The sequence below is a fragment of the Pipra filicauda genome, unplaced genomic scaffold (assembly GCF_003945595.2).
Source record: "Pipra filicauda isolate LSUMZ 115617 unplaced genomic scaffold, ASM394559v2 scaffold16_size7369187_pilon, whole genome shotgun sequence".
Classification (NCBI taxonomy): Eukaryota; Metazoa; Chordata; class Aves; order Passeriformes; family Pipridae; genus Pipra; species Pipra filicauda.
The window spans coordinates 3,730,579-3,802,281 of record NW_024104207.1 but is presented as its reverse complement, the minus strand read 5'-3'; the positions used below and the strand labels follow the sequence as shown (position 1 = coordinate 3,802,281).

The 71,703-nt window shown below is 39.3% G+C and overlaps 3 protein-coding genes across 4 annotated transcripts; all 3 read right to left on the bottom strand.

The window, feature by feature from the left end:
• Positions 1–6,449: 6,449 nt before the first annotated feature.
• On the bottom strand, positions 6,450–8,783 carry ACTA1 (actin alpha 1, skeletal muscle). 2 transcript variants are annotated; one of them, XM_039379559.1, is made up of 7 exons: positions 8,695–8,783; positions 8,474–8,616; positions 7,988–8,312; positions 7,712–7,873; positions 7,302–7,493; positions 7,014–7,195; positions 6,450–6,867 (listed from the first exon to the last, which is right to left on the bottom strand). In XM_039379559.1, the coding sequence occupies exons 2-7, from the start codon at positions 8,600–8,602 to the stop codon at positions 6,724–6,726; spliced, it is 1,134 nt and encodes a 377-aa protein (XP_039235493.1). In that variant the 5' UTR covers positions 8,603–8,616; positions 8,695–8,783; the 3' UTR covers positions 6,450–6,723. The 2 variants fall into 2 exon arrangements, with proteins under 2 accessions (XP_039235493.1, XP_027577189.1); XM_027721388.2 differs by lacking the exon at positions 8,695–8,783 and having other exon boundaries at positions 8,474–8,661.
• A 3,901-nt stretch (positions 8,784–12,684) lies between these two features.
• On the bottom strand, positions 12,685–45,082 carry NUP133 (nucleoporin 133). Its single transcript, XM_027721406.2, has 26 exons — positions 44,876–45,082; positions 42,742–42,860; positions 42,039–42,142; positions 40,855–40,962; positions 39,382–39,513; positions 38,434–38,604; positions 37,631–37,786; positions 37,465–37,535; positions 36,755–36,902; positions 35,751–35,898; positions 34,929–35,086; positions 33,689–33,780; positions 31,222–31,385; positions 29,731–29,825; positions 29,383–29,607; positions 28,281–28,403; positions 27,222–27,321; positions 25,993–26,235; positions 24,642–24,775; positions 22,936–23,094; positions 21,356–21,491; positions 19,440–19,558; positions 17,890–17,970; positions 16,544–16,608; positions 14,098–14,186; positions 12,685–13,041 (listed from the first exon to the last, which is right to left on the bottom strand). Exons 1-26 carry the CDS (start codon positions 45,058–45,060, stop codon positions 12,905–12,907), a joined length of 3,462 nt encoding a protein of 1,153 aa, XP_027577207.2. The 5' UTR covers positions 45,061–45,082; the 3' UTR covers positions 12,685–12,904.
• Positions 45,083–47,005: 1,923 nt separating this feature from the next.
• On the bottom strand, positions 47,006–70,885 carry ABCB10 (ATP binding cassette subfamily B member 10). The gene is made up of 13 exons (XM_027721408.2): positions 70,416–70,885; positions 62,307–62,507; positions 61,740–61,942; positions 59,959–60,093; positions 58,239–58,385; positions 57,339–57,474; positions 54,971–55,066; positions 52,224–52,433; positions 51,889–51,968; positions 49,971–50,151; positions 49,688–49,731; positions 48,212–48,246; positions 47,006–47,637 (listed from the first exon to the last, which is right to left on the bottom strand). The coding sequence occupies exons 1-13, from the start codon at positions 70,843–70,845 to the stop codon at positions 47,346–47,348; spliced, it is 2,190 nt and encodes a 729-aa protein (XP_027577209.1). The 5' UTR covers positions 70,846–70,885; the 3' UTR covers positions 47,006–47,345.
• Between the last annotated feature and the right edge of the window lie 818 nt (positions 70,886–71,703).

Here is a 71,703-nt window from a genome sequence, read left to right as displayed (position 1 = left end):
TGTCAAACAATTTTTTCTCCACAGAGGAGTATGTGCAGCAGGCACTAAAAATAATAAAACAAGGTGTCAGCACAGCCTAAACACCTCAAGGACTAAATTATACCCTTTTAAAGTTGACTTTGAAATTTAGCTCCACATTATACTTAATGCCACATTTTCCTGTCTAAGTAGAACCAATCTTCTTTATTAACCCATCTGGCATTTAGCCCATTACATGTGAACAGGGGCATCATGACCCCTTAACCATGCAGTCTCAGCCAGAATGGGCTGGCTTCAGTGGGCTAAAAGAATTTAAGGAAAGAGGGAATAAGTCTCAGAAACATTGCCATATTTCTCCTAAAACATTTATCCCAAGACAGATTTCTTATATTCTCCCTCAACTGACTGGTTAGAACATTGTAGTTCTCCTAAATTTGCCCTTCTATTAGGTTTGAGGAATACTCTTATCCCACAGGGCTCTTGCAGGCCAAATATGGAGGCATCATAGCCAGAGCAAGAACAGAAACTGCTGGTGGTTTTGGTTGTTGGTGGGACCAGCCTGGAAGGAAGTGGGAGGTCTGGACTCTCAGCAAGGCAAAGGACTCACTGGAACCGCAGCCGTAGATTCCTGGCACAGCCAGTGGCTACTGCAGCGTCCAGCTTGTGGCCACAATTGGAAAACATTCAGATTTCAAGACTTTCTCTGTTATTTGTGCCAGGAAACCGGGCTGCATGACTTTCAGAGCTAAATTTAGGTTCACAAGTATTTCACATTCCCCAAACACCTTCTATGACAACATCTCAAAACCCTTCAAGAGCATTAGCTATTCCTCTTTATCTTCCTTTGAGATGGAAAATAGAAAAGCCACTTAGCTGGCAACAAACAGAGCCATGAATGTTGACTTGCTCATGTCACAGAGGAAAACCATGGTGGACTTGGTACAGAAAAGAAGAAAAGAGAAAGAAAACCAGCCTCCAAGTGTAAAGTGCTCAGATCCTGCAGTCACAGAAACATGGCCTGTCACCTATAGGAGTGCTACTGGGATTAGGTAGGAATAACACCATCACTACTGCAAAATTGTTTGGGTTAGGGAGTTCTGGTAGCTCTCTGTTGATCTTTTTTTGAGGGCTGGGGCGGGTAAGAGTTTCCAGAATGAGCAATCCTTATGGGGGAAATACCCTATTCTACAGCCCTTGAATAGTGCCTCTATCCCCACACATCACTCCACAATAACTTGTGGCAAGAAAGTGGATGGCCTTAGCACCTGGACCTCACTTATTTTCAGCATGGAATGTAGTACAAAGCAGGCAGAGCTCCCCACTGTGCCCTTTGGCTGTGCTCCACAGGCAGATAGCCCAGTGACAGCATTGTTCAATGCTAACAAACTCAAGTCAGTTTAGACTTTATGCCTCTACTATTTTAACCATTTTTTTTGTGATTATTTTTGCTAAAGGGAATTTAAAAGCCTTACAGAAGCAGATACAGTCACCTGGGAAACCTTGTGTTCTTTTGGGTTGATCTGCTTCAGACCTCCTCCCACTTGCATGGTCCTCCATCTTCCCCTCCACAGGTAGCCTTCTCCCTGCAGCCACAAGGAGGTTTGGAAAGGGCAGAACTGTTCTGTCATTGTGTGCTCCCTCAGCGTGGCTGGCAGAGCTGTGGCTCTTGCACCACTCCCACAACCAGCCCTTCCTGCGCTCTCTGAGTGTCCCCTTCCCAGCACTGACCTACCCAACACAACACCAGCAACCCGAGCTCTGCACTGGCCACCGTTAATGGCAATGTAAACTCACTTTATTTAGGTGATGTCTGCATCTGTGGGATTTGAGGAACCAATAGGTGTGAGATGAAGGGTCACTCTCCTGTAACCACCACAGAACTGCCTGTGGGCGCACCCTTGTCCAAGCCTGCATGTACCAGGCACCAGGGCAGCTCTTCTGGGAAAGGACAGAGCTGCATCCATACAGAGGTCTCCTCACACACCTGTACCAGAAGCCCTACTCACAGCACTTCTGCTTACTTAGGTCCTCATGCCTTCATGAGCCAGGGTCAAGGGCTGATGCCTGCTAACATTGACTTTGGGCTGCTCATCTCTGAGTATGTGAGAGCCCTTTTGTAAGGGGATCCTCCCCCTTTTCTGTCCAGTACTGAGATTTCTCAGCTTTAAAGCCTTGTTTTCCCTGGAAGAGAGAGAAGCTGCTGGAAGCCAAGCAGTGAGGGCACAGCGGAGCAAGGAGTGTTTGTTTGGAAGGTGTTATGGGTGGGAGTGATGTGCCAAGGAAGAAAACTCCTTCCAAGGATCTATATATACGCGGCTCCCTGAGGTGGGGTTACATAGAGGCTCATTCCTGGGCTGCCTGTGGCACTCCTTGAACATCAACAACCAGAACTGCTTCCAAGCTGCACGCTTTAGTTTCAGAGAGTGGCCTTGAGCAGCTGAGGAAAGATGGGGTTTGGCTGTGGTCCCTGCAAGCAGAGAGCATAAGCTGCCCAGGGTCACCACAGTGCTGGAAATTTGCACACTGTTGGTCCCAGTTCTGCAGAGGGCAGTGTAATTTCGAGGTTGACAGGAAGGAGGAAGAGAGAGACACTCTTGGCAGTAAAAGGTTTCTCCAGCATCTGCTCATGTCCATCACACACAGTGAACATCCCTAGTGAGAGCCAGCAATGCTCCAGGTTTCCCTGCTGCATAGAAATCATACGCTGCTTTATTTTTCAGGTCCTGAACAAATGAAAAAAGAGAGCCTTTGCCAGCTGCAAATACAACTAATTCCCAAAGCCTGAAGCCAGTGCTTTTTGGTCCCTTCAAAATCTGTTCTGGCTAAGAGGGTCTGAAGAGGATCCCCAAAGCTGCCAGTAGTTCCTGGGAAAGAATGCAAGACTGCAGGATACTCTCAATGGTCCTGTTGCTAAATCTCCCCACCCTCATTGGCATCTGTCCAATGTGGGAGCCATGCACACCAGCATGCCTGCAGTTATCCATCGTCTGATCAATAGGTTACAGTCACCCCCATGTGTTCCATTTTATAGCCCCAGGAGATGTGCCATAGAAATCTATACAACTCAATAACTCTCTTTTAATTTGTTTAATAGAAAAATACCTGTTTGGTTAAAAAATAAATAAATAAACATATGAACTCTAACAGGTGATGTTCCATCCAAGTACTTTTTTTTCCCTGTGGATTAGTGAAATAAAACCAGCATAAAATATTCCTATAAAATAATTGTTTGAAGATTTGAAGGGCTTTGTTTTAATGCTTCACTTTCAGAAATAAAGATTGCCACAGAATTTGTTGCTTAGGAGTTTACCATGAAAAGTGATAATAATTTTCAAGTGGCCCCTATTTTGTCCTTTAAATAAATCTCATTGAATAAATATTACTGGCCAAATGCCTACAGGAGATTCACAATCCACTGAGTATACTGTGGAGCTGCACTGATGTCCGCTCTGAGGGGGTGTTCAGGTCCTCTCAGCAAAGCCAAGCCTAATAAATTCTATAGGTCAAAGTGTTTTTTGCTTTTGTAGTTTTGGAACCCAAGGAGAGAAGCATGTTGGGGTGCCAGTTCCCTTTCCCAAATGGGGGACAGAGCTGTGACTTTTGTGGGAGGTAGCCCATCCTGGGCCACCTTTTGCTCTCTGTGCAATGCAGATTTTCACATTAACAAAATCTCTATCAATATGAAATTAGGAAGCCCCTCCAATGCCCTCATCTTCTCCAGGATTCCCTTTGTTCTTTTGCTCAGGGATGCCCTCAAGACATTCCCTTAGAACCCAGGTTTTCCCTGTTCCTTAGCTTCTTAAATAATTGTGTTAATGCCCCAGGCATCTGCAGACCCTGGGGAAGCTTACATCAAAACCTAGTCATGACTGTGCCCCCAAAGCTCATCTAAACAGCTCCACATAATTTTTTGTCTTCCCAAGGACTCTTTCATTCTCCAGATTTTTCCATTCCTTGGTGATGTTTGGTATTTCCAGGGCAGTTTCTTGTGTTGCCCACTGGATGCAACTGTGGAGCTCAGCTACAGAGGATTGTCCTGCACTGGTTCAGGCCCAGATCCAGCTGGCTGTGGAGCAAGTAGTGACCTGCAGTCCCAGAGAATGCTGTTGGTGCAGACAAGAGCCATTCTGCCATTACCCTCCCTTCCACAGCACGTGAGTGTCCAGCATCCTTCCTTCTACTCCCTTTTACTTCTGTGAGGTCCCATTTATTCCTTTGCCTCTTTCAAAACAGAGGATGTTGGTCCTGCTGCCAACAGTACTGTTACAGATGCAGAGAGAGTAGTGAAATTATTGAGAGCTGCTCAACAAAGACCAAAACTGCTCAACAAAGACCACTGTGTGCAAGCAAAATTTTCCAAAACACCTTCCCAATAATGGGGCTTGTAAGCCACGTGAAAGTCCAACTCACTTGTTTCCAAACAATCTGTGTCTTCAGTTGCTGAAAATCACAAGGAAAATCCTAAGCCCAAATAAAAGGTTGATTTCAGAATAAAGAATGTGTTTTAGTTTGAAATTAAAACCTGAAAAGGTTTTGCTTTGTAGGCTTGAGATTCATTGCCTGTAAGTTCATCGATTAAGCAACAAAACCAACAAATCAGTCATTTTTTTCAGCTGTAAAAATGTATTGTTGGGCATTTAACTTCGACAGGATGAAATTGGCACTGAGGCTACCGTGAGTACCTGATGCTGTGGGTTAGGACATGACAAAATGCTGCTGTTAGAGAGAGCAGACAGTGAGATGCCAGAGGGAGCATCAGCCTCCTGCACAAGGCGGTGCCCTGTGCAATGCTGTGGCTGCTGGAGGACTGCCCTCTGCCCACAGCTGTGCTTATGAGAGTTCCTAAACCCAAGTTTGACACTGCAAAATGTAGGTCTTAGTCAGAAGGGGCAAGGATCTCCTGCTCCCATGGATTTTGATCAGACTGGAGGAGAGTGACATCACTCTCCCCCACCCCAAAAAAATCAACCCCTTCTCTTGTGGGTTTAGGATCCTAAATTAATTGTGCAGGTGGAAAAAGTGGAGTCTGCAAGTGCTGTCTAATCCACGAGGCTGCTCTTCTAAGTTAAGGCTTATTGTGCTTCTGAAACAATCTTTTAATCAAATAACAGAAGCAGTAAACCCCACATGGAGCTGTCAGATGAAATATGTGTCACTACACAAGTCACACAAATGGCAAGTAAAAGCTTGTGTTTGTTTTTTGAGAAGCAACTGTTTTTTTGAGAAGCAGCTACTTTCCAGTCCAACTCTAGTCACTCAGAGAGAAATCTCAACTGAGGAGCTCTTAGGGTTGCCCTGGAGCACTCTCTGTCCCCAGATACCAGGGAAGGACCAGGACAGCTCCTCCCACAGGCTTTTACTTTGGAATAGGACTGAAAAAAGTGTACTCATGTATGTCTCACTTCAATGCAGGTAAACAAGTGCACCCTTAGCATAGCCACAGTATAGCAAAAAACCTTCCTGGGCTGGAAGTTTATCTGAAAATCGTCTTTTTTATCCCAGCACTGCTGTCTCCCACAGGAAAGGAAGACTCCAAAACTCAGGGACTGCTTTCATGGCAAGGCCCTCTGCTCCAGGAGTCCTCCTCTTTCAAAGGCTGATGACTCCTGCACATGTGCACTGGCCCAGGGAGAAGTGCCAAATCTGGCAACACTTTAGGGTAGCTCCCTGAGGGAGCGGAGCCCTTGGGGTATGTATGCATGTGTGTGTGAATACTGGTAGCAAAGGGGGGCCCCAGAGCCCCAGAGAAATGAGACAGGCAGGGACAGCTTTCCCTCCTCCCACCCTGCTCTGCTTCATTGGCAAACAGGGCAGGCTAAAGCCTTCAGCAAGAGGAAGCACCTGGGATTTTCCTTCGGGCTCCCAGGGAGTTCCTGAATAAAGGATCTGATCCCTGGAAGGGGTGGTTTAGTGGGGCAGAGAAGAGGGTGGTCCCTTTGCAGGCAGCCCCTCATGCATGACCACTGGCAAGGGCAAGTGTGTCAGGCAGGGTGAGGAAGTGGCCCTGGCTGCCCTCATACCCCAGAGACAACATGATGGCAGGTGGGTTTCCCATAAGTGGAGTGGAAAGCTCTTTATTTAACCTGCACCCGCCACCTGCCCTCAGTCCCAGCCTTGCCTTCCTCAGGAGTCTACCAGGGCTACTTTTTTGGCAGGCTGAGCCAAATGAAATCTTTTTCAAGCCAAGGCTCCAGGTAACCCTTTCCTGCCTGGGTCAGGGAGAAGCACTTTTCAGCGTGTCAGGGCATCCACCTTGTAGCAGTATGATGGAGCCACCCCCAGACTGCTCCAAGTGCCACCAAGGAGTCTACACCCCAAGCAAGTCCCAAGGAGCTTGCTCCTCTGGCTGTGGTCCTGCCCCCTCCTCAGTCCTGCTCCTGTCTGGGGATGTCCAGCCCCACCACCCACTGCCCTCACACTGGGTCAGCAAGTGATGGAAGAACCCAAGCAAATGACCACAAACAACCGCATTAGGGGTGTGACAGAATGACTGATGATTTAATGCTTCTTGAAGTTTTTTGTTTCCTTCCACAGGGCATCGGTTTTAAAAACAAACAAAACGAGATAAAATAAATTAATTTATGTACACTTTACATACACTGTGTCACATGGAGCTTTGCAGCAACAGTAACCAGAAATCGTTACAAAATAGAAAGTTACATGGCTGTTGCAGGCCCTCTGCAGCCTGCAACCTAGAAGGTTGTCATCCTGAGCGTGGTTGGCAAAGTGATCATGTAAACATGTTTAGAAGCATTTACGGTGGACAATGGATGGACCAGCTTCATCGTATTCCTGCTTTGTGATCCACATCTGCTGGAAGGTGGACAAGGAGGCCAGGATAGAGCCACCGATCCAGACAGAGTACTTACGCTCAGGTGGGGCAATGATCTGGAAAAAGCCAAGAGAGCTGAGATCAGTAAACAAGCCACTGCTGCAGGTGGCAGGCACAGGGGTGTGCACAGCCCCGAGTCCTGTGTGCAGCGGGACAAAGGAAGGCTGGTCCTATGCCTGGGTCCTTTGTGCTCCAGCCTTACCTTGATCTTCATTGTGCTGGGGGCCAGGGCTGTGATCTCCTTTTGCATGCGGTCAGCAATACCTGGGTACATGGTGGTACCCCCAGACATGACATTGTTGGCATACAGGTCCTTCCTGATGTCAATGTCGCACTTCATGATGCTGTTGTAGGTGGTCTCATGGATCCCTGCAGACTCCATACCTGGGGGCAGAGAGGGAGAAACAAGCAGGCACAAGTTAATTGCAAAGCGACTCAGGAGAGGAGGGAGAGCTGTCAGAGAAGGAGAGAGGGAGGGGGTCCCACACACCAATAAAGGAAGGCTGGAAGAGGGTTTCTGGGCAGCGGAAACGCTCATTGCCAATGGTGATGACCTGCCCATCAGGCAGCTCATAGCTCTTTTCCAGGGAGGAGGAAGAGGCAGCGGTGGCCATCTCATTCTCAAAGTCCAGCGCCACATAGCACAGCTTCTCCTTGATGTCACGGACAATCTCGCGTTCAGCTGTCAGGGGGGAGCAAAGGCATCAGTGATTGCAGAGGAACCCGGAACATTTGCACCACCTCCATAGGTCTACTGGGACTCAAGACCCCCAGCCACACGTGAACTCCCAAGAAGGAGGGCTCACGGGGCTTGCAACAGGGTGACAGGCTGCAGCATCCCTGAAGGTGCAAGGGTTGGAAGTGTGTGGGGGACTTTTTGGAGGAGGGAATAGTGCTCACCTGTGGTGACAAAGGAATAGCCACGCTCAGTCAGGATCTTCATCAGGTAGTCAGTGAGGTCGCGGCCAGCCAGATCCAAGCGCATGATGGCATGGGGAAGGGCATACCCTTCATAGATGGGGACATTGTGTGTCACACCATCACCGGAGTCCAGCACAATACCTGGGGAAACAAGAAGCAGCAACCTGAGAGATGCAGTCCACAAAAGGTCCTACCCTGGGGGGCAGAGCACTTGTCAGCTGTAGGGGACCAGGGCCGGTGGGACTTTGTACTCACCAGTGGTACGGCCAGAGGCATACAGGGACAGCACAGCCTGGATGGCCACATACATGGCAGGGACATTGAAGGTCTCAAACATGATTTGGGTCATCTTTTCACGGTTGGCTTTGGGGTTAAGGGGGGCCTCAGTGAGCAGGGTGGGGTGCTCCTCTGGGGCGACACGCAGCTCATTGTAGAAGGTGTGGTGCCAGATCTTCTCCATGTCGTCCCAGTTTGTGATGATGCCATGTTCAATGGGGTACTTCAGGGTCAGGATACCTCTCTTGCTCTGGGCTTCATCTCCTACGTAGGAGTCCTTCTGACCCATACCCACCATGACGCCCTGCAGGGGAGGAAAGCGGGGGCTCAGCAACCTCTCTGCGGGCAATAGCACCGGGCTTCCCGGCAGGACAGGAGGATGGGAAGCGCTGGGAGGCAGCAGGAATCCACTGCCACAGCTGTGGAAGGGCTTGAGGGGAAGCTCGGAGGGGCACTGCGCCGTACCTGGTGGCGGGGGCGGCCCACGATGGAGGGGAACACGGCCCTGGGGGCATCATCCCCGGCGAAGCCAGCCTTCACCAGGCCGGAGCCGTTGTCGCACACGAGCGCAGTGGTCTCGTCCTCGTCGCACATGGTGTCGGCTGTGTCTGCGGGGGCACAGGGCGCAGGGGCTGAGCCTCACGGCCGGGCGGCATCCGCGGGCAGGGGCGGCGGGACGGGCTTACCTGGGCTGGCTGCGGGCTCCGCGTCGGGCAGAGAGAGAGGCTCCCGCTCCTCGCCGGGTCACTCGTGGCCGCCGCGGCCGCCGCCGAGCCTTTTATCGCGGCGGGCGGCGGCTCAACCAGCCCCCAGGAATGCGGCCCCGGCCGTCCCCATATTTGGGTGTCGGGCCCGGCGCGGCCCCGGACCGGCGGTGCCCAAAGAAGGCGCTCCTGGCCCCGGCCCAGGTGAGCCGGGCCCGGCCGTATAAGGCGCGTCTGCTGGGCCCCCCTTGCCACCGCCCGCGGCCGGGGCCGAAATAATCCCCCGGCACCACCGGGCCCGTTAAGGGCAAAGCAGGTGGGGGCGGCCCGGCAGCCTCGGCGGGGCTCGGCGGGGTGGGAGGCGAGGGGTCATCGGCTGTGTGGCTACCACGTGCCAGGGCTTGGGGCTGCCAAGGGAAGAGCTCCCTTATGGGTCTTGCCTGCTGCTACAGGTGAGCCCACGGGAGAAAGGGAGTTGGGAGAGAAGGCAAAGTGTCAAGGCAGGTCTGTGGTTTGCAGGTAATACTGCTGTACATGGTAACAGCCCATGCAAAAGCCACAGCTTTACATGCCAAGTTAAGCCGTGCATCGTTTCTTTGCTGTGGTTTAAAAATGGAAAATAAATGCACAGGATAACATCTGTCAGACAAATGCCTGAAGAGAAGGCCGGTAAAGTATTAATCCTGGTCTGATCCCAGCAGCCTGACGTAGCTGTGCATGCTGGTGCCATTACGAGTGTCCATTGCTGGCTTCTGAGCTCGGCCGGGCAACACGGGAATCCTTCAGCTATCCCTGTGGCTCACCCTTTCCAAAAGGAGCATAGTCTCACCCACAAGTCATCTCTGACGAGCTGAAGGTACAGCTACAGGTATTTAAGCAGACATTCCATACAGGACACTTGGGAGATTTTACAGAGACATTTCGGTTACCAATGGAAAGAAGAGGCAGTAGTGCAAGCAGATTTGCAGCGCTGACACTACGTTGATATAAACCAACCTTCAAGATCTTCTCTGACAGCACAGCTGGCCAAGGGTAAATCCTTTTAAAATTTAGGGAGTCAGAAGAGAAGGAAGAAGGAATAGCAGGCCAGAGGCACTCATGCTGTGAGGAGTCTCCTGCAAGCGAGGGTACTTCTGCAGGTGATTTCCTCCACTGCAAGGCACAGCAGACAGCTCAACAGAGAAGATAATTTTTTTTCTCCTCTGTTTAACTTCTGCATCCTGCAGCTTAGCAGCATCTCTCTTTACGCCTGGCAGCTCTCTACTTCCTTCTGCTATAGATTTTTAATTCCTGTGAATTTTATTGTATTAAAGTACGCTGAGGATAAAGAGTGCTTTTCTTTCATCCCGTTCCTCAATTTGTATTACTCTTCAGTTCCAGCAGTAAAAAAATCGGAAATCTGAAAGCACTTAAAGGCATCGCAGCACCAAATCTATTTACAGAACTCTAGAGCTTCATTGTGGTTTCCAAAATACAGTCAGTTGTGTTGAATCAGAAATCAAGTAACAGAAACCCTAGTGTAGCTGAAAGATAAACATTCTTAATTCTTCAGTGAAACATGATGCAAGCATAAACCCTCTCTATCCCTTCTGTTCCCTTTTATTTTCTTTCTACCCCAATCTAGTTTACAGCAAAATGCCCAAATGGCAATGTTAAATTCTTCCAGTTCTGAGTAAAATATCATTTTCTGCAGGTAGATCTGATGTTTATCTGGACTCACTAAATGAATGTGGGTTTTGTCCCAAGTCAGAAAACAACTGGAGTTAGTTTCCAGTGCAGAGCTGGGCACTAAGATTCCCTATGTGTAGCTTCTGAAATTGATCACAAATTATAACTGATAAACTTTCCTGCTACTCTGGCAACAACAAAGGATAGAAGTACATACGTCCTGTACCGTGCATGCTTTTCAATACTGAGAAAATAACTATTTAAAAACAACATATACTTCCTTATTCAAGAGGAGCTATCCATGCTCCTTAGGCTGTTGTCCCAAGTTTATTTGTTTTTGTTACACTTGGAAACAAGCGAGAGCTCTGGCATGACCTTCTGTAAGCAGTGGTAAATGAAGGCATCCTCCCTCCGCAGTAATCTGAGACAGAAGTTCTGCACCAGCACAGCTTATTACATAATGAAGCAGAGGACAGAGAAAAGGAATAATCCCGAATCCCAGACTCTTCAAACTTCCCAACGGAATAGAGAACCAGCTCAACATTACTAGTACAAGAACATTAAACATCAGCTTGGACACGGAAGTTATTTTAATGAGGCTTTATTTAAGTAAACTCATTGCAAGTAGCCTTCTGTTTTGGCAATAGTCAGATGGAAAGCCATTGTACTAATGCCAAATGCCTCCCAACCAAGCAGTCGAGTAAAGCAGCTGAAAAGCCTACGTTTCCCAAAAACCTGGAGAATGCTTCTACACCAACCGCACTAAACCCATCCCAGCAGAGAAGCCAGGCACTTTGAAACAGACAGATAGCCAAGAATGAAGAGAAATGCCTGCTTCTGGAGCAAGCTTTCCAGGGTTTGCCCTGCCACTCCTTATAGAGTACAGATATCTGGTGAACAGTCGGGGAAGGGATGATATATCCCCAGAATGTTTTATGGTGGACAGTCAATTAAAAGGATTCCTCTTCAAGCAAAATATACGAGTCTAGTAGAAGTTCAGGTAGAACATATTTCAGTAAGGGGTGGCAATCATTTATAATTCTCTTTCTCCCAAACCCCTGCTAAGTTCATCAACATGAAACCATCCTCAAAGTGACATTTCAGCGAACAAGTGGAAGGCTTCAAATGACCCACTCCTTTGAAGCCATAGTTGGGAGTTATGCTCACACTTCTCAGCCATGCAAGACTGCAGAAGTGCAAAGTTTGCTGCTTAGAACAATCTTAGAAGATGACTGCTAGTGCATTTCTTTCCCATATTAGTTAGAACCTCTAGATAAATCTATTCTTCCAAACATGTTCAGACTCTCAGCCCAGCTTACTGTATTAGTACAGGGAGGAGGGGAAGCCACGGAAGGGGAGCTGTGCTTTTAAAACTAGAAACTGGATTCTCTTCAACCAATTTAACTTCTGACCTTCTCAGCTGTTGGATCAAGTTGTTGCAGCAGGCATGGAGCCAGACAAGTAAAACATAAGGGCATGCAAGTTGCTCTGCAGTCGCTGACTCTTGAGCTACATGCAAAAGAAAGGTGCAACACATCAGATCTCACTAACTTTCATTTAAAGATTAAAATCTGCTGACAATCACTGAAATTAAAATAGAGAAGTTAAATGGAATTTTTTTTTTATTCCCATGTCAGAGATAACTAACTGGGGCAGCGGGGTAAAAGAAAAGAAAAAAGAAAATTAGTAACATCTATCAGTAGAGAACAAGGTGCAGAGTAAGGAAGATCCTGTTGGACTCCCACACTAGGGTAACTACTTTCTAGGTTTCATCTGAGCCTAGGCACGAGCAGTTGCTGTGAATGACTGCATGGTGAGCTGCTAATCTCATTTTTACATGCATTCTAGAAATAGCTTAAATGGAAGTTAAATAGATACAATATTAAAATGTTTTGAAAAGGTTTAACCTTACAGATATAAACTGAAAGAATGGCATATTTACTGGACCAGAGAACTCTGAATGAGAACTGTACTTTATTCCTTTCTGTCACAGAGAAGCTGAGTGATCAGTGACAAGCCAGTTATCCTTTTTGTGCCAGTAACCTCTAATGCAACATTGCAATTAGCTAGTTTCTACAGCAAAAAGTGTTGTACAGAGTGGAGTTATCCAATGGAATAACCAGTTGTTTCTTAAGTAAGCTATGCAGTCATCCAGCATTAATGTTTTCAGTATTTTCTCTGAACTGAAATCACAGCCCCAGGTGTTGACAGTAGAAGTTTCCCCACCTCTTGTGCTGGGTGTCTGTGTATCTTCTGAGTCTCAGGCAGGACTCATAGTAATGAAGATACAGAACAAAACAGAGAGTTTATGAAAGGCATGGAAAAAGAAAACTTTATTTTTATTTTGCCTGAAAACACAACTCTGGCTCCCCTGATTAAAGCATCGATGTCTATACATTTAAGACCAAGTATATTACTACTCATATAGATTTTAGCACAGTGTTAGCAAAAAACCAAACAAAACATAAAGTATAAAAGCATTCAAGAGTTCTTTAGAAAAAAATATTTAAAAGACCAGTGAGAATCATGCTTGTCCCTGAACGTAGAGTTCATAGTTTGCTTTTAACACAAATTCGAAGTAAGCATTGTATTTCAAGTTGCCAAGTTCATTTGCTTGCAGCAAGTCCTTCACCTCTGGTAAATATTCACTTAACTGGACTCCTACAACACAAAACCATTCATTACAACACTGATAAAAGTACTTTTCATTAGTAGTTATGATAATTTTTAAGTAAACACCTCCTCCTGCCTCATAGTTAAATTACTCTTCTGGAATTGGGAAGCTCTAATTCTATTATACACATCAAGAAATACAATAAAGCTTAAGCAGCCTGTAAAACTGAGTTTAAAAAGTTAATAATTTTTACTTAAACAGAGCTCAGTAATTTAATGATTAACCTCAAATCCAAGCTTTACATAACACTTCAACAAAATAAAAATAAATAATAAATAAAAGAAAGAAAAGGAAAGAGAAAAGAAAGCTCAGTCAAGTAATTAACATGTATCAGGTGCAACAGTTCATTCTGGGCTGTGAGACTCTTACAAGAGGAAGGAAATTAACAGGATCAGACACACAAAACCACAACTGTTTTGAAAAACTTCATTTTTCTATTTTCCACATGGAACCTTCTCTGTTTTGGAAAAAGTTCATATGCAGTAATATTAAAAACAGACTTTGAGTCCCAGTTGCTTTCCTTCTCTCACTCTCTCCTCCAGCTGTAACTTCCATGGTCAGAACTTCCTATGGTCAGCTTAAACTAGAGAAGGGGAAGCATTTTTATTTTTTTTTTTTTTGCTTTTGGAGAGAGAACACAAAAGCAAAAAAACATTTTAGCTTAAACAGATTAAGTTCTTCTGAGTGACAGTTAATTAGTTATTAATCCTGTATCCTACAGAAGATACGTATTTCACTCCAGAAGACCTACTCTACTGTACTGTAAGAAACCGCTAAAAATCTGGTAGGTGCCTTACTGAGCAAATCATTTGAGGGTACTAGGATTATAACCAGATTATAACCCAGAAATCTGCTCATGTCTTACCTGCCTGAACATTTTACAGAGATAGAACTAGCTCTAATGATTTTAATTGTCTAGTGGAATGCATCTTCATCACTCTGAGAATTTTTTGTCACTACTTCTTACATATTAGTGTTCATCTTAAGCAGCTTTTGAAACAACTAAATTTCAGACCCTTCAATTACATTTAAGTCCACTTTACCTTCTTTCAATAGCTTTTGTAGTATTTTCACAAATATACTATCTTTAGATGCTTCAATTGGATCATCTCTACCATCTGAACAAGACCATCTGCAAGTCAAAGAATAATTGGGGAAAGAATGGCACAGATGAAATAAAATTAAAACTAACAAGAACAAAAAACACAGGAAAATTTGATATATTATCAAAGGTGATTAATACATGTCCTCATGGAAGGCACTTGGTTATAGCTCAAAGCAAGAGGCTTTTCTATCTTTGTTAATAACTTTTTATTCCAAGAGTAAAATTGCAATGAAATTACAATGTCGTCTAGTTAGGAGGACAATAGGAATGTCTCCCTTCCTCTAAACCATAACACCCCCCACAAACAACATTATTTCTTTGATAAAACTATTGTCCATCAAGATAAGAATCACCTGTTCTCAGTAATTATATTTTATGTTTGAGATTATGAAAGTATAGAGTCTTTTTTTTTTGTAGAATAAAGGAAAAGAAGCAATTTACTCAAACCAAAACAAAAAGCAAACACCGAGAAAAGAGAAAAAAACCATTGTAAAATCTAAGCTGCAGGCCTGTAACAGCACACACAGACACAAAATGAAGTTTGTCTCCTTTGTGTTAAATGTTAAAACTCATGAGAGCCAGTCTCACCTGTGATACAAAAAAACCCCAAACAGATTTTTCTAAGAGTATTTTAAATGACAATTTCTCATCCTTACAGAGCTTTATATGTAGCAGTTTCAAGTCAACACCAACCTAACTTGTTTTGTTGTGGTTCTAACCTTTCAGTTGTTAAAATTTCCTGTCCCAAATGTTAAGCTGCCAGACAAAACCAGTTCTCATATCAATCCCTAAACTATCATGGGCCAGTGTGAACGTGCTTGCACCAGATCTGGACCTGGCTCCCAGAACCTATTACTGACAAATTCTCTGTACTTCACTGAAACCACAGTTTTATCCTGGATGTCACTTCAACTCTTAAATGTCTAGGATTTCATCCTTAATTCTACTGGGAAAAATGTGAGGAAAGGAGGGAGGGAAGGGGGTACGGGGATTTTCTCCTCTTAGGCACAGGAGGATAGTGTGGAGGATAGTGAGGACTCTATCAGAACATTAGGAGCACACCCAGCAAGGCTCTCCATCCTACCTGAGAACCTCACCACCACCTGTAGCCCTTAACCTAGAAAACAGATGCCATTCTTAAAAGTAGGTAATGTAACATGGCAAACGCTTACTTTTGCACACAGATGAAAGTTAACACTACCTCTTTTGAAACAGCAAGCAACCTCTTCGTACAGCCTTTGTGAGCCTCGCTAGACTGGAAACTCAACTGGGACATCAAGTTTTCTAAACACTGTTCAGTCATCTCAAATTGCCTCTGGTTAGCTACCAGAGTGCCCAAAATCTTGTCAGCATTATGTATGTTTGAACAGTAAAATTTTACATTCAAAATCCTGTTCTTGGCCCAGGGAAGATAGGTCATAAACCAATAACTGGACTGGTGCCATGCAGGAGTTCTGGATTCCTCTGTCTCTAAAATAATAGGAAGGGGACACTTGGAATATTGTGAACCTGTTTCTGCATATTATTTGTGTCGTATGTGGCAATAACTTTGTCATGCAACTAGGAATTTATTTTCTAGAAACTACCATCCTTTGGAATCTATCCTATGCACAAGTGTGAATGCAAATGCTGCTTATTTCAGTTTTAATCACAAATGGCACAGTGCATTTGGAATGTATTCTCATCCTTTCTTTCTTGAGTCCCTCTTGGAACACAGGTAGGAGTTAGAAAAGCTGAAGACTTCTGAAACTTAAAAAGAAGAGGGAGGAAATGCCATCTGAGTTATTTAAGCTGGGAGAAAACAGTGCCACTGTTCGAGGAGAAGATTTTCGGGACCAATTGGTTTCAGCCTATATTTGGGTTTGAATGTCCTTAAGTGTGGCTCTTCTAAGCAGTATTCAGGTTTCGATCTCTTCCAGTCATGAATGCAGCTTTAACTCTAAAAGATCATGACCTTGTCAACTGATCATGAACTTTTGTCACTTGGCTGAAACCAAGTGGAATAAAGGCTTGCAGGGAGTGACCTCTGCACATGTTGCTCTTATTAGAGCGCTTTTATTTGAGATGCCTCAAATGAAAAAAAAAAACTTCAGTGTAGGTCACTTCTTTTACTTTAGGAAAGGGTTCAAGTATAAAAGCTGCATGGTTACATTTTTGTGTCAAGTGCCAAGAATGCATAGTAGGTTGCCAGTGAGATAAATGAACAAAGTACTACAGATTTTTTTTGCTAGGGTTTCACTTTACAAATAAGAAGATACATTATACTTTACTAACCTTATACTACAAAATTCAATCTTTTTAGTGAGTTAGAGAATAGTACACTAAAATGTAATTCTGGAGAAGCTATGTCACAAATACTCCCAGTATCTTATATGCATACTTACCCATCTCTTTGGAGAGCCTTACAGAGAATTTTAAGTTTAAGATCATTTACATCCACTTCCTCTTCCTTCAATTCATATAAGGAGAAAAAAACAGGCAAATTAAAATTTTAAGGTTTTTTACAAAAGAAATAACCACTTTGTCACACAGATTACACCAATGACTTAGACCCTTCAATCACCGAACATAGTTTTTAACACATGCTAAACAGATGATCTGATCGGACTGTTGAAACACCAAACACTGTTTCTATCTGAAATCACGGCTCAGACTTTCCATATCACACTTGACTGCTGAAGTCCAGCTAACTCGATTTTAAAAAGGGCATATTTTAAAATATCAGTTTGTAAAATACTGTATTCCAGACAAGTTTTATTTTACGACGTGCTAAATGGCAACTGAAGTCATGGCTCTTTTTCCAGCATGGCCAAGCTAACTAGCGTGCATTAGTGTCCACATTAGAATATAGGTTTTATGAATATAACAGTAAATGACTTCAAAGATATACACTTGATCTGGAAAGGCATCCCCTTCACTGCACAGAAACTTCGAGGTAATTGTTGTCAAGCCCCTTTTGAAATATAATGTCAGAAAAACAACCATATGGTTTTTTCCAGCTCTTGATGTCCTGAAGCATCACATCTACTTTAAATTCCCCCCATAAGGGAAACCACGAACACTTGAATTTTAAAGCCTGGAAGCCAAAGGGTGGGTCTCAACTTTACGCTACACTTTTGTAAGGTAAAAGCAGGGAAAACAGGAAAACAGCTGGGTTTTAGACTCTAAACCACCATCTTCAATTTGTGCTGAATGGTTCTACACAAATTGTTACAAACTTAAATATCTGAAAAAAAAATAATTTTGAAATCTCATGGGTTTAGAGTGACATTTATCTTACTTAGATGCAAAAAAAAGAGTTGGGAGAAAAAGCAGACAGCAAATCTGTGGTTCAATGTTATTTACATGTTAAAAAGCTGGTGACTATCCCACATTACCTCATGACAATCAGCGAAATTGCCAAGAGGGAAGACGCAAGAACTAAACTACTAAAAAGAGACAATCTTAGTCCCATTTGGAGACAGCCTGTAGGGAAGCAAGGCCCTAAGAAAGAAACTATAGACTATAAATGGGAAGTGAAGATGAAGAGTGTCATTTTTCTTAAATCATCTAAACCACATTTGGCATTAAGTCTCCAGTGACTTAAAAACAAACTGAGAAAAATACATTGGGGGTTGTTTTAATTACCATACACCAAGCTAGTATGTTATTTAACTACAGATGCACCATCCTAACTTAAATAATAATAAATAAGTCTCTAGGTTAGAAATCCCTCAGAAAGTTTTCTTACCTCATCAATATATTCCAGCAGATCAAGTGCTTTCTTGAAGTCATATTCATTGGCTCTTCTGTTCTCATCACATATGTACATCTATGATATGAGAGATTAACATGGAGAACTATTTTTAGCCTACAAGCTAATGTAACCGGTATCACAGACAACTCACTGTGGGAAGACCACCATGTATTTTCCATTTACATGACCCTCTCATGAAAATATGTCTTGATTCAACTGCAAGTATTTTTATACCAAGGAATATATTTAAGGTTTTAGAGCAGCATTCCACCTACATGACAATGGTCTGTGGAAAAACGATATTGGATATAAGGCTGCTAGGTTTCAAATTTAAATGCCATTTAAGGCTGTAACATTCCTGGACTATTGTAGCCAGAGTTCAGCTCCACAAATAAGCTCTCAGAATTATTTTGGTAATCAAGCTCAAAGCAGTACTTATGCACATTTGCTGCCTTTCTCCTTTTAAAAACAACAGGTTTGCTATCAGTATTTCACAAACTCCGATTCTAAATTAGTACTTCAAAGGAAAATTAACACTAAGACTCTTTTAATTCACACTTTGCAAATTTCATTCTTGAGTTGCAAGCAGCAAGTATGAACACTGGTTTGACAAGAGAGAATTCAGAAAGAAAACTGTCATGGTGTCAGCGATTGCCAAGTCATGAGTGACACTACCTACTCTTCCCCAGTTCCACAGATAGCCTCATTTAAAGACAGAGGTAATGACTTCACAATCTGCTGTAAGCACTGTTCTAAGAAAATTAGGAAAATGTAAACAAGCATGCTTTGGATTTTCCACAGGATTACAGAAAAATAAGGAGTTGCAAAACTGACACCCAGACAGGACCTGATTTTCTTTTAATGTATTGCCTTTATTCATGGAATACTTTTTGTGTGCATCACTGGATGCTAAAAGTATGTGGCCAACAAGGCAGAAACAGTAAGGCTACTGGTTCCAGACTATCACCAGAAAGGGGTGTGGAAAAGAAGTCAGCATTATTAGTGATCCCAGCACTGGAGCAGTTCATGTTGTTTCATTATGGGTTAGATTTTTGTAAAAGAAAACAGAAGTAGAAACAGTTCAGGTGCCTCTTTGAAACAGGTGACCAAAAGCCTCTTCCTGCATCTAGTCCTTCCTTTTTCTATGTTGCGGCATCCTTCTCCACTAACATAGAATTCTTTGTTTTGCCTTCCAAGTTCTTCTCTCTTGAAAATGTAAATGAAGGTAGAAACTGTCTCAACTCTAAAACCTGTCTTAGACCAATAAATGAACTTCCAGCACTGATTTGATTTGCTTTTTCTTGTAGCAGCACTCTAAAGCACACATTCAACAAAAAGAAATTTGAACTAAAAACCAGAATTCTGAAGTTTGGTGCTGGCAGAAACTAAGCAAAGTTAAAATAATTAATACATTGGATCTTTAGGTGCTTAGCAAGTCATATGAGGGATAAAGGCAGTTATGATCTTCTCGTTTATTTTATCAACAGAGGCAGAAAACATACTGGAACTTTACCTGTGTAATGAAGTAAACATCAGATACTTACATCAATGAGCTGAGATGCAGACAACACTGGCATATCATTGAGGTTCAGCTGTTTCTCTGCCAGTAATTGTTCGGGAAGTGTCTCCTGATGTAACAAAAAGCGCTCCTGCTCTGCTATTTCTTGTCATTTAAGGAAATGAATGTTTCATGTTATTAAGATGTAATAATAAATTCTGCGGCATAATAGTAACTGTCAACTCACAATATTATTCAAGTCTACAAGTGTTTGTTATGAAGCATTCTGTTTGGACGCTAAGCTACATTCCCGAAGCAGAGAAACACTTCCACTTCACCATCCTGGTGAACTAGTTTTTACTTTCCACTCATGTTCCCAGTGTAGTGAAGATGGATAACTACTTTTTTCCCAAAACTATGAAAGGAATACATAGGATTGGATGGAAGCTGTTGTACTGTGTAGGAAAGCAAGTTGGTTGCAATTTTTAAGAACTACCTTTTGGCTGAAGACATGACATGGACTTGTTCCATCTCATGAATTGTTCAATTTTTGATTTGTTTTATACTTGCCAGCATGATCTGCTTCAGGGCCAGAAACTTATTAGGCTGAGACAATCAAAATGGAATAGCATCAGCCACACTATAAGAACCTCGCCCAATCCCACTCAATTCCACTGCACAGCAGAAAGCGGAAAATAACTCTAAGGAGCATTTTATCTGCTTAAAGGAATAAGCAAAATGTGGCAGGAATAATTATTCTTACATTATCAATAGGAAACTGATACACAAAGACCTTCAGTTTTAAAAACTGTATCATGTACCACACAGAAATGTGCAGCAGAGTAAAGTCCAGAAGAAATCTTGAGTCCACCAGCCTACTGAAATAAAGCTTTGATTTTCTCATTTTTCTACAGTTTTCCTATTTAAAGATGAGATTCTTCACATCTGCAGAGGCATTTTCAAAGTGATGAATAAATAAATTTAAACTTCAAGATTTCATCTAATGTTATAACTTAAAGGGTAGATAATACATTATTATTACTATTATGAGCTAAAAATAATTTGTAGAGCCTACTTAGTTAACATAATTATTACAAGGTTTTTTAAACAGGATTTAAGAACTGTACATAACACAGATAGATAAATACGCAGCTAAATAGAAGTAAGTTTGAGCAGTAACCTCAAGTCATATTCCAAAGCTTCCCCCTGGTGGCCAGAATCCTGTAACTAGTAGTGCAGAGCTGCCTTTTCACAAATTCACAGCACATGTCCTGCACAAACTATTTTCCAAAGGGATAGGAATAGCAGAGCAGTGAAACTGTTGCATTTTGAAGCAGAATAGGTATTCCTAATTTTCCCATTTACATCTGTTCAGTTAGAGCACCATGAAGCACTGTCATGGTAATTTTTCTAGATACAGAGATCAAGATGCTGAGAAAGCACTTCTTGATCACAACTGTATGTATTTGAAGGTTCATTATTGCTATACAACACAGTTACTATATTTCCTTGTACAGACTATGAGCCTCAGGACTTGAGAAGAATTTGAAGTTGAATGCCATTCAGTAAACAGAAATTAAATAATTTTTACCTTGCATCTGAAATATAAAATGGAGATTCACGAAAATATATTCAGCGTGAACGGTTTACAAGTTTCAGTCACTTCAGAACTGTCTAATTTCTCAAAGTACTATGTAGGTTGCTATTGATGCCAATATTTTACATGTTATCGGAAAAAGTGAAAGGTAAAATTTCCCATTCTTGTAGTCCCAACTCGTAGGTGACAGTGAATACTGAGGTTACTGCCTCATGCTGTCTTCCTTGTGCTTCCTAAAATGAGCAAAATCATCAGCCAATTTATCCTTACCACATTGTTAGAGCCCTGAACGTAACAAATTAACAATCTGAAAAATTAACGTGATTCTAATTCAATAACTTGACTTCGTCCTTTTTATTTCTCACCTTCTATTTTCTCTTGCAGTATGTCTTCTGAAAAGTCAGACGCTAACGCAGCTAATTTGCTCAAGCCAAGAAGTGTTTTCTTCTTTGCAAAATATCTTGTCTCCATATTTGCTAAAGTCTGCAATGTTCTGTGAGCCTAAAATTAATAAAGATGCTGTAAATCAGTTTTATAAATTAAGATCAGAAGGTTAACAGACAAGGATTTTATCTGAACAGCAGTCTCACAGGTATTTATTATTATAAATATAACTATATATATACTATAACCTTTATTTTTAAAAGTTGTACCGTTAGCATAATAAAGCTGCATTATACTCTTCAGGAAGAGACATAGGTCTCTCCCCTCCAATAGTACTGAAAAAAAAAATCCTTTCAGTATTGATCAAGGAAAACTACCTTATGATCAAAGGATAAATTGCAACTTCATCTATTGTATCTCTGGGATCTAATTTAAGGATCTAATTTAAGGCTTTGCAATAAAAGCCAGGCAAATACGCTTTGACAGAACACTTTTGCATGCAGATTGATTTATCTGCTAATTTGGGAATCTGAAAAAATAGAATTATACATATAACTGTTGCAGTAAACAAATAGATAGGCAAGAATTTATTTGTCTATCAGACAAGAGAACAAAGTTTCTGAGCACTTACTCAGAAATAAAATATCTAGACTGAACTAGTTGTATATTTTAGAGTCCCTGCCCCCTCTTCACAGTGCTTTCCTGTAACTCAGAAAATCTCCATCGACACAAATAGAGTATTACAATATTCTTGGAGGTGGTTTTTTTGTTTTGGTTTTGGCTGGGTTTTGGGGGGTGTGTGTGTTTTGTTTGTTTAAGGGACATATGGCATTATCAACTTACAATTTGCAGTGGGATAAACATTTCCATGCTTTGCATGCTTAAATGTGCAGGTGGATTGAAAGAAATCATTTTTGTTTTGAAATAGTTTAATTACTAAAGTGAAATACATTCATAAGTCTAGCAGAGGGAAGGAAAGACTGACCAGCAAAAAGAGGAAAAAGAATAACTGGACAGCTTAGAAGGCAACAAAAGATCACGTTTAAAACAATGTCACATTAATCTATTCACATGCACATTTGCTATTAAAAAGTACTTTTAAACTATGCATGTAAGTGATTAATCAATAGCTTTTTTACTTTTGTGACACCTTCAAATTCGCTGACTTAAAGAAATTAGTCTTGAAACAGAAGTTTCAGTTTTTCCCTCAACAGATAATCTTATAATGCTATTGATATTCACTGTAAAACCCCAATTCCACTGAAGTAGTGACCATGCAGCCAAACCAAACTTCCTTGGTAAAAAATACTAGCCACCAACAAGGGATGAGCATGCCTAACTTCCACTACATGGTGCAGTGGCTTAGATGATATACTAGGTGGTTCCTGAAGGAAGGCTTTTGGTACTCCATTAACTATCTGTGTCATCTCTCCCCAAACTCATGTAGATAAGCTGTCTTTTGATGATGAAGAGTCATAACTAGATAACTTGCCTACGTGAATATGTATTTGACCTGTTTGATATGTGATATTTCAGTTTGCTTGTATTTAAGAAACCCTACCTTTTGCAAATCCTGACTATTTATTTCATGTAACCAGCTCAGATGTTCATGAGCTTGCAAGAAACTGGCCAGCTGTCCATGCTGAGCAATAGGCTGAGATAACAGCTTCCCTCGTTTTCCTTTTTCTAGATACCAGCGAAACAGGAAATCTGAAAAATTCTGAAAATAAAAGGAATATGAACAGTTTTTAAGTTACATTTATATATATATATGTATAATGCTTTATAAAATACAATTGGACAGAAAGTAGTAAGAACCTGCTTGATAAAACCAGACACACAACAGAAAATACAGTGGTGATGAAAAAACATAAGAGCCCTGATAGAACTAGTGTTTAAAGAATTCATAAGCTACTCTGCAATAGATGCTGATAAACACAGAACCCTTCAATGGAAGCAAAGGAAATACCAAATGTAAATTCTTCACATTAACACACAAGAACGGAAACAGGTATCACATCAATCACAATTCTAGTTTCATTTTTATACTTGTTCCTTTGCCCCCCTGAAAACTCCATCTTATTATTTCCTTTCATAAATAAATTTACGTCCACTGTCAATGTTTTTGAAACATTCCCGCCTATCTCCAAGTGAACCTACAATCTTACTTCCTCAGGCATTGTTAAAAAACTTCTTTTTTTTTAAAAAACACCCTGTTTTATCTTCAAAAACTTCAATGTGAAATAACTAATCAGGATTTATGTTTGAGATTTAATTTAGTCTTTTCAGGATAATTTTAGAATAATGCTACATTTAAACAATTAGGTTTGAAGAGGCCTTCAGTCTGATAGTCTATCCATTAACCACATTAATCTTTTTTCAGGAAGTCTTAAATTTCCCCTTTAAAATAAAGCATGTGAAAAGGGAAAAAAAAAAGATAATTTATCCCCTTTGGCAGTCACTCTAAATATTTAAGCCTCACTGTTGAAAAAGTTTGCTATAACTTCTGTCCATTACTGCTACTTTTGTATTTTCTTATTAAAACAACCTTTCGGTACTGTCTTTTTTAGAAAACATGTAGACAGCAGTTGTTGTGGAAATCTAAACAAATTGATCTCACCAATTCTCAAATTAAGAACCTTTTGTACCAGTCCCGCTCACTTCAAGTAATCCCTACTGCCTTTTCCTTAAGCTTTCCCATATTTCAGCACACTTGTAAGATTTTACACTAGATTTTAACAGACATTGGAAAAGCTGTCCAACAAGTACATAGCAAGACAATGAAAGAAATCTTAAAACAACACCCTACCTTCCTACTCTTGACTGCTTTTTAAACATCATATTCCTACATTAACTACTTCTCTATTTATACATTAAACAATCTTCTTTTCTGGAAATTATCCTTAAATTTATATTGCATTAGTTAAATAAAACAACAGCATCTCTGAGAAGTCACAAAATGCTGAAAAACGTTGAGTTTATGTGTTTGAGGCACTAAAAAGGTCCCACAAAAGCCACTACCCACGCAGCTGGTACCCGTATTTCTGCTGACTTGCTTTGCAGTCTCGGGGTAAAATACTCCATTGAATATTTTACAGTGAACATTGACTTCAATTTTCCACATTACTCCTATATGTACATGTAAATACATATGCTTAAAAAAACCACAGACCCCCCCCCCAAAAAAAAACCCAATAAATTTTGCAACATTTCAGGTGCAAACTTACTATAAAACACTATCTAAAGGAAACAGAAAAAAAGACTTACCTGATCTGCAAACTGAGTCATGTAACGTTGTAATCTGGCCTGGTTGTCTGTCTGCTCGCACATCTGTACCAGGATATCAAAGTCGCAGTACTTCTCTGCTAAAGCGGCTGCCAGCTGGTACTGTCCCAGGGAAACTAAGTAACCAAGAAAAAGAAGTTATACCAGACACGCTCAGCATTGTCTGTAAGAGAATGACCCAGGGCAGAAACCAGAAAAACAAAAACAGGTTTCAAGTGTTCACACTGAGGAGATACCTACACATTCCCAAAGAAACATTCCCCTACTGCATCCATCTCCTGTGTACATGCAAGCTCAATACCTACCACCTCTGTCCCACAATACAAGAGGAACAAAAGGAATACTAAATGGTCAGTATATATATATATTCCATTTTCTTTGAAACTTAGCATCATCTCTTTGTACTGGGAGAGGGGATCCCACCCATGACTTAATATCTGTAATAACAGCCACTTAATTACACAAAGTGAAGAAACAGCAGGTAAAGGCTTTTGATAAAGAACAAAACAAATAAAGACTACTGGGCTCGTATTAAAAAGATATTACTTAGAATCCTTCCTTTTGGTTCAGTTAAATAGGTAAGAGTTAGAAGAATAGTCGATTTTGTTTGCAAGGAAATATAAGCCTTAGATTTAACATCATGATACAAAACGTATTATAAGCTAACAGAGCCCATGAATGTCAATAAAATGGAGAATAAGAATTTAAACTTTTCTTAAGGATGCTCAAGAATGACTATTAGATTCTTACACTCATATAATGTGTTTTAGTCTATAAAAATTAAAATCTATTTACTCCAAGTTAATTCTACTTAAAAAGGGAGCTTTTCTGTCACTTATTCAATAAAGACTTCATAACATTCAACATATTAAACAATGGACATGATTATTAAATAATCAAGATTCCAAAAGTAACTTTTCCCTGAAAAACGCTAAACAAGCTTTCAGGCATATAACTTTATCTCAGCTTGCAGCAATATAAACATTTCAAAATCCATTTATAGACTATTTTCATCCAAGCAACACATGATAAAATCCTGCCAGAAAAATACAACAAGTTAGCAGAGGAAAAAAATTCAAAGCAGCAACAGGTCTAATAAGAGGCGTATACCTCTTATACTGCAGTGGATGCAGTCCTGGATGCAATCCTGTAATCTGTTTTTATTTTGTAAATATCTCATTAAATCATACAAACAGTCACTTATACTCTGAAAGCAAATGTGTAGAACAAATAGAATTCATACACAGAGGCCATTTACTCTATCAGACTTGTGTCATTTCCTCACTGAATGGACCATTTAATCCTTGCATTAAAGAAAACAGACAGCACTTACGGAGAGGAGACAAGAGCTCCGATCTTTTCTGGACATATTCCATTTCCAGATTGCTGTATCGCTCCTGATCAGCCAGGCGATCCACAGACTTGAGCTGAGAGATGTAGCCATCCAGGAAACAATCCAGTAGTGCCACCAGCTGCTCAGCCACAACGCTGCGGAGGTTACTGTCCACCTGGGGATACACCACCTTCAGGATGATTCCGTGCTGACGCGTTACTGCTGCACGAACGCCACTGGATGCTTGGGAACACAACACGGTGAACATTAAAACAACAACCCTAGCACCACAGCAATCTATCCTGAAGTGTAAGAAAAACATTAGTATTTATAATTAAAAAAAAAAAATAGAAGGAAAAAAGCTAATAAATGTTTAAATTTTAAAAATCAAAGCAATACCCCAAAAAACACCTACTCCCATCTACCTTTACATATTGAATTTGGCCAAGATGTGGTAAACAAAAAAACCGCCTCCGAACTACACAGATCTATGCTGTCAAGTATCAATACTAGCTCTTTTTCCAGAAGAAAAGAATCAATTCCATGAACTCTAAGCAAAGTAAGAGAATACACAGAAGGAAAAGGCAACTTTTTTCAACCGGATTTAAATACTTCGGTGTAGTCATCACAACATAAGACCAGAACAGTTGCATGGGTCCTGCTATTCAAAAGATTTTTATCCTGGAAGCACTAAACTAGTGTGTTTTAGACATATAGGCCACAAGGAAGCTTAAGCACCAACTGGAAAATGCTTTCTTCTGCAAACACTTGTTCTGATAATTTTCCTGCTATTCAACTATCAAAACAAAATACACTTAGGGAAATGGAGAACCATCAGTCCTTTTAAAACAGTTACAGATCACATTTTATGATTTATTTTAATGTTATGTATCCCACAGATCTGCCAATCAGAACCAATGCATAAAAAATAATTATAAAAATTATAAAATCAGTTTTGTTTCCCAAACTTGTAGTTTTGTAGTCAAATTTCTAATGCAAGTTTTAAAAAGTTATCATCAATACTGGACAAAATAACTGTTCATTGATTCATTCCATTTCATTCCCTAAATTAAAACTTTAGCTTCTCTTATCCTTACTGACAACCCTGTAGCACCTTTTACCAGGAAGTTTAAAATTCAGACTGAAATTCATGTGTTCTGAAACTTACAAAAACAGCTTTTTGGTTAGCTTTTTTGATAATTAAAAAAATTGTAATAACAATTTCTCACCTGTCCATGGAATATATTCAGGTTCTCTTTCTGGAAGCTCTCCTGTTTTATATGAAGAGGCTCTAGACTGACGATACTGACAGGCAGCTTGTAGCATGTCCTATTTAAAGGCAAGGATGTAAGTATTTTAAAGTCTACCTCCATATACACAGACCATAAAAGGTGTTGTCTTCTATAATTCTGAGATGTTCTTTTAATATCCCCATTTTTTCTACAGAATCACAGAATATCCTGAGTTGGAAGGGACCCACAAGGATCACTGAGTCCAGCTCCTGGCCTTGCACAGGACCATCCCCAAGTCACACCATGTGCCTGAAGGTATCATCCAAACACTTCTGGAACTCTGTCAGGCTTGGTGCTGTGACCACTTCCCTGAGAAGCCTTTTCCAGTGCCCAACCACCCTCTGGGTGAAGAACCTTTTTCTAACATCCAGCCTAAACCTTCCCTGACACAATTTCAGGCCATTCCCTTGGGTCCTGTCACTGGTCACCATAGAGAGGAGATCAGTGCCTGCGCCTCCTCTTCCCCTTGTGAGGAAGTTGTAACTGCAATGAGGTCTCCCTTCAGTCTCCTCTTCCCCAGGCTGAACAGACCAATCGACCTCAGCTGCTCCTCATACGGCTTCCCCTCAATGTCCTTCAGCATCTTTGTTGCCCTCCTTTGCACGCTCTCTAAGAGCTTAATATCTTTCTTATACTGTGGTGCCCAAAACTGCACACAGTGTTCAAGGTGAGTACTTTCTGTACTTCCTCACCTATGCAAGAAACCTCAGTGCTCAAGCACAAGATCTTCACTTTTTGCTACATATTCATGATTTCACAACTTCCAATAAAGATGCAACTTCTCAAATTCTCTTTAACCGTAGCTCAGGAGGAAAATGAATGCTGCTAATTCTGCACAAGGCTATCTTTTACTTTCTAATATAATTGGATACGTGAAAAGCGCATTCACTTTTGTTCTCATGTCAGTAACTTAGATGGGCTGCATTCAGCTTGTTCTGTGTTACTCAGTGTTTATCTTCCCCTCCCACAAGCATATTGGTTAATGCAGTTCTATACCTTAATGATGTTGTTCACATTTACAACTATCTGGGCCCACTCAATTGATTCCATAGGCATGTCTTTCAGGATTTGCTCCTCCTCTTCTAATAAGCATTCAAAGATGGAATCTATCTGGGACACCTTAAAGACAGAAGGAAAAATTGCACTGAACACAAACATGTCCATTATCAGCTGATATCTGAAAGCCAAGTTAAGAGCTGTATTGAAAAACAAACATATTAGTAGAAACCACATAAATAGCCAAAAATATTATAAAGTATAACTACTCTAATGGATAATGAAATCACCAGCTTATGTCTCATACAATACTTAAGACTACAAAAAATGCCTTCCTTCTGGACTTAAATCTGGAAGGAAAAAAAAAAATCCTCATTTTTTGAAGGTAACTCCATAGACTTTCATTAAACATATCCCTCCATCATCTTCTGAAATATTTGGCAGCAGAATCTCTGTTAGATAAAGTATACTTGATAGCATTAAACTATTATTTCTATTTTCTTTCATATTTATTTTTCTCCATTAGCAACTACTGTCCTCAACAGGAAAAAACTTCCTAAGAATAAATGTTTTGTGCATAGTTCTTCTCAAGAAGGAAAAAAGATATAAAGACAGAGCGCTCGACTGGAACACAGCATAAACTGAGAGCTAGCTTAGCTTGACTAATGTTAGAGAGGACAAAAATTATGAGAGACTAAATTGATACAATTCCATCAAAGGACAGCTCATGAAAGCAGCTCTAACTGGAAAGCTTCATACTCTTCAGTCCACTCCTTAAAAATTATAACTTGGCATACATCTCCTTATGTGTCAGAGAATTTCACTTGTCTTTTTCCTTACTTATCCATGTTGGGTAGTTGGAAATTAAAACAACTTTACTTCTGCTACATGAAATTTGTCAGAATTTATGTTTCAGCTGCAGACAAAATAAAGTACATGCACTAAAGTAAGGGAAGTACTACCACATCATTCCAATTTAAAGGGTAATTGTGTAAAACTGAATTGATTTTTACAGAGAAAAGTTTCAAAGTATACATTAAAGCACTGCTGCATTTACTACATGCAGTGCTATACAATAATTCAGAAATGACAGGTTTCTTACCTCTCTAAAGAACACATCAGCAGGGGTAAGACTCGGTGGAACATCACACTCCCTTTTGTTTAATGCGATCAGTATAGCAGCATTCACTAGATCAGGCAGCCTGGAGTGGTGATTCTTGAGAACAATAGCTGCTGCCAGTTTCTCTGCGTGCTCACAGAGCAGAAGTCGAGTTGCCATCGGCATCCCTCGCACTGGAAAACTGCCCAGACGTTCAAATACACCAACCTTTCATTAAAAAAAACCAAACAACAAAACACCACATGCACTTCAAACAGCGTTCTAGATGAACTACTTTAAGACAAAGAAATAATCTCTGTGTGCTGATACCAAAAGAACATTATAAATTACCTGATGAAGAAACTCAATGAAAAAGGAATGTGCTTTTGTTTTATCCTCTAGCTGATGAAGGAGAATGAGAGATGTGTTGCTGAAACCAGCTGCTTCTAAAAAGAGAAAAATCTTAGAGCACTTGGTATCTTAATTTCTGGGTAACTATGTTTTTTGCCTCTGAGATAAAGTTATTTCTATAAATTTTTACAGCGTTACCACACTAGTACTTTTTTAAGTATAAGCACATACATTTATAGACTGCTTACCATGCTATTTGTGTTTTTTCAACTCTATCTATATATACATCTATACATATTTACATATAGCTGAAGTAAAGCTTTTAGAAGAAATAAAGTATCTTTAGATCAGTACTATTCTTAAGTACTCAATTAATTATGCTGCTAAAATAGAACCTCATCAGCTTACTCCAGATTTAGTAAGATTCAGATTCAAATTTTTATCTTCATTGTGGAGTAGCTATTGCTAAATTTACTATGGCCTAGACCACAGCTACTAGAAACTAAAGTGTTAATAGGCATTCAGATCTAATTGACCTTGCATCCAGAATTTTTGTATATTCTAAGTGTGCTTGGAATATCAAGATAAAAAACTTGGAAGAACTATCACTATGAACAAAATTAGCAAGACTGTTTCCAAGAAGCCATCAATTTTCACTTCTGGCTTTAGCCAGGAATAAACACAGATAGGCTGCCAAATTTAAAATAAAATTGATTCAGAAAATACCAAGGATATGATGCCTGACAAATTCTAACTGGCTGCAACGCAGAAACAACAGCAGGAAGCATCATCCAACTGTAACTATTTACATGAATTTTCAAACTAAGCCTCTGCTCTGTAAATGGCAACTACTGCCCAGAGGTGCTGGGGCCACTTACAAATGAACACTATTTGTAAGAGAAGGAAGCATGAACAAACAAGTTTCTTGATAAAAGCATGTCTGTTTTAATCCTTTTAAATCTTTATGTACAACAAATACTCCTAAATTAATTTCTCTAGTCCTCTTTCAGGCAGACATAAATACCACTGTCCCAGAGCGATACAAGCTCACTCTACCCAGGATCCATGCCGAGCAGAAGCTGTGCAGTCACACTGACAAATAGGCTAAGAATGAACAAATAAGTTCTTCCTCTTAACACATCTATTTTTCTGAAAATAATTTAGAACCATACAAGGAAGCATGAAAACACTAAAGTGAGACCACCTGTTATCTGCACAAAGTACCCTTCTCAGAAACACGTTTTCCTTGCTGTTCGTGTTTACTATATGAAGTCAAGAACTAACCACACTAGACTGCAAGTTTATCTGGTAGTCTCATAAGATGCATCTTTAAGCCTTTCTGGAAATGTACCTAGTGGTGGCAGAGGGCAAGGGACACCTATGCCTTTTTTGCAAAGTTTAAATTATAATTTTATCTGCAACATTGGAGATGTTATTTCAGGAAAAAAAAAAAAAAAAAAGACAAAGGAAAACCTCCAGAACTGCAGTTACCTTCAGGTACAGATTCAGCCCATCTTGGATCAGAGGCAGGGTAGTCATCCATTAAGTCCACACTGATCTGAGTCACTGCCCTATCCAGTTCAGTATCAGATTCCAGATCCGCATTACTTGGAAAGACCTCAACTACCATGCTTTGTGCATTGACTATATCTTTCCTGAAATAAATGAAACACAAAGTATGTGAAATAAAATCATTAGACAGGATTAGTAGAAAGAGCCCCTCAGTTAGGATTTTCTAATAGGCTTTTCGTGAAGTGCTTTAGATTATAAACATCAAGCATTTTTTGCACTCATTCTGAGTCTATAGATAAAAGGTATTCAAATTCTTTTAAAGCAAGTAGACTACATGACCTATAAAACAAAAAAGCACAAGCCAGGAAGTGTTTCGAGTCACATTTTATTCTACTGTTCCCATTATTACTATTTAAGAGAAAAGACTCACCATACAGAGGTAAGTCTGGATGTCTCCGGTGGCGAAGTCATGACATTTCTACTGCTTGCTTTAAAATTCTCTCAAGAGGACACATAATCCCTCCCACTAATGGCAATAGAGTGCAGCTTGTAAAAATGCTTCAGCAAATATAATGCGTTATTTTTATTTTCTGTAATTTCAAATAATCCTGTTTTATTCACGTCAATAAGTAAAAGAGCAAGAAGCATCCAAATCTTAAACCTCCTAGATCTGAAGCTGTACTGAAGAATGTAAGAAGTATGCAATATACACAAAAAACCCCACAGATTTGATTTTGTGACTAACAAACTGAAGTGTTCTGACTGAGAAGGGATATTGTGATTCCAATATTGGCAATACTTATATTTTTCAGGAAACTTTCAGTTTAAACACGTACATGACCAAGGTGTCTTGAAATAAAAAAAACCAAAAAACAGCAGTGCATCCAGAAATCACACAAAGGTAAACTAAAGCAAAGAATACTATTAAAAACTGGAATATACTGAATCTTCTACTAAAGAAGAAAGTCTGTTCTTTACAACCCTACAGGACATGTGTTTCTAAGGAAATTATATGGTACTTTATTACCTCCTTCAAACCATGATGTGCCATCAAAAAGGTCAACTCGCTCTTTCCACAGAACTTCCCACCCCCTATAAAGATCACTAGGTCTGTAAAGCTGCCTGTGCTCACCACACAGCTGGTGGACTTAACATTTCCACTGACTGCACAACCTTCCATTATTTGCTCTGCATCAACTCACTGGCCATCTGGACAGGCCATTGCTACATCTGTTCTGGAGGAGATTGCTCCACTCATTTTACCATACTGTTTTTTTTGGAAAAAAATCAGAATAAATACTAAACACATAAAATTATTATTTTCTTCTAGTTTTATAATTCTAATCCAGACTTTAATCAAAATAACGTTAAACTTTCATACTGTATCACACTGTTTTCCTTACTACCTCCCAATTTCTTCTGTTTCCAACCCCCTTGTTCACATCCTCAATGACATCAACCTTTATGTTTGAAAGGCTCTCAGGCCTTAGCTACTCCAGTCACCAACAGTCATCTTCAGCAGCACTTTTAATGACACTTCTCAATACACATAGATTTCGTCTAAATTCTGTGCCTGCTTTCAGATCTTGCATTGGTATCCTCTGTTCTATGTGCCTAATCCCCTTCATTATCTCTTACTTCACATTACCTTTATTTCAAAAGCACTCCTACCTCCTGTTATCTTCAATCTGTTCTTTCCAAGTTTTAAGACTCTTTAAGGAGATTAGTCCTAAGAAGGTTTGTGGGTTGTTTGTTTTGGCTTTTTTAATAAGCATATATTGAAAAAATTCCCTCTAAATATAATTAATCTAAGTTTACAGATCTTTTTACCTTCTTCTCTCTCCTTTTCCTCCTCTGTTCACATGACTCATCCCAACATCAAACCTTTCAGAGGCATTGCACGCCTCCCCACAGTCCAATTGCTTTAATCAGGATAGTTTGACAAACAGTGTATTTCCTTCCACTCCTCATATCATTCAATCTAAAGAAGATATCATCCTGTACAAAGTCTGCCATGCTTAATCTTCATGGCCACATAAATAAGTAAATAAGCAACTTCAAAAGTATTACTGAAAACAGCTACATGAATAAAAAATGAGGATGAAAAGGAAAGTTTTTTTAACAAGAAAACACCACTTACTAAAGAATAAAGAATTCAAAATGCAAAGCTGAAAGTTGTTTCACTGGCATTAATGTACCAATAGAATTTACACAGAATAAGTGAAAAGTCATTGCAATTAGAGAAGTCTGCTCCTTTCTAGCACGTATCACTTCTTCACTAGACCACAAGATGTATTTAACATTTTCCTAATGAAGATGTGTGTCATTAAAACAGCTATAGTTAAAATAGCACAAGATTTTCTTTACCAAGACAATCTACTAAAGTATCAGAGCATCTTCAAAAATAGCAAAAAAAAAAATCTGAAAGGCCAAGTGCAATTTCTACCTGCAGTACTGTAGAAAAGCAGCTTTCAGTAATTTAGTCTTATCTTCTTGAGCTATAACTTCTAGCCTACTGGCGCTGTCAAATGCAGGACTCTGAAAATACAAAGTAAAACTTCAGCTGAAAGACAAATATTAATTTTTATTGTGAAATGAAAACAATTTTTCTAAGTAGTAACAACACAGATTCAAATAAATAAATAAATAAATAAATGAAACTGCTTCCACCTGGAAGCAATTGTGTTTAAGTCAAATATAAGCCTCCAAGATACATTACAATGAAAGTCACACAGAGGTTTGACCAACATTCTCACCAATTGCAAAGAAACTTTCAGCAATGTATTCCACCAGTCAGATTTTTTATGATAATTATTTTGACATTCAAACCCACCATTTCTGACAGAATTTAAAAGGTACTGTCATCCACAATAACAGTCTAAGTGCAGACAAACCTAACTAGAGATTAGTTCATTAAAAGAAATACAGTTCCATCTGAGCAATCACACAAAAGTCTTCCATTAAAATGCTAGTTAATAATAACTAGTATGACTTTAAATGTGATTTAATTGGAATAAGGATTGAAGCTCGCTATTACCCCATACAAATATTCTCTAATTTGTACTGTAACAACTTCTCTGTTTTCCTCTCTCACTCCAGGGACAACTTGGCAACAAATTCCACATACATTTTAATTTGTTGTAAGCAAGAGCTTAATAAATGCATATTGCACAAAACACCAATAAAAACACTGTCATAACTTTTTAATAAGATTATGTTAATATATATATAAAACAGGGAATAAACAATATTTAGCCACTACGTAGCCCTTCTCAGCTTAGCCTCCCAAGCATGATAAGAAAAATGTCTCTCATATACACAAAGGAACAGACACAAAAGACTGAAGAAACCATTCTGATCAAGAAGGGAGAACATCATCTGAGTCTCTGCATTAGTGTTCTCTCAGGCCTAGGCGACAGACAGTAATACACCTATGTGAAAAAAATATAAATTTCATAGAAGTTTCAACTTCAAAACAAAGGAAAACAAAAAAGTTACCCAAGCTGGCAGATGATGTAAAAATTCTTGGGTTTCGAAACTGCCTTCATTACAAGTGTTTGAGTTTCTATTTTAAAAAAACCTTTGAAACCCAAACAAGTCAGGATTTCCACAGTGAAAATTAAAAGGTGACAGAAAAACATTTTATTTCTAGGCTGTTTTCAACCAGTCAAGTAAATAACCATTACCTCACTTCTTGGTCCAGCAATAGAAGAGGACAGGGCATCTTCAAGGTCTTCAGGAAGCACAGAAACGTTTTCTCTAGATAAGATAGCAAGAAGTCCACTTTTTTTGGCAAAGAAGACGGGGAGGCTATTACAAGAACCTGCTCCTAAAATGCTATCTCCTAAGATGAGAAGAGGAAAAAGAAAAGCAAGCATATAAACAACACTTTAATTAAGAAAAAAACATGTAAAAAAGTTTCATATGCAATTATTAACTTTGGTCATCAACGAACAGTAATGATGACAATTGCAGCTGACATAGAAATTGTGGAACTATTTGCTACTGAATATGATTTCCAGATACTGCAAATGTTAAAAAAGAAAAAAAAAATTTAAAAAAAAAATTCAAATTCTATGTAGGGACCGATGTGCCTGTCCAACTTGAAAACACCTTTGAAGGTCAAGGATGACACACTTAGAGACATCTGATACAGACACCTAGTATGAATTTTAGGCTGAGCCTCTACACAAAGTTAACTTCAAGGAAAAAAATAAACCCCTCACAGTGAATATTGGGGGGGGGGGAGTAAAAGTCCCATAAACAACCTTCTCATCCTTTAATATACCAAGAATGGGGATCTACCTTCATTTTCATTTGAAACACGTAGAGTAACAATACTGGATGTCACATCAGCACTTTCTCCATACATTCAAGGGAAATTCCCAACTTGAAACACTTAATAAAGGACCATAAATACGATATTGCTCTCTGAGAAATATAAATACTGGCAAAATATTCAGTTGGAAGGTATCAACAAAACGTGATCCCCCTCCCTAGCAAGTTACCTTGTATGCCAAATATGATTTTCTCCTGTGGTAAAGAAATTCTTCCAGTTCCAGTGGAACAAGCAAACACTTCGTCTTCCTTATAAAGGTAAGCAGCATGGCTGAAGTAATCTGGGACTACCAGACAGCACAACACTTCATCTTCTGACTGAAAGTGTTAAATATGAACAATATTTAACAATATCTTAAAACAAACATCTAAAATTTTAAATGCTGATCCAAGTTTCCTGAATTTGTTTTAATTTTTAACAATGAGATATCGATGCAACTTACAACTTAAACCCCCTAACAAAATCACCTTTTTTCCCCTAAAACTTTAGATCCTGAGGGTTTTTTTCCTTCCATATAGTATATTCTTGCTAATTTCACACAGAGAGATAACTAAACAGATCAATTATTCTACAGTTTTCACATTCTCCCTCCATCTTAAAGAGTTTTAAGATGCCATTACAAGCAGCTGGGAGAGGGGGAAGAGTGGAAGACGTTTACCAAAGAAAGGTAATGCCCAAGTTTATGCTTCCAGAAGACATAGCACAACCAATGTACTCTACAGACAAGCAACATGCCCTCCCCTCCCAGCAAGCCAGTTGCCTAGCACGGACCAAAACACAGGTCTCTTAATTCCTTGTCCTGAGACAAGAGTCTCAACAGAGTCTGAGATCTGTTCTAAATGGATTGCAAGAGCATACCACAAAATTAGTCTGTAGAAACTTTCACAGACAGGACAAAAATTAGGATAAATTAGTAAGAGTCAGATATTTAGACTTTTATTTTTGGTGCTTTTTTTAATCTTATACTTTAAAATGCAAAGCTTAAACTTGACATACAGTTAGTATTAAACTTAAAGAGATGCTGGTACACATTTTCCTCAGAGTATTACGAACACATACTTCCAAGAGACATTTATTTTCCTTTAGACAAAAATCTGTCAGATAATTTATGTACAGGAATACTCTGAAACACTGTGCTTTCTTAGCTCAGTATCAGAGCCTTCATTAGCTTACCTGAAAAGATGGATTATACTGTGTGACTTCCACGATGACATCATCAGACATCTGGTAGCCTTTGTCTTCTACTGTTATCAGAGTGTAGTAGACAAGACATGGACGATCTCCAGGATGCCATGCTGCAGCAAGTATGACCAGCCCATCACTATTCAACAACAGATATAACAGCATTGAGAGATTATTACTACATATTTTACTTGTTAAGACTCTACCACTCGAAAAAAAGATATCTAAGTACAATCTAAACTAAATATTTTCCAGTCTTGTAGGTTTTTTAGAAAGAAAAATTATACTATTTGTTCTTCCAAGCTATTAATTAACAGTGTTCATATTGCAGTAAAAAACTGAAGCAAGGCAGTGGTAATTTTATGTGAATAAATTAAATACAATAGAGACTGAATTCTCTGTATTTGCTGGAACAAGTTACAGTTGCTTATTTGTTAACTTTGTAATATCAAGACAAAACAAATACCCAAACCTGATAAAATGACACTAAAAAGAGGAATGGAATTACTATCAGGTAAAGAATCTGTAATGCTAAAAAGATAATGATGGCATGAAATATAGGATAAAAACCTAGTTGGCTTATTTTATGAACAGTGCCACTCCAGTAAAATTAAATTGCAATTACTTACATGAAATTTTTGCAAGAAAACGGATTCATCTCATTAATGTAGGTCTTACCAGCTGCAAGTGTGCTTCCTTACCGATTCTGTTGCAAATCCATGTATTGTATATTTACTCCTCCTTTGATATCTTCATAGTTACTTTCAGATCCCTAAAAAACCAATACATCTGTCTTTTAATGATATGTAAACAGGCTTAATTAATTAAAAAAACACACAAATCCCTTCCAGGTGAGCTGACTCTTACCCAAATTGCATCTGTAATATGTTCTTTCAGGATCCTGCTGATATCCCAGCTGAGAATATAACGTTCTGATGAATCATCAATCTCCCATTTGTTTAGACTTGAACTTGTTAGCATATAAAAGCTTGATCTCTCTCTATCCCAAAGAACACTGGAAATCTGTATTTAAAAAAAAAAAAGCTAAAAAGGTTAAAGCAAAGCCTATTAAGGCTTTGGATACAATAATCTAAACCACTCTCAGTCCACAAAAAAAAAAAAATCACTTCCTTGGCCAATGTACGCAAGCTACAACCAAGATGAGTATTATGATAACTTCCAAGAGAAGTCTTATTTTATAGATATAACAACATCTATAGTAAGAACATTTCTCCTATTTTCTGCCAGCTTCTGAGGAGTTCATTGACAAAACTCAACATGACAATCAACCCTTGGCAACTCTAAATCAGAAAAGTAGAATTACAGGTTATTGTTAGTTTCTTCAAGTTGTAATGAAGCTACCACTAAAAAGGGCAGGACTCAGAATCATGGCATATACCCCAAGTATATACCCAAGAAGAATTATTATTTCAAAGTCTCCTTTAATTCGGACTTAAAGAGCAAGTCAGCAATCACCTTTACAAAGCATACAGATTTATTTGGTTTCTGTCTTTCAAATTCCAAAGAAATATAAGCAACATAAATGAGCTGAGTCTTACCTATTTTGGTCATCATACACCCTTACAAAATCTTTTCTTTTTCCTTTCTTAAACACTGAAGCTAGAAATTACAGAGAGAAATTAAAACAGATGAATGTTTTTCAGGCTTACCAGAGCATCATTTCCAGGAGACAATATACCCAGAAGAGAAGAAACCTTTCTACCAATTCCAGAAAACACACCCTGACCGTGTGGCAGGGCATGCTGTTGAATCTTGCCAGAACTATCAGGTATCAACCGGACTAGTTGACCTCTGGAAGATGATAAAATAAAGCTTCCTCCCTAACAAAGAGAAAAAGCAACTACATTAAAAAAATAAAAATCACATTCCTGAAAAAAATTCTACTTTCAGTTAATAATCTTTATGTCACCTCATAAGGGTAAACACTAAACAAGAACAAGATACAAGGCATCCTTAGTACTTTAGAGCTAACAAAGAAAAAGAAGCATTTATCACATAAAAGGCAGCCTAAACAAATTTTCCTCATTATTCTCTATGTTTGAATCAGTGCAACACACAGTTTACAGTATACTTTTTAAATTTTAAAATGTATTTTTGGAAAAAATATTAAAATAAAATATACTTAATCTCTTTCTCACAGGCATTGCTACATTTAACATTCCCATGATTAATTATTATTAAATAACACTGAACTTCCACGTGTTCATCTAAAACTCAAAGCATTACTAAACACATGGTAACCTTTTCTGTTTTATTCAATAGCATCTTATCCTAGAGGACACTAATGTAAGTGAACTGCATAGCAAGACTTCCATCCATTTATGTCAAGAAAAAGACAAACATCTGACTAGCACTTAGCACTGGCAGAGACTCATTTTCTTAGCTTTGTATGATATTTTTATCCATGAAACTCAATTTCAGTTAAAAACAAGAACCAATATCTCACATAATCCTTGGAATCTAGCAATGAAAAACAGTGAAAAAAAGTCTGCAACATTTATTGCAGATTTAGGACTGGTAACATGGAGCATGCTCTTCTGTTTTTAGATTAGGAATAAACCAAGTATTTTAATATAAATCATACTGTTTATTATTACCTTTACTGCTGTCAGGAAACTGCACAAAGAGCCTCCAAAGTCTGTAAAAGTGTCTGTATAGGAACCTTCATGTGCAAGATTGGGCCAGTAGCGCACAGAACCTTCGCTGGTAGCAACCATTATTGCCAGAGACTGGAAGTGAAAAAAAAAATTAACAGAACATGCAAGACAATAATAATCAGATTGCAGCTTGAACTAAAATATGTTATATTACATATCAAGACTGTGGGTGATGAACAAAAAAGTAGTAAATACAAATGGATGCACACTGACAAATCTGGAACTGAATCACAAAAAGATTATGCAGCATAACTTAATTCATGCGGGGAATGTTATACTCGCTTATTTTGCTAATAAGAGTATTTTCCACCGGTTCTTTTTTCTGATTCAGGGTCTGCTACTGAAATGCAAGCAAAACTTACAGATGCAAGGCAGAAGACAGCCTGTGAGGAATTTCAGATGCCAAGAGTTACAAGCTACTATAGAAGACTTAAAATGCAGACTGTAATTTAACAAAGAAACTGCTCTAGTGTCATTAAGTGAAATATCAAATCACATGGTGGCTTTTCTCTTCATAAAGACTTAAGCCTCTAGAGTGCCAGCATTAAGGCTTCTAACTCAGGAATTCACCCAGGTGCAAAATTCAAAGCATGAAGCCAGAGACTGTTCAGGTAGAGATTTGGACAAAAAGCATTGTACCTAATCTACTGTTTTTTAAAAAAAAAAAAAAAATAAAAATCACAGAACAATAGAAGAACTCTAGCTGGGAGTTGTTATTGAGCTCCTCAGAGTTTTCTAACTGATTTTTGACCGGACACTGGCCTTCATAAAGGAAAGCAGTTGGCTAATAAACATAAAAATTTAAAAAACACCAGAGTGCACTGTCCTTTGTGATTCCTGCCCATTTTTTAATATTTTTCATTTTAGTGAAATATTTTCTACACTAGCATTTCTATATCACTCTCTAAAATCATAGTATCCATGTCTAGCTCACAAGCTGTAGAATTACATTTGAAAAAAAAAAAATCTTGGTTTAGGTGTATTACTTCCTTATAAATTTCTTTTGGTGTTTGCCTCTCATCTATGTGTACTCAGAATTAATCCACTGCTGAACAATATTTTCAGCCAGCATGCATTTAAACTGCACTTGCTCAGACAGCATACTTGATTACCCCTGTGTTTGTTCCCACAATACCTCTTAGTCTTCAGTAATTTTGTTTGTTATGAAAGCATGTCAAGTAATCCTTACGAAAACTACTATTTAATCTGACCCTATAAAATGTAAATGGTGTAATTTGAAAGGACTAACAGAATTTTCTTTACTTCAAAAATATTTACTGCCAACTATCAAACCTGACCTTTTGAATAGATAGCATACCAGCAAATGTTTTCAAATAAGTATTTGATAAAAACTATATACTCAAAGTTATTCTAAAGGTGCTTTTAAACAACTAAAATTTAAAATTTGGTCACCTGCAGGGAAGGTGCTTCACCCGAGGAATTGAGACAAGATATAGCTGCTAAACTAGAACTCCATGGGAAGTCACTGGGTGGCAGCTGCAGCTCCTTGCACAGAGATAACTGGAAGAAAGAAAGAAAGAGACGCCATAATAAATATGAGACTGCAAGAATTTGTTCCTCTGTCACAAAGCCATTAGACTTTTTTACTCTCCTGAAAATTAAATTTCAACTAGCCCAGATACTGCGTAACGGAACCAAAAGAACGTCACACGACATTTTCAGCAAGGTTGTCACAAAAGCTAAAAAACATCTACTTGTATTTGTATATTTTCAAATATAACTGGTTTTCTTTAGTTATTTAAGTTCCTTATTATAGTATTCCTTATATATATGCATATAATGTGTACATATATATATAGAGTATTCCTTAATATTGTATTCCTTAATACAATATTCTAACAAGGCAGCAAAAAATTAAAATTAAAAATTAAACTAGAAGCACTTGAGAAAGCTTACTAGGTACTAACAGAATAGAGAGGGGAAACACTCCTTCCTCCCCTACGCCCTCTCGAAGTTAAACAACCAGAAAAGTTTTAATCCCTTGAAAAATCTCTACAAGTACTAGAATGCATATACTTGACACTCCACTGTAAGTGCAGGACCCGTTTAATTAAATTATATTGCACTAATTGAAAGATACTAATTTTGTAGCTACAGATTTTCTCTGACTATAACTGCTATTCACTGAAATGATGCTGAAAGAAACATTATCCAGAGGGGGGAAAAAAATTCTTGACCTCAGAAATCTAGATGAAACATATGTTCAGCACCTCTGAAACTAACCTTTTTTGGGTTTTTTGACAAGTTGAAAATCAGACCCAGAATAATCTAAACCAATCTGTAACATATAACTAGTTTTTAACTATCAAAATAAGATTTATCAAGACAATCTGACAAAAGAGCCACACTACTAAAATACAAAGAATTAACCTTAGTGTCAAGGTGACAAAACTGAAGAGCTTGAATTTCAGTTACTGTTAGCATGACTTCATACCAACCCCGCTGCTTCTGGGGGAAACCAGACAAACTCCGGTTTATAAAAGAAATCTTGTTTAAAAAAACCCCCAAAACCTCACAACTGCATAACTTGTTCAGCTAGAACAAAATACAGACTTCCATTTTCACCTTTCAGTTACCTTAGCTACTGCAGACTGACCAATCTTCCAAATAATCAGCCTCTCTTTATGGACTAGCCAGGCCCATCCACTTTCATCCACCTGAACACTCAGCTGGTCATCAGCTACACAAAAAAGTAATTTTTTTAAAACATTCAGATTTTTAAAACACTGCAGAGCAATCTTTAAAGTAGTAAAATTTCTTTCTCATTAGAAAATAAGAAATATTTTATATTAAATTAGTTTCCATATAAGAATTTACATCTATTTGATTAAGATATCAAATTACTACATGTAGTTTAAAAATCCATTTGACAAACACTCAGCTTTTGAGACTGAAAAGCAAGACAATCCTAGAAGCTATTTCCATCAATTTAGAGCAGATTATAATAGCTTCGTAAATCACTCAGCAATTTTTAAGATGATTTTTAAGATACATATTTGGTTCCTCCTATCTATCTAAAAACCTACTATTAGCTTTCTTTACAACCTTGCATTTCACAATATATTGGTTAAGACAGCACCTGAAAGATATTTCCATGCATTCACACCCACATGGGTGCTATTACAACTATTGTTACTTAACCAACACAGATTTAAAGCAAGGCACAGACATTTCTGTTTCCACTGTAAAGTCGGGATTTAAATGGCATCAACAGCATGTTAACACTTCCCTCACCTATCAATTTTCCTAAAAAAACCAAAAGATAAAATAAATTCTTACCATCAGCCTTCTTCAGGGCTTCCATAACCTTAACAGGCAGAGAGGATCCAAAAGCCTGAACATCGTAATTAATAGTCTCAGTTGCTGTAGGAAGCTGGATAACTCTGGTAGGAGTTGCTCTACAACAAAACAAAAAGTCACAGTTAGCTTTCTATTCTTTCTTCATCAGCTTCAGCAGACATTTACTTCATCAGTATCTGTTTAGAAATAGATTTATGTAAAATAAACATGCTCCCTCTGAGAGCACCATCTAAAGCAGTAATTTGGTGGCCTCCTTACAAGTTGCTAACTGTCATCAAATTCTTTATTTTTAAAGAATTGACACTGAATATGCAAGCAAACCAACAACAGAATCACTGTTCAACTTCTCTACATTCTGGTTATCTGTACTATAAAGCTATCCACAATGTCAGGAGAAGCTTAATAGAAGTTCTTCTCTGACTGCAAGGCCTACTTCCATCCCTAATTCTGACACTGCTGGGCAACAGTTGTTGCACTGTGCAATACTTTAAACACTCATGGTAGCCTGGATCAGACTGCACTTCTACTGCCTTTATTTTAGTGTGGAGAGTGCAATTCTTATCTGTTTCATAACATAATTTATAAAAGCTACTTTGCATCTTTCCCCACCTTTTCTCTCCAGAACAGCATAGGCCTGTCTTGTCTTTTGAACATGATTAAATGAGCAAATTTCTCTGCTTTTAGAAAAACACCCTCGTTTTATTTCTTCTCACAAGTGAAATGCTGTCACAGGCCTCCCAGTGTGAAATGGTAAGAGATGATGATATACAGCTAAAGACAAGCCTGAAATCCAGTTTGCAAAAATTATTAAACAGACCTGAAGTAAAAGCTCCAAAAACTGAAAACAGACCATCTTGTTTATCTCAACAACAAATAGATGCTCCTGAGAAAAGAGCTTCTGAATCCCTCTGAAATTGATCTGAGGCTCATGTTGTTTCTCAGTTTTGATTTATATGGAAGAGAGAAGAGAGGAAGCTGGGAGCAGGGTGCAGGGGGGAGGAAGGGAAGGGTAGGTTGGGTGGGTGTGAAATGCCTAAACTTTGACTATTTTATCCTCTTTTTAAATGCAGAGGTTCCTATTATTTTCATATATCACACATGTTTCATACAGGGATACATTTGAGGCACTCTCCAATTCAAAAGCTAATAAGAGATAATTTATAACGCTGAACATGCAGTACCCTGTATTTATAGTTTTAATGTACAATACTACTTTTAAAAAACCTTGAAACCATTCAACTATGAAATGTTTCGTCAGAATTTGTTATCATGAGAACAGAATATAACATATATCCTACAAAGAATCTGAGAACACTCAGGAAACCATAGACCAAGAAAGTCTTACTGCTCCAGCAGGAAAGTGAGCAAAAAAGAGTAAGTGTAGTTTAGTAACTCTCATAGGTTTTGTTTTGCTTTCCTTGTTACACAAAAAAATCATGCCTAACAGTTTTATCAGAATTTTCTGGAAAAACAAATTCATTTAATACGAAACCGAAAATACTAAGTACTTAAGTTGCCAAAAACGTTTCAAAAATATCCCTGATCAAAGATTTCTAAATAAATCCAGCTGGGAGATAATAAGAAAAGTCTTACTGTAGAACAAACGCTGTATAAAAGAAAGCAATAAGCAAAAATAATAAAGAACGGCTAATTTATACACTAGAGGAAAGGTTCCATTGTATAAATCCATACTGATGTCTAAAATCTTCAGCAGTATCTTCAACGAAACCAACTTCCAGAGTGACAGTGTCTTGACAGTACAGTGTTATTTAGGATAAACAGCAAACAGAACTTCTGAGTTACTAACACGGAACAAAAGGCAAAACATAAAACATCATCATGACGACTCCACACAGAGCTTCTTGCGTACTCGAATGACCTAGCACGCACACTTTTCAAAAGGACACCGCAAACAAAAAAGACCAAACAACACACTATTGGAAAGAGACTTATGGGTAATCACGGATACAGATTATCTCAGAGTACATTCCCCCCAAAAAACCAAAACCCAAAAACGGTAAACCCGCGTTCGCGAAACAGCAGCGTTGCAACCTCCAGTGCCTCGAGCATCCAGCACCGGGGCAGGGTCTGCCAGGCGCGGGGCAGGACTCACCGCGCCGAGAGGGAGCCGCTCCTCCGCGCCGCCGGCGAGAACAGCACCGGGGAGGCGGCGGCCGCCACGACGGGCATGTTCTTCCTGCCGCCCGGCCGGGACAGAGGGCTGGGGGCGGCGCTGCCCAGCGTCCTGCGGGCTGACCCGCCGGGGGTCCGCGGCGAGGCGGGAGCCGACGGGAACATGGCTGGGGATGCGGGAGTGGCGCCGGGCCCGTACTCCCGCCGGGCGCCGGCTGAGCGCGTCACCGCGGGGCGGGGACGGGAGGGAGGAGCGGAGCGGGAAGCGCTGGGAGGAGCCGAGCGCGGCCCCTGCCGGGGAGCCGTGGAAATCCCGCAGCACCCGTCGGGCTGCTCCCATGGGAGCAGGATTCCCAAGGCTGGATTTAGGTGCTGTGTCTCACTGAACTCACACGGTTAGCTGGCACTAACCAGCTGGAGCGTGGAAAGGTGGTATGTGTCATATCTGTGGTAAATAACAATCACGCGCTACAACTATTCAATGGTATAGAAATAAGATTTTAGCATTCAAGGGGAACTAAATTTTCCTTACTGAAAGAAAATACTCAGCGGCATTGGCTTGTATGAAAAAGAGCTTTCAGAAGGTAGGTAGGTACCATCCACTTGGGGAAGAAGTTGAGTTGCATGTATAGTATCAATAAAGCTAATTAGTTAACAATAAAATTAACCAAAAATAGCATATTCAAAAATTTCCTATAATTTTCCAAAAACATGTTCTTTGATTAAAGAGTCAGGTCTGTTAGGTTTTCTGTGTGGGATGTGGTCCAATATGACAGAACCCAAAATGCAGAGCAGATAAACTTGAGATGGTTAATGTGGCACGACTGAAGTATGAGGTACCTGTCAGTTTAAGTGCTTTGCCTTTTTAATTAAAGTCATCTCCTTTTGCTTTGATTTTATGGGAAAAGCAAAATACGAAGATCTAGTGGAGCTTCACTATACTATGACATGAATGTAGGATCCTTCTGTATAGCCTTCTCTATACAGATGATGCTAAATCATCGTGCTTCTGTCACTTCATTGAGAAAAACAAACCAAATCAGGAACTGCACACATAAACAAGCATACAGGGAAAAACCTGAATAAAATTCAAGCTGACATCCACACTTCCCAATATCAATGAATAGTGACATTCAAATTATTTTAAAAACCCTTCATATGTTGTCACTAAAATATTTAAGGCAATGTAGCTTGAACAGTCATTTTTTGCTGATTGACTCCTGTCTCCACATAGCTACACTTAATCAGGGAATTACTCGGCTTCTTTCTGTTGTCCCAGCCCTGTGTTAATATCTCCATCTTCAGGAGGGAGGATACAACTCAACATTTAAATCTCATTTTCAACACAGAAATAGTTTATGCTGATAAGGGTTAGAGACTTAACTGGTGGATTTTAAAATCACCTTGTGGGGTTTTGCATCTTCAGGGATTATACTGAAAGAGATTCTTAAATTAGAATCATAAAGCCAATTCTTCACTGCCAAATGTATCCTCCTGCAGTTATTTAAATTAATGTAATCCTCCTATTTTACCAGTTGTCCTTGAGAAGGTAGTTTACTAGTTGTTCTTTAAAAAGTAGTTAGGCAAAACTCATGATTTCTATGACTGAAAATTAAATTAAGTATAGAAAACTGACATATGCCTTAAAAAAGGACAAAAACATACATTTGTAAGGGCATGTTATTTTGAATGTCTTCTTAGAAAGCAAGTGAAACTAAAGAAATGGGAAAATAGAGAAGAGAAGAAAATGCATACCAAATTTTAGATTTTTCTATGCTGACTTCATATACTAATATACTTCCTTTGTCTTTATGTAAAGTCAGGTTTTTTGTTTGGTTGTCTTTTTTTGTTGGGCTTGGTTTTTTAAAGAACTTTCCTCCAACTCATGCTTTCATACTTTCTAAAATGTGTTTTTGTATATAATTCTTTACAGTAAGTGTAGAGGGGGATGATAATCAAGTTCAGAACAAATGGTAACTGGAAAGACAGTGCAGTGGAAGTCAGACAGAACTTACAGAGTCCATTAGTGTCATGCATTTTTGAATTCCAGCATTGTAAGACTACTGACAAGCACAAAATACAAAAGTTCCTTGAAAAGAGAGAGAGAATGATATGAAAATTATAGTATTTCTCATTTAATTATCTTTAAAATACTGAACTTACTTGAGAATGGAGCACATAATCATACAGTGCAGTACAGCAAATAAGATTCTAAATGTTCTCAGTGTAACACAAAGTAGAAGAATCTATACACTGAAATTATCTCAATGTGATAAACATTTTTAAAAGTTGCAATAATTATTAAAAAGCTTTCAATAAAAAGTTTAAACACATTTAAGTTTCAAAAGAATATTTTGTACATTTTGGAAAAATATAACATTTACTTTACATAACTGAAACATAAGTTATAGTCTTTGTAGTTTGTAAGCTTCCATTACTCATACATCTTCTCATACATTTTCTTTTAATATATTCTTTTCTCTGGATTGTAAATCTAATGCAAAAGTATCACTGTTCTGAAGAAAAGCTTGTTTCTGCATTAGTTTCCTGAAAAGTCCATTTGGATTTGCAAGTAGTTCCTCATGTTTTCCGCATTCAAGAATTTTACCCTGGCCAAGGACTGCAACAAAATCAGCATTTTGAATAGTAGACAGACGATGAGCAATAATTAGGACTGTCCTCCCTTCCATCAGGCGGTCCAGAGCTTCTTGCACTAGATATTCATTTTCAGCATCCAAAGCACTAGTAAGAAATGGGGTGGGGACATGACAGAGGAGGATATCTGTTATTTTAAGACAGGTTAGTTTTGTCGGTATTAGGCTTATTTTACCAAAATTGCAAACCCTCTCTATTGCTAGTGAAGATGAACTACTGGAACTGCAGGGAAGTTTCGTGAATTTGCTTAGTGCTCACATCCAAGTTATAGGCATTACAATTCTCACATGCAAAAATAAGCATGGAGAAATAACACTAAATTGATTCAGTGGGAAAAAAACAGTTGTACTGCAGAATAATTATATCTCTTTTACACTAAGATCTAAATTTAAATTAAAGATACAAAAAAGCTTTAAGGAGAGTTTCAAAATCAAGTTACATATTACAAATTTACCAGCTATCCCTTACACTTTGCATAAACAGCTTTCATCATAGGTCTCCTAATCAAGTCACACATTCTAGAAGGCACATTCTTTTTTTTGGGTAGAGAACAATAAGGGGGCTAGAGAGTTTGTGCAAGGGCATGCAGAGAAAGAAAGGGTCCCAAATCTGAATTTTACAGGTACATAATTTCTAAGTTTCTATTTCTTTTCTTTCTTACCTTGTTGCTTCATCTAACAGAAGAATTTTAGGATTCTGAAGAAGAAAGTAAAATTGGTTATAATAATTAAACAAGATATGAATATTTATATCATAAAGAACAGGATTCATATAGCTTAAAACTCCAAGTAAGAGTACTTACTTCATCAAAAGAATTGAAAGCATTACTTTTAAGAAATCTAAATGCTAAGAAGACAAATCAGAAACAACACTCTTTCAACTTCAAATTTTCCAATAGAATACTATTCCTAGGTAACTATTTGAAAGATACAAACTAAAGGCGTGAGATGATTTTTAATGCATACTTGGCAGCACTGTGGTCAAAAGTTCAGTTTCCTTTCACAGAGGCTCAGCTACACTCTGCTTGCAGTCAGTCTGATATATAAAACTGGTAACAAAAAGTTAACAAAACCCTACCAACAAGCAGTATTTCACCCACAGATAAAATACATAGTAGTTATGAACTAGCATTTAAGAACTCTTCCCAAATAAGTGATTTTTTTTAAAAAAACCAAACTGCCAGCACTCAAATCCCTTAGAAGAATTCACTTCTGAATTACAGTACATAACCCAAACTTCCCTGATAAAGTTGAGAGTAAAAGCTTTATACTTTATCTGGGAGAGAAGGAACTCTACTGCACCCCCAACTACCCCAGTATATCTACTAATTTATTTTTACAGCCTTTTTTTCCCCATGAAATAAAGTCTCTAATCCCATGAACTGTATAAAATGCATGACCTGAAATACAGTCTACTTTTCAACATTTGTGGTAAAAGAGAACTGGTATAGTGAAATTCCTATTAATCTATTAGAACTGGGCATGCTAGGATGGTATGGAGACCTGTGTGGCCTAGCATGAATGTAAACTGAGTTCAGCAAGGATCAAAACTTCCAGTTGAGCATCAGCACCAAACTGCCTCCCTGCAAGCTCCCTGTCCTTCTCATCCTCAGAAGCCTCTCAAATTTGTGCAGCACAGAGCCTGCCCTAAAGCTAGATCTTTATCAATCTTTGAAGAAAAAAAGTGTCACAACATTGTGCCTGAAATATTATCTTGTCCCAAATCCAGGCCACTTCCCCTCAAAGCTAAGACAAGGCATCTAAAGTACAAGTAAACTGCCACCCAGGAAAATTAACCCATGAATGATAGAGATCTGAACACAGAAGCATCATATTTGAGTTTACCAGTACCACATTCTTAAAGCCTTCCTTCATCCTTATAAAAGTGAGCCATTATACAGTGATTGAACATCAGTCTTGGCAAGAACTATCAAAACACATGACTGAAAGATAGGAAGAAGCACTGAAGTATGTTGTCTTTTAAGCCACTCAGCCTTTTCCAATTTCATTAATAAAAAAGATACAATTTTCTTTTTAAAAATATTTTTCTACGTCTCCCATTGAAAGACCTCCTCTTTTTTAATGCTTCCTGCCTCTGCCCAAAAAGTAGTTAAATAGTTGTTTGGGTGCTGGCTTACCTTGAGCAGAGCTCGAGCAATTGCAATTCGTTGCTTCTGTCCACCTAGGGGAAAAGATCCGTTCATTGAAATAGGAAAACACACGTAAGAAATTTTAACTGAATACTGGGCTCAGCAGAATTAGGCCCATGTACTTTAAGGGGGGAATGGGAATGAAGAGGGGATTCTTTTAACACTCATGGCAGGTTATGACTTGGAGAAAAAAGTGGTAACAAAAAATAACAGAATTTTTACTTCACGTTATAGCATCAAGATTTTTAAAATAAGCAACATAAAGACACACCTGAAAGCAAAATGCCTTTTTCTCCAACTACAGTGTCAAACCCTTTTGGAAAACCTCTGATAAAACTAGCAGCATTAGCTATTTCAGCAACTTTCTGAATCTCCTCTGCAGTCACAGTGGAAGGATCCTCTGCACCATAGGCAATATTTTCAGCAATAGAACAGGAGAAGAGAATTGGTTCCTGAAAAGTTCAAACACAGAACTAATATGGTAGATCTGTAATTATATACATGTATTATCTGTATCTCAAGTAACATAAATCCCACTTACAAGAACTCACAATATTCATACAAAGAATACGTAAGCTAGAGTTATATGAATTAAAAACAAATAAAACCCCCCCTTTCATAACATCAACATGAGCAGTGAAAACCAATTAAAAAGTAAGTTGCTTTTTTAACTGACAAAACAACTCAATTCCTAATATTTTAGAAAGAGTTTAGAATGAGCCATACATTCAAACATTAGAAAACCTTCCTTTTGTAATTTGCTACATATCATCATCATGGGAGGGATGGAGCACCTCTTCTGTGAGGAAAGGCTGAGAGAGTTGGGGATGTTCAGCCTGGAGAAGAGAAGGCTCCAGGGAAACCAGATTGTGGCGTTTCAGTACGTAAAGGGGGGGGCTATGAGAAAGACCGGGACAGACTTTTTAGGAGGGCCTGTTGTGATAGGACAAGGGGTGATGGTTTTAAACTAAAGGAGGGTTGGTTTGGATTAGATATAAGGAAGATACTTTTTACAGTGGGTGTGGTAAAACACTGGAATAGGTTGCCCAGAGAGGTGGTTGATGCCCCATCCCTGGAAACATTCAAGGTCAGGCTGGATGGGGCTCTGAGCAACCTGATCCAGTTGAAGGTGTCCCTGCTCAGTGTAAGGGGGTTGGATTAGATGACATTTAGAGGTCCGTTCCAACACAAACTGTTCTATGATTTGCATCAGTGATGATTCTTCTCTGAATCTCTACACAGATTTGATGGCATTTTGTGCATTTAATTAATATTAAAGCTTGCAACAAAGAACTGTGAGATAGGACAAGTGATGTACATTGGGAAAACATCTGAAATAAGGTAAGTCTGAGTAGAGACATACATAGTGTGAATACCAGTATGAATCTCCTACTGGTAGTTCAAATGGAATATATTAAGTCAAAAAGAATGTGCTAATGTGCAAACGGGAAAATAATATTTGCACAAAAGCTTTTGGTGGCATTATTACATAAAGAAGTTGTTTTGAAATGCAACAAATATCCAGATACCCATATGCTTGTAAACAGATCATCAGCCTAACAGTTAATTGCACTGTGAAGCATCTGGGGAGACAAGGGAATGAACATTTTAATTGGTCAAATAGTTTATTTTTAAGACACCATTGAACATCTCTCTGTAATTCCAGAATTTGGAGGTTGTTTGGGGGGGTGGCACTGTAAGAGCACATGCCAACTGTGCTGTATTTTCATGCTTTCCTAATGGAATTGTGTTTTCTTGGAAATAACACAGAACATAGAAGGTCAGGTTTTTGAAATGGTTGTGTAAAAATATGGTTTTGTGGCTTCCATTCATATGAAAGGCAATTAAGTGTTAAGCTTTGTGTTACTTTCTTCAACAAATTATAGCAAACATCACGATGGTCATACCCATACAATTTATAGCAATATACTTTCCAGTCTCCATGTGCACTTTTCTCCTGAGCTAACATTTTGAACCTCTATGATTATGTAAAAACAGACTACAGAATAATGGGACTAGCTCTAAATATTCTTTTTAGAACAAAGCATGTGCAACAGCAGTTATGGTGAGATGGAGGGATTTCACTGGGAAGCAATATTATATAGTTTTAGAAAGAAGAAAAGTGAAGTAAAGCTAGCTGATCACACAAAATTATTTCAGCCACTTGGAATTTTTTATTTCTTCCTTACCTGACTTACTGTTCCAATCTTTGTCCTGAGCCACAGTGGATTTAACTGGCGGATATCACAGCCATCAACGGTGATAGTACCTTAAATTAAGAAACAGTAAAGTGAAGTGTGTTTGACACATTGTGAAAAGAGACAAAGAACAGTTGAGAATGATGACCTGTGAAGAATCAAATGCTGCACTGGTGGATCAGTACAGCTACACAGGCACCACCACAGGGAAACCATACACCCCAAGGGGAAACATGGGCCTCAAGCACAGGAACCCCAACTGTTTAAGGTGTATTTGACATGCAAGGCATTAATTGTCACAAATGAGAGCAACACACAAAACATACCTGAGATAGGATCATACAGCCGCAGCAGAAGGGATACAATAGTTGATTTCCCTGTACCACTTGGGCCAACCAGAGCCATAACAGAGCCAGCTGGAATGGAAAGGCTAAAATCTTTGAAAATTGATGTTTCTGGACGTGTTGGATATGCAAACTCAACATCTTTGAATTCCAAAGCACCTCTGAATGTGTCTTTGCCTAAAGTGATTCCCTCTATATGACAAAGAATAAAATACAGAAACGTGAACAGAAAAACAATTAGCTCAGCTCTCCTAGAACTTGCTTTACAGACGCTTTCAAAGTATGAGTAGCTGCAAGCCACAATTCAGGACCACGGGGGTTATATTTCAGCTGTAAGTGAATCAGTGTGGTACACCACTTGTACCTGAATACAATTTCAGGTTGCTCACCACCACTGAAGTTGTAGGCTGCCTACAGCAAGATGAGAATTTGCGTCTTGCAATACCTAACAACAATAACCTCTCCTAGAATTATCTGAATTTTTAAACATATTATAAACAATTTATGCTTTGTCAATTAAGAGCAATTAAATAAATGGCATTGGTGAAGGCCAAAGTCCTGTTACCATAGAACACAAAAAGATAAACATTGCAAATTACTTATTGCCCTTTCACCAAGCCACAAAACTCACCTGAAACACTCTCCTCTTTGAATAAGAGCAGTTCCTTCTCCACTACCTCTTAACTGGGTAGCTTTTAAGCAGAGGCTGTCACTGGAATAAAGTGCTGCTAGGTTTGTTGCACTAACAGCCTTTTTTTTAGTTTTATTTTTTCTCTTAAGTGGAAAGTACATTTAATAAATTCAGGACAGCAGTGTATTCAAATGCCAGTCAGAGGCCTGACTCTTAGGCTACAGGTCACTGAAATAAAAATTTCAGTTTGTGAAATACTGTAACAATCCACCATGAATGAACAAGACTGCCAAAGTTAAATAAAACCAGCTTCTTTCTGGAGCACACCATTTGATTGAAACAATTATCTTAAAAGAATATAATTACTAAAAGAAGCTTATAAATAGGTAAGACAAAGACACAATTTCTCCAAGCTCTGTTAAATCCCAGTGATACATATCCATACACAGCAAACTAATTGAACAGTGGTGCTGCAATCCCAAAGGACTGAGTTGCACTGACGAAGTTCCTACCAGTTTTGTGAAAACTGGCAGACTAGAGCAACACCAGAATCATGTTTGCTCATGCTAGAGACATGCAACTCAAACCCCTTAATTCTTTTCAGACACAGCACACAAGTAACCCCCAACTAACCAGGGCACATGGCAGCACGTGCCCATGTTTGGTTAAACAGTAACTGTGGATAGGAACACAAACACCCACCAGCAGCAATCAAGATTTCACTAGTTCCGCTGTTTCTAGAGCAGATAATTTATTTTGCTTTTTTTTCCCCCCCAGATTCCCATTTCTTCTCCAAGTTTTCATTTTAATGGTAGTATCATTGAAATGGCAAGGGCAAGAGCATACAATTCCAGATTCCTTCCTTGACTTTAACCTATGGACATACACACTGTAACCCTATTGTTTACACAATGATTTGTAAACCTCATTTTGGGAAAAGAAATGTATTTGCTAAATCCTGTGCTAGCAGCATAATCCTTATTATTACCACAGTAACAAGTAGTTGCTTATCTTAAGTCTCATTTCCAGTTATTGCACAGTCTATTCCGTGGCCTGAAACACTGAAATCTACCACAATATAGGAAGTCTGCTACCACAACTCTTTCCTCTATATATTACTGTAGAAATATCTAAAAGCCATATACGTGCTTCATGTTTGGATTCTAGATGCAGGAAAAAGAGACATTATAATTTGTTGCTGAGATATTTGTTGTCACCAGCGACAGCCAGTGTTCTGTGAAAACAAGACATTGCCCCTCGAAGTAAGGGAGAAATGTGGGTAGTACTACTGTGAGGAAGGAGGTGCATAACATTCCAAAAGCAACGCCTGCTGTAGCTGCACATCCACACTCTCCCAAGAAGCAGGATTCCCATATCAGCCTTCCTCCTTTCCTTCCTTTTATTCCCCAATCATGCCTTCATTCCTATGGCAGAAGAATTTGAAAATTCAGTTTGGCAGATGTCGCTGAAACACCTCAAACTGTCTGTGTTTGCAATTTAGGTTTCAAATCAACACGTTTCATTAAGGATCTGTTTTCACTGGATCAGTATGAAACGTTTAAGCTTGAAATACTCTTAATGAAAACCACCTGGTTTCGAAAGCTTCTCTTTTCAGATTGGTCATTTCTTAGCCATTAGAGATGAGCACAGTAAGCCTTTCAGTGGAAATATGAGACACGGCCATCTCAGAGCTCCTCCCTCCTCTCTTTTTGCTTCCTTCCAGTCTTTTCACTCTAAAGCTGATCCAAGAGGAAGTGGTGATGACATCAAAAAATATTCCAAAAAGCTAGAAATCAGCACGTCCCCAATCACATATCTTTCAAAGTAATAAGTTTAAAATAATATTCTGAATTAACTAAAGAAAAATTAAGTCAAAAGTAATTAAGCTAAATTTTTGGCTTCTAAAATTTTTGATTAAAGGAAACTTTCATCATCTGTTTCATACTTATGAAAAGTCAGAAGAGTTACCCTTGTATCTAGTTTCTTTCAAAAGAATGTAAGTTAGTACCAACTTTAAGTATTGTGCACCCCCTTCTGAAGTACTCCTGACCCATAAGAGAAAAATCAACCTATGAAGAGTAACAAACCAAGAACCCACCATCAAATGGAAGTTGGGGCTTCCTTTCAATAAGTTCCCAAAGACGTCCACCAGCACCTAGTCCTTTCATTAGCTCAGAATAAAAGGAACTTAGACCTAAACAAAAAACAGTACAGTATTATGCATCCATATGGAATGGAAGACATAGGAGAGATAAAATTATCATTATACTTTTCATCAGCAGCATTGAAGGATCAGATGTGTAGGGGATCTTTTATTCCAAAAGACTGTCAAACATTGATTTAGATCTTATCTAGTCTCATTTGAGAGCTACCAATAACCCTCATTCACCATTCTTATTTATATCTGTAAAACAAATATTTCTGAAGAAAATGTTAATACACTTAGCATCATGTGTATGCTCTTTTTCAGTCATCTGTCAGGAGGAACAGCATCCAGCTTTGGGAAATAGCTTTGCATCCAACCAGCCATATGTTCCAAATCGTGCAGTAGAATGGAGCATTCTGAATACCCTTCTTTGTCAGACAGGTTTATGCTACTACAGGGGAGCCTCGCTGAGTCAACCACAGAGCAGAGACGGCATGAAACTGCAGGCTGAACTGGCACTTGGGAAGCTTTGTGGACAATGGACAATGGAAAAGAAAAAGTCTCCCACGTCAGTATGCTTCAAACATTACTGGAGAAAGCAAAAGCTAAGGACAAGGCCTGCATATAGTACTGGGTCCCAGCTCTTAGCAGCTGTGTGAAGCATCTTGGAGGTAGCTTGGGTGAAGGGCTTTCCAGCTGAAATAAACACAGAAAACTGATGTAGAACTAAAAATGGAGTAAGGTATAAATATAAAATGTCCTATTTCTTTATTTTTGTCTGTCTCTCAAAACAAAAAGGCACCAATTTCAAAATCTCTGAATTACAACAGAATAAACATACTTACACCTTAGAATGCTTACAGTGTTGAGAGTGATTTCAGCAGGGCAAAAAACCCAGAGTATATTAGAACGGGTTTACTGGTTTATGCTTGCAGAGCAACAAGTCCAGCTCAAGGTCACAGGTCCATAAGTGTAGGCAGGGCATTTCATCATGCTGCTGCTGAGGACTATCTGAAAGCTTGCAACACAAGGCACTAGCCATGGTGACAAGTTGTCTGCTTGGGAAAAAGAGCCAAAGCATCTACGTCCTAGAACAGCAGGGAAGGCATAAGCCTCACAGGGTGCCTTGAAAATCAAGCACTGAGGTTTGCAAATTCACAACCACTCATGGAGTTGCATGAACTCCTATATGTATTAATGGTGACATATACTGAGCAGACTTAGCACTTGGAAGATTTATATGCCTTGTAGGCATCAAGAAAGGCAGGCCTTTTGTGGCAAGACACCTGTGCTTCAGAGTCCCCATGAGAATGAGCTCTGTGCAGATCTACATTCTCCATAATCTTTAGTAGAATTTATAAAGATGTTTTTATAGGAAATAAAAGTTAATTCAATGACATTTTTAGCAGTGCTTCTAACCTTCATTTATTTAACATTAATTTGTTCCATGTTTTTAAAGTGCTGGGTATCTGTCCATTTACCAAACTTGGATGAGCTAAGCAGAGAAGAAACAGTTTGGGTAGCTGGAATGGGTGCCACTGGAATTTTTATATACAAGGAAGCAGGTTTTGTACATTTTGCCCTCAGGTGCATCTATGATATCCAGGCTTAGTCTTAGAAAAGAAGAATACAGGCAAGCTCCATCGCCCTCCCTGTCTATCAGAAGTAACAGGCTCATTTTAAAGAAGAACACTCCAGTAAGTTGTCAAACTTCAAGGCCCTTTATCTTCATTTTTGCCTGTATGCAGCCATGAAGACAGCTTTGTCAAAAAGATGAACAGCTTGTTTCTGGGCCAGTAGATTACAGAGTGTGAGCTTCAAGGAGGTGTCAGTCAGTAAGGAAAACCAGAAGGTTAGCACCAGAGTGCAGTGTTCTGCTGGCACTTTGTTTACTCTTCCAGTTCAAGACACTGTGTACTGAATTACAGCTAAATTTTATGTGCCTTTCTAAATAAAGTATGTTTAACGCAGACCCACATATTTTGTAAAAAATATAATACAAGTATTATTTCTTTACACAATATGTCATTTATCTTAATTCAGAGCTAAACAAAATTAAAGTAATATGTATCAGTCACATGCACACATTGAAAAAAATAATCTCTGTATTCTTTTTGGAAAACAGAAGGTTTACATTAAGATTAAGTGAAAAAATATTATTTTCATTAACTCTTCAGAAAAAAGAAAGCATGATTTCCTGGGAAGATCATGTGGAAGAGACCTCTTAAGAAAGCCAGATCTTTTAAGAGCTTCTTCCCTTCTGCCCCCATACTGACTGTAATGCTTTGAAGCGAAGAAAATCTAATTTCCCATTCCATACCTCCAATGCTTATTCCAACCCAGAAAGCATACATTAGGAAAGATGAGAGTTCACCAACTGTCATGTAGGCATTGCCCATTAGTAATCCTCCTTTGTATAAGACTGAGAGGACAATTAAATTTCCAGAAAGACCAGTCTAAGGAAAAAGAGAAAAAGGCATATTTTGTCACATACATTTTAAATTTCATTCTCTAAAATGTTGTTTCAGAATTTTCCTTCTAATAAAAAGAACTCTCACACTATAGGTATCTAGGCTTTTGGAGGACTGAGTTAAATTCAACAATTCTAAAGCAAACCCAGCCAACAACCAGCCAGACATCCATTGGCACTGCACTGTGCTATCCAAAAAGTGGTTAAAAAGCAAGCAACTCTGTTTTTTAATTCCCAAGATGGAAAGGAATGTCGGACGTTATTCTGAACCATCAGTAAAGAAGAAGAGTTGATTGTCTGCACTTATGTTACAGTTTTGAAATACAATTAAGCAATTAAGTTATGGAAAAAAGCAGTCCAACCCTCCCTGTCCTCCCTCCCACACCTGCACAATCCCGAGCTTTTTGTGCATTGAAGCTCATCTCATCAGGGAGTCAAACCTGTAAAGTGGGTGGGGGAAGGTTTCCACAGGTTTACTTCCTTGAATAGGAGGTGTAGCCTCAGATAAGTAGTCCCCACTAAGGGTATGGGGCAGAAATAGATGCTTAAAGTAACTTTATCATACCACTGTATCTTGAGATGCAGTTTCACAGCAATTTAGACTGATTTAAGTCCAGTCTTCCCACAGTTTTATTCAGGTTCAAATTATTTTCAACCATTTATTTGCAGATTTTGAAGTATCCTCATGAATTTTAAAATAATTGGCACTTGGCATAACATGGTTGGCTTACTTAATTAAAATATACTTACTGCTCCAAAGAATCCTGCCCGAACTAGTGCCTCTTTTTTAGCCAGTTGTAGCACATAATCAACTTTATTTGTATACTTCTCCATTTCAGCCACTTCTTGCCCAAAAGCTCGAACTGTTCTTATGTTTCCAATACGCTCTTCAGCTAACTACATTAAAGCAAAGAACAAAACAGATACACAGAGACACACAATTTGAAATGTTCATACTACAGAACATATCAAAGTTAAATCAATATCACTACACTAATCTCCATATCTTGGGATACCATGGAAAAATGTCTCATGCCTTCTTCTCCACACCCCGCTCCCCTTTTTTTTGCAATTCTATTAGGTTAAAAGTAAACGGTGTGCCCAGGCAGTTTAAAAAGAACTGCAGGATTGTCTTAAATGCCAGCAGAGGCAGAAAAATATAAAAGCAGGGTTAAAAAATTTCCCTATGGGAGAAATTACTATTCACAATAATTTGCAATAATGACGTGGGGAGGGGAAAAATAAAGAATATTAATATTCTATTCTATACTAAAGCATGTAAAACAGCCTACAGTTATTTCTTAAAACAATTCCACTCATTTGATCAAAGCAACACTGGGAATTAATTTAGCCCATCTACTAATGTCTCATTTCAACTCAGTATTTCATTTTAACTTCTAAACAGCAAAGTAGTAATTCTAAAATACCTCTATTGTAGTCAATTAGACTATGTTGTGACACTTGGATGGTCTTACAAAAACCAAGGCCCCTTTTTGTATGTAAAACTATGATATAAAAAAAAATAATTCTCCTTCTTCCATCACCCATTCAACCTCAGAATTTGAATTGCCCATTGCTTGTCCCACACATGGTTTACAAAGGCATGAGCTTCCTTTCAACACCGTATGAGGAAGACAAACAGAAGACAAACAATTTGACTTCTGCACAGTCAAATTGGAGAAGTCCTACAAAGGACATTCCAAGTTCATATCAGCTGACAACTGTGGCTATTTTAACTAGATCTTTCTTAATTATATTTCTATGCTTTTTCATGATGGATGCTCACCCTCAGCCTTTGAGGAAAAGGTCACTATCACTACTGTTCTCTGACAGTGCTTTAGAATATTTCAGTGTGGTAAGCAAACACAATGAAGGGCCCTCTACAGCAGCCTCTTCAGAAACAACAGATTCCTCTACTTTCCTCCCAGATATCTGAGTATGCGCTGAGATGCCCAGAAAAATTTAAGAAATGACAAGCCTCATAAACATTAAAGAGATGACAATAAGGTCATATGTCAGGGAGGCACTCCAGAGAAGGATTTGCTAGCAAAGCAAGCATGCATCTAGGATGCTTCTGATGGCTTCAAACTCATAACTGTAATCCAATAAGTGTTTCTCAAACCCAGATACCAAATTACACAGAACTCAATAGGCTTAATAGAGCATTTTTTTATGCTCTCACAAAGCTAAAGCCTACCCTCCTCACCCTTTCCTACATTTCCAATTACCAAGGCCTAGTACCTCCATATGATATTGTTATGGACAATGGAAGGGTGGTTTTTTTTGAGATCTATGAATAAGTGTTACTGATATTTATCTTTCATATTCAGGTGCAAAACTACAGGCTCAGCACGGCTTAAGGCAATGAACAGTACAATTATCTTCAGAAGATCTATAACTTCAGAGATATTAACCTAAATATACTAGAGCAACTTCGAAGTTAACTAGAAAGCATCTGTTAGAAGATTACCTGTGTTGCTTCTGCAAGAGAATCTTGGGTCACTTTTGTAAGTTTTCGCAAGTATCTTCCATAAATCACAGCCAGGACTGCCAAGGGTGGCACAACACTCAGAACAAATGCAGCAAGGCTAGGAGACACAAAAAACTAGAAGAAAAAGGTATGTGTCAGGGGTTAGTAATCAGATTAAAAATAATCACTGTCGTACTGAAGTGCAACTTCCCTTGCTAGAGTTTTCTAAAACTAGGAATTGTAATGTAGTGCTGCCATGGTTTCATTTGTTTTATTTTTTCCAGGCAAAACATCCATTCCTCCACAGCATTTGGGAAGTATCCCGTGGTTAGAACAAAGGATTATAAGCAAAGTGGTCTGGATTTCATTTCTACCTTTCTCACTGGTCCACTGTGTGGTCTTAGTCAAGTTTCTTAACTTGCCAGTAAACAGGCCTACCAGGAAATCTCTTGCTTATGCTGAAGGACAGAAGCTAATATACAGTTTATAAAGTGCTTTCACAACTTTTAAATAGATTGTGTAATACAGAAAGTTTGAGTAGAGAAATATCATACACTACTTCTGTGTAACTGAGGAACAGATGGAGTCAGCAGTACTCCCTAGCACCCACAAATGGGTGGAACAATGTATTTAATTTACTGCTGCAAACCTTATCAGTTGTAACAATCATAATTAAAGCTCCTAAAGAGTTTCTCTTCATATGATCTACTCAAATTAGGTCTAACATGTTTTAATTTCATCTTGCTTTCTGTACTGAAAACAAAAATCTCCAGAAAAATTCAAAATTGACATAATTGATGGGCTTTATAATTATTTCATAATAATGTCTTCTTTCTGGGCAAGCTTTTATAGTCCACCTCTTAGCACTATATCATTGCAGTATTTCGGAGCAGAATGTCTTATATAAAGTTATTTCGTTTAACCTTAGACTCTCTTTGCTTATACAAATACAAAAAGCCATAGTTCTTATCAGTGACAAAATATTAAGGCTTTAAAGTTTCATAGTGGAAACTCTTAACAGTTTCTAATAATGTCAATATTGGAAGCTTATTTTTACAAGGAGACTTTTTGCTATCTGTTTTTGAATCCAAGTAGACAGCAGAAACTACTCCACCTTCATTAAAGATAATTGCAACCAATGCATCTTTTCTCAGATAAACATAAAAATACTAATGCCACAAAGAACATCAAGAGAAGTCAGATTTTTATGTGAACCAACTGAGCACCAAGGAATGCACTAATGCACTTCACTGAAGCCTTCCTTAGCACACTTCCTTCATAAATATATTCTTTACTGACAGACTAAGGCAGGAAGTCTAAAAATACTTGTAAAAATCCTCAGCACTGATTTGATATGCAGTGCTGCCTTTGCTCACCTAGACTTTAACTAGAATCAACCAACTTTAATGACTTTTTCATCAGGCCCTTCACACCTTATTTTACTTACAACTATGGGAATGTCATCACTGATTTTAATACCTCCAGTAAAAATGCAATTAAGCTATTTGCCTACTACACTTGGCTTGATAACTTTGGGCATCAACAGTAGTTAATTTCAGTCCTTCATCCTCCAAATTCTGCTTGTGAGTAAACATCAACTGGCTACAGGCACATCATCTACTGCAATAATCTATGCATCTATTCTAGATAATCAGTGAAATACACCCATGTCCAAGAACACACAACTGTTCTAGGACTGACTCACACTCATATGTTACCTAACAGCACTGAAACCAATGTGAAACCACAAGAAGTGCCAACCAGGGAACAGACCACCATACCATCATTGCAACCCCAACAGATGCTTGTGCTCCTGCTCTGAGCCCATCTGAAAGGTTTTCGGTCACTGAACGGCCCAAGAGGGCTGTATCTGAAGATAAGCGGTTTATCAGCTCTCCTGTTCTGGTCTTGTCAAAGAAAGCTGTTTCTTGCTTCAGAATAGAGGAGAACATGGTTGCTCTCAAACGGTTCACAATTCTTTGTCCTGTCAGAAACAGAAGTCAGCCAAGCATGTCACACAAGACTTTACACAGACAATATAAACAATATAAACAATAACAATATAAAAATCACAGGATTACACAGGAATGAACAAGTCACATTACAGGGTTTTAATATACTAGAAAAGAGTAATCCTTAAGATGTCACGTAACAGTAACTAAAAATGAAAAATTATTCCAGCATACTTATCCTTACACTATTAGTTTACTTTTTATCTGGTAAGAAAAAGCTACTGATTCCAATAGGACCTCTCAGCCAGTGCCAAGAATTTATTTAAGATCATTGGATATCATGACTCTGTAAAAGACATAATGACTCTCAGTACTACTTTTTGCTTCTGTTTTTACCTGCAGTCTGCATGAGGTAGACACGAGTAGCATTAGCAGCACCACCACATAAAAAGATTCCACTCAGCAAGGCACACAGGCTGGTCAGGCTGTCAGTGAAATCCTCACTGGGATTTGTATAAATAATGTCAATAACTTTGCCCATGAAGAAAGGGGCTGACATGGTTATGACACTGGAAACTGCCAGAAAGCCAACAGCAGCTGCAAATCAACAAGGAAAAGGAAAATTATTCTGAACTTGCAAGATCATTAATAGTACAAATGAAATAATTTCTCACTTCAAATTTCTATTAAGCTTGTGAGTGCCAATTGAAATAACCGCTAATCTTTTAGGCCTAGTTCTGAATAAGGTGTTTTAAGTCACTGTATAAATTAATTTAGGCAAGGTACATTTTAAGAGCCTGAAAGCCTCTGTATACAATCACAGTCCTAGAATCGCTTTTCTTGTCTAACCTTCCACATCACCATCCAACAAGGTTAACCTTTCATAGATGTCATCCTTAAAGAGCATTAACAGTTGCCAAATTCTACAAACAAGCCTTCAAATCCTGTTTGGTTTGGGTTTTATTATTGATGCTTGTTACTCTATGAAAGCTTTCAGTTGTCTGTTTCTGAGATAACAATGGACTGAAGTAAAGATCTGATCTGAGCATCATATAAACCATGCAATTTTATTGAGGAAAAAAAAAAAGAACAAAAACCCATTTAATTTCTCTTGACTGACAACATTAATTTTGTTTTACTCTTTACTACTGTTGGTCTAAAAGAAAAATAGTATAAGCTTTCATTAGAAGTACATTTGCTGATGAGCAGAGCTCTTGAATTCCAGTTGCAGCATCATCCATGGAACAACCTGTGTAACTGTTTGAAAGTGTATCACAGAGAATGAAAGTCACACTGGACCAAGACTTGGCCTTTTGAACTTTAATCTGCAATGAAATTTCTTGAGCCAAGCCAAGCTTGGAAGGCTGAGAGCTAGGAAAAATCCACATCTTAATTGAAAACTGAACAAACTTGATATGAAAACCACTGAACCACAACAATGACATTTATACAGCATAATTTCCCAACAGCCAACCCCACACTTAAAGCAACCATTCATAGGATTCCTACAAAAATACTAGCAGATAATGCCTTTGAAGGCAAAAACACACTGTGCTGAAAGTCCTGAAGCTGCCTGAATTTTAGTCCTGTTCTACTAAGCTTCTTGTATCACCTTCTACGATGAAGACAGCAGCCAGCCTCTCAGCAGCACACTGCTGTAAGCAATATTTCTAACACCTGACACAGATGGTTTGATGCCTCTTACCACCTCTACAACACAAGTAGAAAGCTTTGTTTCAGTTTTTACTTCAAGTGGAAATACAGCTGTGCATTTATAAGGGAGAATTCAGGGTACAAAAAATGCATACCTTTCATCACCTCAAGCAAACATTTCTCTGCACTTTCACTGCAGTGCCCCGGAGCTCCACACACTGCCCAAACAAGCTTTATCCCTGCCATTGCATCTAACCTGCAGCCTGTGGTTCTTATTCAAGATTTCTTAGCTATATTTCCCTTGTGTCACATTCAGGCCAGCAAGCATATGAAAGATACAGGACTAGGATCTTTAACTTGAAGCTATAGAAACTGTAAGAAGTCATAGTAGAAAGTGAAAAACTTCCTGCTGCAAACTTATGTGATCCATGCCATAGGCACATCTCATAAGCATATTATTTGCTAGCTAAAACTTCATGAGTGACCTTATTAACAGGCTGGCTGGTGTATTCAAGCTGTGAAACAGCAGGGAAAAATCCAACAAAAGCCAGGTCATTTCCCGTCAGGAAAAGCTGGTCGCTCTGCAAGGCAGCTGGAGATGAACAAAAGCATTGATTATAAACACAGTGCTGCATGGCAGCTCAGTCTCCATTAACCCAGGCAGTTTCTCAGTTATGGATGGAACAGGACATATGAACTGCAGATATAAATATTCACACAGGGAAGAGGACTGTATGGCTAAAACCCCCATATGCTTCTGTGTAATGGTACAGCCTTTCTGGCTTGGATTTACTTTCAGCTCTTATTCATTCAAACTAGCATGGGTTTCACTGTAATTACTTCCAACAGCCTTAACTGAATGAAAAGCAAATGCTAGTACCTAAAACAAACTGAAGACTACTGAAAAACTTAAGCAATACACCTGTGTTTATTAATTTAATTAGAAATCACATGCAAAATAAGATTCCCTAATTAAAACTGTTGCATTGATTATACCAGCAGAACAACTAGAAAATTGCACAGATGTCAAGTGGTTGCTTTTGTTTGTTTGTTTTAAAATGTTGCCTAATTCAAGAAATAGGAATGAGCAAAAATGTTTTATCTCCTCATTCAAAGAAGAGCTGTCATTGTGATAACTGGCTAAAGGGAGGAGTACAAAGTGTTCAGTGACCAGATATGGAGACACTTCAGTGACGCTGAAGTTTGTTACTGACAGAAAAAAAGGCCAGAGTAAACTTTATAGTATTAGTTTCCCATAGCTTATTCTGTTACCCAGAAAATTGCGTCAAACAAAATAGTGTATTTTGGAAGTTTTATTTTTTACAGTAAATCTCTTTTTGTAGGCTATGAGATGGCAATAAAGAAAATGTGAGGTAGATCTGTGGAACTTATGAAACCAGGACATCGAAGTGGCAACAGAAGCAATGACAAGGCAAGCTGGCTGCAGCGGCTGAGCAGCCCTCTTAGAAATGTTAGGCAAACACTTCGCTTGTCTACTTCCACAGAAATCTAGATTGCAGCAAAACCCGACAACTTTACCACTGTTAAGATCAATATGCTCTCTGTTAAGGCTAACGGGGACTTGCTTCTTGACAGCAGATCTGTAACTTCATTCAAGGACAAGGAACTGGTCACCAACTGATAAACCAGGATGTTTACAAGCAATACCTAGGCAGAGCTATCAGAAACGTCTCTTCAGAATATGCACTAAGTGACATAAACCATTTCTACATGCAAGAATACCAACAGGAGAGTGAACGTTTCTAATTTTGCTTCTTACCAGAGCACCCTGCTCACAAAGCCAAAAAAATTGCTTGCAAGCCTGTTGGGGGATGGGCTGTTTTAAAGACAAATACATAAAGATTTGACCTCAGATGAATTAAGATCATTCAAGCCAATCAGGGATGAAAGACAGAAAAATGAGGTAATGATACTTGGCAGTGCACAGTAACCCAGCAACAGGGCACAGTAGCTAGTTTTTACTATTCAGTAAGCTATGAATGTTACTCCTGAAATCTTTTAAGTATTGTATTAGTTTTATTTAAAGAGCAGTGCTGGCAGGTCAGAAACAAGCTTTGGATCTGGGAGAAGTGTCCTTCTACCAGGAACCATGAATATCTATCCTTTACCAGTTATCTGTGCAGTTTTATTTAATACATGGGGATTTTTTTAGCTTAACACTGACTGGCTTTCCACAAGGGCATTTGGAGTGATGAATAAAATCTACTACATTATCAGGTGCATAAAAAAGATCAGGCTCTTCAGTTCTTCTTTTACGGGAAAAAGATGCACTGGTAAATTTTGTATTTATTGGTCAAGTGAAGTCCATTTCCTTTTAGTGAATCCTGGTCCAATGAATTTGTACCGCTTTTTTTACTGTGCATTTCACATTAAAGCATTTAACTGGTTCATTTTTATTGCGTGTAGAAGATAGTCTTTATGTCAGATCAATCTAGCTATTATTCCTTCTATCTTCACAATTCACACAAATAATGTAGCAAAAACATTTCCCAAATAAATTAATCTCTAAGCACCTAACTGATTACATTGGTCAGGAGCTACTGTTTCTGCAATGTCTTACCTAAGTAGCTTCATTAATGGTTCGCCACCAGTTTAAAATAAGAAACTGTTAACAAATAGCCAGAGAAAAGCACACTTTCTGTGATGAAGCTACAAGGCTGTTTGGACATTTTGTGAGTTTCATACCAAACACTGACAAAATACAATGAAAAACAAGGGTGGGAAACAACCACAAAAAACCCATGCAGCCTACATTTTTTGGCACACTGCACATGAGAAGACAATCAGTAAGTTAACCCTGCATATACATAAATAGGAATTTTAAAACCACAAGAATTGGCCTCAGAAAAATCAAGTGATGGTTGAGTTACTTTAAGACAAGGAGAACCACTTTACACTAATACTGTAACAAAAAACAGTGGCCAGGTAAATTTTGGCCAGAAATTTCCCAACTACTGGGTGACAGCACAGAAATAGCAAGATTTAGAAGACTAGGGTTCAACTGAGGTCCCAAAGAGATGGGCATTCTAGTGCCTGCAGCCTCCCTCCTGCTCCCACTAGCTTCCTTGCCATTATGCACATGACAGAATTCATTCGACTCACTGTCAAGGATGGACCAGGTTTTTCAGAAAGATGCCACTTGCCTGACTTCTAATTAATTTTTAAATGGTGTCAGGGGGAAACCATACCCTTAACAGTGTGTGAGTAGCCTCCTGATGTTCAAATTCATGCTACAATGCTTGGAAGAGCAACAGTTTCAACATGAAACCATTAAGTGTTACTACAAAATAAACGCATATTCTCTCTCCAATTTAATTTCCTAAAATAACCGAAGTTTTCCAAGGTACTCCTACTCAAGTATTGATCTAAGAAACGTCAGCTTGTACAAATAACCCAAAGCATGATTTTCTAGAAGCGCTGCTCACAGATGATGTGTTCTACATTTCACTCTGCATCCTGTACAAAAACATTAGAGTTGTTCATTACCCTAATCAACCCCAATCAAATGAATTACTAAAATAGTTTCTGAACTACATTACAAGGAATACACCTGAAAAAAATCATGTAGTCTTAAGTACAACTTTTTTTTTTTTAAATTGATTTTTCCAAGAATTGTTTTCAAGGACATTTATTCCTTGAATCTACAACAATCCAGTATTTCTCAATGAAGGACAAGAAAATGCAACACCTGGTATAATTTTAAAGTACAGAAGAATCCAATTTATGAATAAGGCGGTGTTCTTCTGATTTAATGGCAAATTTTAATCCATAGGAAAGCAGCTATTACAAATTTGCCCAAAATTTATTACCAAATAAAACTTATGAAATACCATTTCTTGAACATCTCTAGAGAATATCTGTGTACAAAACAAACCTTCCCGCTCAGTGTATACAAATTTTTATACAGGGAAAGGGCACATTTTGCTATGGGATTAAAAATTTTAGAGTTTCTTATGCTTAGTTAAAATTCAATAGAGCTATTGTTTCCTTTGAGTGTGGTTTGGATAAAATGCAACAGACAGATTCTCACAGGGAGAAACAAGGAGGCAGGAGGAAATAAAGGGGATCATTTTGTAAAGGCATTTTTGTGGTCTCACACACACAGCAGGATTTAATCATTTCAACAATGGCCCTGTCCTCCTCCCCAGGAACTGAATTTAACTGAAGATGCAGGTTTACCTGATTGCACCACATCGGCCAAAGAATTCCTGCAATTTCTTCTCTCCTTTGATAAACCCAGGAGGTATTACAGGATTTACAAACTCCTAATTCCACTACACAAAACTGTGGTCACTGACAGGGTGAATTCCCACCATAGTGTTTAGTCCTCTTTTTACCACTTTTAACTAGGAACAACAAAATTTAACACACATGTCCCATTTAAAATATATTCACAGCTCTACCCTGCTCTAGAAGTAACTGGATATGGAACACATTACACTGATATTTATTTTCCTCTTATTTTTTTTTGAACTGTATGACATTTGTTACATTCATTTTCATTCCTAAGAGCCTCCAGAGGGTCAGAAGCTCCTTCCACGAGGAGAGCATTGCAAGAGGTGTTGAGTGCCAGCACACTGGAACTCCGGGCCAGAGCACACCACTTCTTCCTGAGCCAGGGGATGGTGAAGAGGCTCTGCACAGAGCAAGATGCAACTATCTCCTTTGGTGCCAGTCACAACAGGAGCAGGTCACCTTTGTCTCTGTACCTGCACCTCATCAGCTGACACCATTTCCCCAGCACACCATGACGGGTGAAACCAGTCTTGCTCAAATTCCTTATAAATCTCCCTCTGCTTCCACTGTCTTCCCTGCCACTACTTTACCTTCTGTGACCGTGAATTTCAATGCACAACTGAAAGGAGCAGACTATGTCCTGCCATGTAGAATTACAGAAAAGACACACAGCACTCCAAGGTGGTAATGCTACACCCCTGTGTTACCGACCACTGCTTCTATAAACTGCAAAAAATCTGGAAGAGCTCAACCTTCCTGTAGAACAAAACAGCACCTGTAAGCCTCTGAAGAGATCACACAGCATTTGCTTACTGGTTATGGATACTTGAAGAGGAAATAAAATGTTTTATCCTTGGTTCATTGTTTCATACAGCGAAACCATTAACCTTCCTCTTTCTTTGAATGCAGGAAAAACAGAGATATTGAGCTTTTAAGGACTACTTTCTCAGTACAAAGCTGCAACAGGAAAAAAATGCAGCATATTTTAACATATATTAGATAAAATGGGGTAGATGCAATTTCCCTACAACCACCTACAATGCATTTTGTCCATATTTGTTATTCCTGCACTCTACAATGACCCGAAGTATTTTCCTTGTTTGCTTTTCCATCCTCCCACTTAATTACAACTTAACAACAAAAGTCTTCTTTAAAGTAGGGCATCAGTAAATAAGAATTTTACATAAATTCCCTCCTCTCCCAGAACCAAGACCAACAGAACACCGAAAAGCAGTTATCACATTTGCATATTTTTTCCATCCACATGACTCGATAACATCATGTTGTTGTGTTGGTTTTGTTTAAACTTTAATTCATGCCATTTTCTTATCTCAAAAGACAAAGCTGCATGTAGCTGATTTTTAGGAACTGTGATAGTTGATTTACTTTGATAAAACCATCATCAGACTGCACAGATTAAAGCCTCTTCGCTCTATTTCAAAACATAATTACAAACAAGTATACCGCACCCTGCCTATGACAAACAAGCTGACAGTAAGTGCCCAGTTAAGGGAACTAAATTAAATTCTCAGTTAGGAGCCTTGGGTCCTAAAAGCCATCCTTCAAATAACTGATTTATTTACTTGATTAAATCTAAATGAGAAAACCACAGAACATCATTGCAAAATCAGCAGGTAGTCTAAAATTTATAAAAATTCATTTGGATCCAAATTATTTTGGCTATGTAGTACCAACATGTAACGAAACTCTGTAAATATCCCCTGTGAATAAACCTTGTGCAAAGTATTTTGCATCTCACAAACCATCTCTTTATATAAGTCTATCTCACCTCTCTTCTCTCAAACACCATTTACCCATTCCATAGGAACTACCCAAGTTTCTGCAAAGGACTACAGGCCTCACACAGCTAAGATAGTGCACATGCTGTCCACCAAAAAAGATTACTTAAAAAAACCAAACCACATAATAATTTAATATTGTTTCCTTACTATCAGCTATTATCCTATCAACCCCACAAGAAGCAATGTTAAGAAAAGTTCATTTCTACTCTTTGTTCATAATATCAGTGCTAAGAGTGCAATTTACACGACCACAGTGTTTGACTTCACCATATAGTCACTAAAAATAAATAGCTTTCAGAACACCCTACAAAAGCTTTAAACAAAAAAATTATTGGGAAACAGATTTTTAATTAATTTTTTTAAAAAAGCTTCGGATTCCCATTTTCACTTGATTCCAGAGAGTGTTGGGCCCGAATTTATTGCAGGCTGATTGTGAAGCCAATGCTGAACACGCACAGAGGCATTAAACAAACGGAACCGAGTTCTGTAACTTCCAAAAGTTTTTACCTTCCCTTCAAAAACCAACAGATTAAGAGATGGCAAGGGGAGGAGCGGGGGAGAAGGCATGTCTTTAGCTTTTCACAGGTACGGAACGCTCGCTCGGAGGTTCCACGCTGTGCTCGGATGCTGCCGGCGGCGCCGGTTCGCGAGGGAAACACGACCTTCTCTTCGCCCCGGCGGCGGCCGCTCGGGGGGCGCACCCTGCCGCGCTCCCCGGCCCCGGCAGCCCCTCCGGGCGGGGCGCCCACCGCCCCCTCCCGCTCGGACCAAGCCCCGGGGCGGCCCCCGGTACCTGTCAGTCTCCAGCGCTCGGGGCGCGCCAGGGCCAGCAGCCTCCGAGCCTCGAAGCGCGGCGGGGGGCCCGGAGCCCTCCCCGGCGGCTCCGTGCCCGCCGCGGTGCTCAGCGAGCGCGCTGGGACGGGCAGAAGGAGGCGGCGGCAGGACGGGGAGCCCAGCGGCAGCAGCAGCGGCGGCAGGAGCGCCCCGCACCTGCCGAGCGGCCGCGGCGGGACGCGGAGCGCGGTGGCCCCGGCGGCCGCCCGAGCCCAGGGGGGCGGCGCCGCCCGCCGCAGCAGCGGCAGCAGCCAGGGCAGGCGCGGCGCGTAGCCCGCCATGCGGCCGGCGCGACACCGGAGCTGCTGCTGCTGCCGCCGGTCCCCGCAGCCCGGGTCTGCGGCGGGAGGAGGAGGAGGAGGCGCCTGCGAGCCACCGCCGCCGCCCATGGGCCGGCGGCCGGGCACCCGCGGCCGCCCGGGCCCGGCCCGGCCTGCGGCACGCTGATAAGGCTGCGGCTGCCGGCCTCCTCCCGGCCTCCCCGGCCAGCGCCCTCTGCCGCCGCCCGGCCTGGGGAAGGGAACGGGGCCTGCTGAAATGGCGCCCGAGGAGACCGAGGGGATCTCATTAATGCATATAAATATCTCAAAGGCGGGTGCCAAGAGGATGGTGCCAGGCTCTTTTCGGTGGTGCCCAGCGACAGGGCGAGGAGCAGTGGCCATAAACTAAAACACAAGAAGTTCCACCTCAACATAAGGAAGAACTTTACATTGAGGGTGGCGGAGCACTGGAACAGGCTGCCCAGGGAGGTCGTGGAGTCGCCTTGTCTGGAGGGAGAGGGAGCCCACCTGGACGCGTTTCTGTGTCACCTGCTCTGGGTAACCCTGCCTTGGCAGGGGGCTTGGACTAAGATGATCTCCAGCGGTCCCATTTGACCCTAACAAGTCTGAGGTTCTGTGAGCCTGACCTGCCCAGCGTCGGCAGACTCCCGCCTCGGGCGGGACCGGGGCCTGAGGCAGCCGGGATAAAGAAGGAGGGACTCCGCCCCTTCCCCGGTTCCTCCGTCCCAGATCCGGTAGGGTCACGCCAGGGGAGACCATCTCAGACTAGCCACCCGTGTCCACAGCGCATCCTGCCTGTCCATGGTTTTGGTCGTGGTCTGAACAAGGGAAAACCTCCAGCCACTGGAGAGCTGTCTTTCAGGGACACCAGATGCCCGATCCCGTGCTCAGGCTGGTGGCTGCGGGATCTGTGCCAATGTTCGGGCTAGAGCCTACAGGATTACAATGAGTAATGGGTAAAAACTG

What these genes read in the sequence shown, in the direction of transcription:
- ACTA1 (XM_039379559.1), bottom strand. Translation starts at nt 8,602, where the DNA reads ATGTGCGACGAGGACGAGACCACTGCGCTCGTGTGCGACAACGGCTCC. An exon ending in TGGGCCGCCCCCGCCACCAG is followed by an intron (nt 8,313 to 8,473) that starts GTACGGCGCAGT and finishes CCTCCCCTGCAG; the next exon opens with GGCGTCATGGTGGGTATGGG. An exon ending in CTATTCCTTTGTCACCACAG is followed by an intron (nt 7,494 to 7,711) that starts GTGAGCACTATT and finishes CCCCCCTGACAG; the next exon opens with CTGAACGCGAGATTGTCCGT.
- NUP133 (XM_027721406.2), bottom strand. Translation starts at nt 45,060, where the DNA reads ATGTTCCCGTCGGCTCCCGCCTCGCCGCGGACCCCCGGCGGGTCAGCC. An exon ending in GTGAAGCACCTTCCCTGCAG is followed by an intron (nt 39,514 to 40,854) that starts GTGACCAAATTT and finishes TTTCACTTCCAG; the next exon opens with TCTCTGGCAATAATGGTTGC. An exon ending in TGCTGGAATATATTGATGAG is followed by an intron (nt 16,609 to 17,889) that starts GTAAGAAAACTT and finishes TATGAATTGAAG; the next exon opens with GAAGAGGAAGTGGATGTAAA.
- ABCB10 (XM_027721408.2), bottom strand. Translation starts at nt 70,845, where the DNA reads ATGGGCGGCGGCGGTGGCTCGCAGGCGCCTCCTCCTCCTCCTCCCGCC. An exon ending in CTACCTCATGCAGACTGCAG is followed by an intron (nt 61,943 to 62,306) that starts GTAAAAACAGAA and finishes TGTTTCTGACAG; the next exon opens with GACAAAGAATTGTGAACCGT. An exon ending in CTCTTGCAGAAGCAACACAG is followed by an intron (nt 58,386 to 59,958) that starts GTAATCTTCTAA and finishes GCTTTAATGTAG; the next exon opens with TTAGCTGAAGAGCGTATTGG.